Source organism: Rhamphochromis longiceps, linkage group LG16 (genome assembly GCF_057381845.1).
Source record: "Rhamphochromis longiceps isolate RC_006_pf linkage group LG16, R_longiceps_female_GT1.1, whole genome shotgun sequence".
NCBI lineage: Eukaryota > Metazoa > Chordata > Actinopteri > Cichliformes > Cichlidae > Rhamphochromis > Rhamphochromis longiceps.
Window position 1 is genome coordinate 20,728,179 of NC_140572.1, and position 62,788 is coordinate 20,790,966.

The 62,788-nt window shown below is 39.9% G+C and overlaps 2 protein-coding genes across 2 annotated transcripts; one reads left to right on the forward strand and one right to left on the reverse strand.

Moving 5' to 3' along the window:
* The first annotated feature begins 3,359 nt into the window (after positions 1-3,359).
* Positions 3,360-28,265, forward strand: LOC146651024 (nectin-2-like). Its single transcript, XM_085384664.1, has 8 exons — positions 3,360-3,592; positions 7,417-7,764; positions 7,881-8,183; positions 9,356-9,449; positions 21,950-22,104; positions 22,611-22,710; positions 23,755-23,824; positions 24,093-28,265. Exons 1-8 carry the CDS (start codon positions 3,523-3,525, stop codon positions 24,129-24,131), a joined length of 1,179 nt encoding a protein of 392 aa, XP_085240790.1. The 5' UTR covers positions 3,360-3,522; the 3' UTR covers positions 24,132-28,265.
* Positions 28,266-44,511: 16,246 nt separating this feature from the next.
* On the reverse strand, positions 44,512-51,497 carry LOC146651025 (uncharacterized). The gene is made up of 6 exons (XM_085384475.1): positions 51,367-51,497; positions 50,923-51,009; positions 48,943-49,269; positions 48,093-48,228; positions 47,965-48,001; positions 44,512-47,771 (listed from the first exon to the last, which is right to left on the reverse strand). Exons 2-6 carry the CDS (start codon positions 51,002-51,004, stop codon positions 47,673-47,675), a joined length of 681 nt encoding a protein of 226 aa, XP_085240601.1. The 5' UTR covers positions 51,005-51,009; positions 51,367-51,497; the 3' UTR covers positions 44,512-47,672.
* Between the last annotated feature and the right edge of the window lie 11,291 nt (positions 51,498-62,788).

Genomic DNA, 62,788 nt, shown 5'->3' on the forward strand with positions numbered 1-62,788 from the left:
TTGCACTGCTCTAACTGAAGCCTCGTCGTCTCGTCTCTCTATATACTGTACTGTATATAGCGGAGATGACAATAAAGTTTAGTTTGACTTCAGCAGCAAGCAGGTGCACCGAGGGCTCTCGCGCTCACTTTTCGCATATAGAATTTCGAAAAAACATCGGTACAAATTATAAGTCTGTATCATAATGTCTGGTGTTTTCGTGTTTGTTGGTTTGTTTTTATTTTGCGAGTTGGTTAGATTCCGCTCCAGCCGGTCAGAGAATCCCCCGCCGGGCCGCCCTCTCCTCCCTGTGCCGCAAGAAGCAGGCGCACCTCGCAAACGGAGGGCACCCTTACTCCCAGCAAATGGGCCATTTCCAATATGCGCGGGCAGCAGGAGTACGAGCAATTTTTTTATTTTTATTTTTTGCCGATGCCCGTGATGCCGCCCCCCACCACGATGCCGCCCCGGGCAACCGCCCGTGTTGCCCGTATCAAAAACCGCTACTGGACTTAGCTGTGCAGTTTGTCCAAATCTTTTTGAAATTGTTTGATTTTTTTGCTGCTGTTGTGTCATTCAGATGTTTCTCTGTTTTATTTTCTTGTGTTCTATCAAAGGAGAACAAAAGTAAGAGACACAGAGACTCGAACATCTCGAATTGGACTCTCCCTCTTTAGGAATTCACCTCATGCCCAAACGAGAGGTTAGACTTTGTTGGAGAGTAGTTACTTTAAATTAGTGGTTAAGTTACCCTATGGCCAAATTAAAGAGCGCATGAGTGATGCAGCACCCAGTACATTACAACCAGTTCAACCACTTGATGTTAAAAACGTATCTTAGCTTGTAGTTCTTTCCAAATAACAAATTTGTCTCACTTGCTTTTCCTACCTCAGATCTTGTCAGTAATGATGGGAAGTCTTTTCTCTTTTCAGAGAGCTGGCTCTTGTGGCACGACTCCCAAAGAAGTGCCAGCTCTTTTGGCTCCCAAATGGCCTTCGCTCATGACATATCACTACTTGTCAGTACATGAAAGTTTTTGAATGTTTTAGAGACAGGTGATGCATGATGTTTAAGTACCGTCTGAGTCATCTGTTTGAGTAATATATTATCTGTATTTGAGCTTTTGCTGGTGTTGTGTCATTCAGATGTGATTCTGTTTTCTATTCTTTGGACTTCTATCAAAGAAAACAAATAAAAACCTGAAACTCTACACAGAAAAAATGACTCTCCCTATGGAGGTATTCCAGCAATGCCCAGATAAAAGGTTAGACATCCACTACTTGTCCTAGCCTGTCAATGGTTCTTTTCATAGTCATAGTTAATCCCATTTATTTTTGTACCTTTGAGCAAGGTTTGAATGCAAACTATAAATTGAATAGAATTGATTCACCTTTGAATAGCACTTCAATTAGCCATGTATTATGAAAAGGAAGTTCACCTGAGTTACAGGTCTTCCGGCTGTAAAACTAGATGGTCTGCTCACAGACCTGCAGCTTGATTGTCATTTTCCTGAGAACACCAGAATTGGTAGGTCTGTAACTGACACCTGAACCATGCAGTGGGGCCTGGGTTAGGCAACAGGCAATTCCTGGGTGACAAAAGCACTGATTTTGTTAATGCTCCCTAACCTTCACTCTTTACTGTTTTGAATTGTTGTTTGTAGATATTGTGTATTGTTTATTTCTTCTTTTCTGGCTGATATGTTGTGTGTTTTGCATTGCTGCGTTTGAGAGACACCATCGACCAGAACCAAATTCCTTGTATGTGTTTCCACATATACTTGGCCAATAAATTTGATTCTGATTCTGTGCATTTGACACCACCAAACGGTCCACATAGTCTGGTAGAAGTTTAAAGGACACTACCCACCATCTCATCAGAAGCATGTCTTATCTCATCCTACCAGTAGAGAGTGAGAGTTAAAACTAGAAAAATAAAACCAGTCAGTCTTGTTGGGGGTCGTCGTGTTGCCTCTCCGGTGGAATTGTTGCCACTTTTATATTAACCAAAGCAGGTGAAGTAGATTAACAGTGGTTCATGCTTCCTAACTGGATAGATTGATATGTCTGAAGTTTGGCTGACTTTGTGTTATACACTATTCTTCAGTCCCTTTCTTTTATTTATTTATTTGGTCTGAAACAGTGTATTTTCATCTGAATGAATGATGATGAGTGATGGGAAATGTTTAGTAATATGAATGAACTGAAACGTTTCACATGATCTATTACATTCTATAACATTTAGGGATTTTTTTAAATTTTATTTAATTGTTAAACATCGTGTAGAGGGGAAAGCAGTGCTGGAAACATAGAGAAAGCAAATCTATGACTATGTTGTACTGTAATTTGCATACATTAGTACCCCCCCCCCCCCCTAACTTTTTAAAACAAAACTAAATAAAATAAATGATAGAAAGTCTGTACAATAATATGTAGCGAGTAAAAATGTGCAACCAAAGAGGAATAATTCACAAGCCAAAATCCTGTGATGGGATACAGCTGTCCCTTTTTTTCATAAAAACAAAGTTGTCAGATCTGTGATCCAAAGTAATTAAAACTAAAAGGTTCAGGGATCCCAAACAAAGGGATACTGTTAAAGCAACGTGGAGGGTGGAGGTGGAGGAGTGGGCCACAGTTCAAATGACTAACAGTTTTAAATAAGTCGAAACTTAGATAACATCCACAATGACAATGAAAAGTATGACACACCACCCAAGTGTGTAACGGGTTGAAATTATTGATATAGCCTACAGTGTTTGGTGATTTCTGACTTGAGTCTAGAAGTGATTCTAAATTTTAGCCAGTAACTGACTGAAAATGATTTTCACCCAAATATTAAACACAATTTTTAAAATTGCTCAGTTACTTTAAGACTCTGAAAGTGAGGCGCTTTCTAAAAATGTATTTGGATGCTTCTCGTGGCTTTTTCAAGTGAACTTAAACACTTTTCATCTGGACAGGTGTAATCGAAAAGAAGAAGAACAATCAGTTTATGTTTCTTGTATTCTTGTTTAAATTAAACACTTGTTAACAATGTTAATTTAAGACATACTTAGTGGTGTGTATGAGCATTTTGTGACAGACATAGCCTGTTTTTTGTTCGTCACCAGCTTTATCTTCCTCGCTGACTCTTAATTGAATATTTATGTTGATGCCACTAACAGGCATCATAAAACTTGTGTTTAACAAAACTGTACCGTACTGTACAATCAAAGAGGAATGATCACCAAGGAAAAACTTCTGGGATGCAAAAAAAAAACCCATTTGAAAGCAAATTTCTTAATTCCGTGATCCAAACGAAATACAGGGCAAAGGACCATGTAATTGCTGACTCCACCTACGGAGTTACGGAGGAACGTTGTTTTTTCTCACACGCCCTCACAGTATTTAACGGATTTGAAACGTCGTCACTTTAGAAACGTGTTTCTAACTTGTTAACTGAACTCAACCCTGTACTGCATGGGTAGCTGCTCGCAGGAAAAAGAAGAGCAAATGGGTGGACTTGTTTGTGTTTTCGGGCGCAGTTATTTCAGGAAAAATTGAAATGTGTTGTTTCTTTTTGGCACCTTGCCTGGTGCTGCTGGCTGTGCTCCTGCTGAGCAGCGGTGCTGAAGGTATGTAGAAAGACTTTGTCTTTATTCATGCATGCTTGCACTACAACACAGCTCATATAACTACAGTCATGGATCAAAGGGCAAACGCTAAGAAAGATGGGGTATTTGTAGAAACAGATTCATGCGTCAATCTCAGTCGGCGTGTGCGAAACAGAGCTGTGCGCGTGTATTCAGATTTACGTAACGTAACGTAAAAAGAACACACACGCATCAACATATGAGCGGGCGGAGGGATCGGGACTCGGGGGCGATCTCCTTGTCTCCACTCCAGGGAAAAGTTAACACCTCCTTGGTCTAGGTGCAGTTTCCCCCTCTATGGGAAAGGGTACCTGGACCTGGGGTTTAGAGTATGTTTGAGGAGTGTGATTGTGTGTACAGTGTCTATTTATGTCCATCTCGACGTTGGGTGAGTGCTGAGTATGTGTGCATGGCGATGGGAATGGATGTTTGTATCTGTGTGTGCCTGTTTGTCTGTGTCTATTTGTCAGGTTGGGTATTAGACGCCACCTCTCTAGGGACCTCTCAGGCCCTCCAAGCTATGGAGGCCTGTCTCCCCTCACCACTCTCCCTGCCAGTGACTGACGCCCTCAAACATCGGTGCGTTGGTGGTTCTTGGTGTCTGTTAGCAGAGACGGGTCTTCCAGCAGAATCTGCATGAATATTGAAGATACTTATTATCTAGACGGAGGAATAATCACACGTGGGGCATCGGCTTTCACTGGAACATTTTACACCAAAAGGTGACTTTGTTTATTGAACTCTCGCGTGCACTCTGCAGCATAACAGGAAGCATCCTTTCAAAATAAACTCACAACAGATGACAATGAGGGCACCTTACCTATTAACTAGCTCAACACCCCCACTTGCACTCACGTTGTCAGCTTTACATGCATTCCAAAAGAAACAGTTTTTCTTTACTATTTGTTTACACTCCAAACATATATTTCTCAAACTTTAATAACTTCCCCTTTGTTGCTGGCTTTGTCATAACATCAGCCACCATCAGACCTGTCGAACAATATTCCAATATCAAATTTCCAGCATTAACTGTTGATCTCACAAAATGATACTTGATATCAATATGCTTACACCTCTGTCTGTTAACAGGATTCTTTGCCAATGCAATAGTCCCTGTCCTCAAAAATCTTTGGTGGTCCCTTTTGATGCTCATACATGCTTTGCAACAGTTGTGTCAAGTACAAACATTCTTGTGTTGTTGCTGCCAAAGCTATGTACTCTGCTTCACAAGTTGACAAGGCAACAGTTGGCTGCTTCTTTGTTCGCCATGACACCAAAGTACCTTCTTCATTCAGGCCAATGCAGTAACCTGTAGTACTCCTCCTGTCAGTCACATCTGTAGCCCAGTCTGAGTCACTGTGACCTTGTACTCTCAAATCTTTGTCACTTTTCCTGTAGCACAATGTCTTTTCTTTTGATTGTTTCAAATACCTTAGAACATGTTTCACAGTAGTCCAATGTTCCACAGCTGGTTCTTTGAAGTGCTGTGACAGCTTACTTACAACAAAACTCAAATCTGGTCATGTGCAAGAGGTCAAGTAAATAAGGCTACCTACTGCCTCTCTGTACATTCTGACATTGTTCATTTTCTCAGCATCATCATTGTAGTTCCACTTTTGTTCACAAGGAGTTGATCTTGGTTTACAGTCTTGCATTTGAAATCTTTCCAGTATGTTTTCTACATATCTCTCTTGTGACATTTTTACACAATCTTTGCTTTGCTCAAAATCAATACCAAGAAAATGTTTGAGTTTCCCCATATCTTTCATTTTGAACCTTGTAGTTAGCATTCCCTTCACAGTTTTCAGAACCCTTTCATCACTGGCTGCAATAATAATATCATCAACCCATATGATCGTGATCACTTTGTCTTTTCCTGTTTTCCTTGTGTAAACACAATGATCTACAGGACTCTGCATGAAACCGTTCTCTATCAAATAGTCATGTAATGTCCTGTTCCAGTTTTGGCCTGACTGTTTAAGCCCATAAAGTGACTTTTCTAGCTTGTAGACCAGTTTCTCATCTGTTTTTCCTTTTACTTCATAGCCTTCTGGCTGCTCAACATAAACTTCAAAATCTATTGGTGCATGCAAGTATGCAGTTTTTACATCCATCTGATGCAAAATCAGGTTTTCTTGTATTGCACACTGCATCAATACTCTTATGCTTGTCAGGTTAGCAGTCGGAGAAAAAGTTTCATCATAGTCTATCCCAAAACACTGGTTGTAACCTTTAGCTACGTACCGTGCTTTATATTTCTCTGATCCATCACCACTGTTTTTCTTCACATATACCCATCTACCCCCCACTGCTTTCTTTCCCTCAGGTAAGATTGTTAGGGTAAAAGTGTTGTTCTCGTTTAAGGTTTGCATTTCCTCATCCATAGCTGCTTTCCACTCTCTAGAGTTGGGTGACCTTGCAGCTTCACTGAATGTCACGGGTGAGTTACTTATCAGTCTGTAACAGTAGTCTATGCTAGTCAGCACTTGTTCATCAATGTCTTCTCCCGACTCATATTCATTTAGATAATCTGGTTTCTTTCTTGTTCTAGAAGGATACCTTCTGGAGTTTTCAGTCTCATCACTAAGTGGCATCTGACTGTTCACTTCTGGTTGGTTGTCAGTACTGGTTCCTGTGAACTGGTACTGGGGCTTTCCCTGTTCATGTTTGGTCTCTCCCTCACCTGCATGTCCTCATCCTCAGATGTCGTATCAGTTTGTGTTTGCTTTTCCTCATTGTGTTTGGTTACAAACTTAACCAGCCTAAACTTTTGCACTTTTGCGCTGTCTGGGAAATAAACCTTGTATGCTGGACTGTTTTTGTCGTAGCCTACAAAAATCCCTTTTGTACAGCTAGATGGTAAATGGCCTGTATTTATATAGCGCTTTACTAGTCCCTAAGGACCCCAAAGCGCTTTACATATCCAGTCATCCACCCATTCACACACACATTCACACACTGGTGATGGCAAGCTACATTGTAGCCACAGCCACCCTGGGGCGCACTGACAGAGGCGAGGCTGCCGGACACTGGCGCCACCGGGCCCTCTGACCACCACCAGTAGGCAACGGGTGAAGTGTCTTGCCCAAGGACACAACGACCAAGACTGTCCAAGCCGGGGCTCGAACCGGCAACCTTCCGATTACAAGGCGAACCCCCAACTCTTGAGCCACGATCGCCCATATATATATATATATATATATATATATATATATATATATATATATATATATATATATATATATATATATATATATATATATATATATATATATATATATATATATATATATATATATATATATATATATATATATATATATATATACACACACATATAGCTGTAGGTGCTGCACCAAAAACTAAGTGTTTACTTTGGTTGAGAGCAGATTGCCACCATTGTCTGTATTTTTCCATGTTTGTCTGTGAATGCTCACTAACTACTAGCTGAGCAATAGTACATCTTGAAAAAGCATGATGCAAACCAAAATTAAAGCCACGGTGTTCAGTCAGTAGCTGGAGCATAAAATATAATACAGCTGACCAATTTTTTTTCCACTACATGATTTTTGATTGTCTCTCCATACAGTGTGAGGTTGAGTCCAGTTTGTCATAAATACCATCAAGTGTTCTTGCAACACATAATGATTAATGTGTTGTGCCTTGCATTAAAAAAAACAAAAACAAAACAGGAGGACAGATACAAGTTAACTTATACTTTAGAGTTTAATCCTCTAAACCTTATTGGGCACTCTATTTCAACTTTTTCAGTTCCCATCATTAATACTTCTTCATTTACTTTACAGCTCTGCAGGTGATTGATGGAAGCGTGACAGTGGTTCAAGGCGATACAGCTATCTTACCTTGCAAACTCAGACTCACTGACTCCACGGAAGACTTGATACAGATTACCTGGCAGAGGAGGACCAGAGAAAAACCCAGTAATGACAATTTTATCACTGTTGGACCAAGTCAAGAAACACGGTTTGTCAATGGACGTGATGATCGATTTAAATATATCGGGAATTTTAATGACAAAAATGGAACTCTCCAGTTAGCCAATGTTGCCCTGAAGGATGAAGGCAGCTACACGTGCATCTTCACCCTGTTTCCCACTGGAAATCAGAAGACTGAAATACCTCTAAAAGTGACTGGTATGGAAGAAAAAACAACTTTGATTTAGAATAATTCTCTTTGCGCTTGTGTTTGAAACAGTTACTTTCACCATGTTGCTCGCATGTTAAGTAATTGTGTGCTGTAACTCTCCTAGTGCCTCCTTTCACAAACATCAAGGACAACCTTCCGACTTTGGGCACTGAAGAGGTTTTATTTGCTACCTGCACGGCTGCTGGATCGAAGCCTCCTGCAGAGGTGAGGTGGCTCACTGGTGCTTTGGGAGACAAAGTGAGGACGACAACAAACTCCATCCAGTATGACAACGGTACGACTACCACAGTCAGCTCTCTGTTTGGCGTTCCTACGAGAGAGATTAATGGTCAACGGGTCCAGTGTGTCATCAGCGGTGACTTCCTGACTAAAGAAATAAGTCTGCCCTTCACCATACAGGTCTACTGTGAGTATCAGCTGCTCATGTAGTTTATTATTTGTCTTCTTTTGTGTCACTGTTGATTTAAAAAATTTTAATGATTTGCTCAGATTTTTGTTTAAAACTGTCGTGTATGATACAAGATAAGTCAGAATTATTACCTGAATGTCATGTTGTTCTATTTTAAAAAGGCACTCCGCAGACACACCACCCAGTATTACACTCAGCTGTTTAATTACTAAACTGTAGAAAGTCTGCAAAAACATCTTGGATAATTTCTCTATACTGGTTACTCATTGTTATCTAGCCATGCACACATTTAATGATAAAATACTTTAAAAACAAAAGAAAAGCAAAGTCTGATCATTCAGTGCTTATAATATAGATATTTTTAACTCTAAATCATTTTTTGTTAGAAAGTAACCCTCACTTACATACTTTCTGCAACAGAAAACATAAAATATTTAAAGTTGTTCTTCTTCTTCAGGATTTTTTTACTTGCCACATCATCTTCGATCTCATGACTTTCCTTTGAGTAAAGGGTCAATTGTCAAAATGTCAAGCAGAAATAGACATTTCAGACAAAATATAAATGAAAACAAATTGCTCTCACAAGGATAATTTGATAATGAGAAAGAGATTTGTTGGGTCAAACCATAAGACAAAAATAGCTGAGGCTATTTTGAAAGAGAAAGCTCATTCAGTAGCTTTGCTTAGTGATGTGGTAATTTGTAGTGTTATGTGTCTGAAAATTCCCTTAAAAGGCAAAACTTGGCATGCATAGTTGAAAGTGACTGTTGGCAAGCTAGTGACCACTTGGAATGTAGGACTGCCAAAGAAGGATAATATCATGGTTTCAACTTTTAAAACAGAGGCTATCCTTGATATTTTTTTAGAATCCTGTGAAGCAGCACAGCGGTATGCATGCTTTTTGTCAGTGCTTTGATATAAATCTTATCAACAACTAAGAGCATGACACGTGCACATATCCACAGCCCACTTTGTGTGCATCCACAAACTAGTGTAAATCAGTAGCGGTGTCAGAATGCAACAAGAAAAAAATGTTTCTCTGAATGAAATTGAAAGTAAACAAAAATTCACCAAAGTGTACTTTATGTAACATTATAGGATTTAAACACGTGTGAAATGTTATTTTTTTATTTCAGGATTAAATCTGTTCTTGTTTTCTTTTTTTGCAGTCTCTCCCACAGAAGTGAACATCAGCCTGATTTCAGAGGACACATTTGAGTGCGTGGCAGAAGCCAACCCAAAAGCTAAATATAACTGGAGCAGGTAACTAATTTGCAGAATGGTTTAACCAAAACATTCCAGTACTCTGGGGTTTTTTTTAGTTGATCTTAATTATACTGTATTCAAGATGTGGTTCAAAAAGAATTTAAACTGCACCCTCAGAGTTTGATTTATGTTCTTTGACACAAAAAATAAACAGTAATATACCATTAGCACTATACTAAATTCAGTAATATAATTAGTTACTAGGCAAGGCAAGGCAAATTTATTTGTATAGCACAATTCAACAACAAGGTGATTCAAAGTGCTTTACAGAGACATTAGAAACAAAAACAAATAAAAAGCATGATTTAAAATTGATTAAAGCAAACAAACAAACTAACTAACTAATTAACAAACAAACAAACAAAACAGTATATAAAATCAAAACAGATAAAATCAGAACAGTAGATAAAATCAGTAGTTAATGTAAGTTTTGAAATTTAAGCTTAAAAGTGTGGATTTGGTGCTTTATTCAAATGCAGCTGAGAACAGGTGAGTCTTCAACCTGGATTTAAATAAACTGAGTGTTTCAGCTGATCTGAGGCTTTCTGGGAGTTTGTTCCAGATATAAGGAGCATAAAAGCTGAATGCAGCTTCTCCGTGTCTGGTTCTGACTCTGGGAACTGATAAAAGACCGGATCCAGATGACCTGAGGGATCTGGAGGGTTCATACTGGGTCAGGAGGTCACTGATGTATTTTGGTCCTAAACCATTCAGAGCTTTATAGGCCAGCATCAGAACTTTAAAGTCTATCCTCTGACGGACAGGCAGCCAGTGTAAGGACCTCAGAGCTGGACTGATGTGGTCCACTTTTTTGGTCTTAGTGAGGACTCGAGCAGCAGAGTTCTGAATGAGCTGTAGTTGTCTGACTGATTTTTTTAGGTAGACCTGTAAAGATGCTGTTACAGTAATCAAGCCTACTAAAGATGAATGCATGGACTAGTTTTTCCAGGTCCTGTTGAGACATCAGATCTTTTATCCTTGAAATATTCTTGAGGTGATAGTAAGCTGACTTTGTTATTGTCTTTATGTGTTTTTCTAAGTTTAGGTCTGCATCCATCACTACACCCAAATTTCTCGCCTGGTTTGTGGTTTTTAGATGTATAGATTGAAGTTCTCTGGTGACCTGTAATCGTTTTTCTTTGGCGCCAAAGACTATTACCTCAGTTTTGTTTTTGTTTAGCTGGAGAAAATTGTGGCACAACCAGTCATTAATTTCCTCAATGCATTTACCAAGAGCCTGTACAGGGCCTTGGTCTCCTGGTGACATTGTGATATATATTTGTGTGTCATCCGCATAGCTATGATAGTTTATTTTGTTGTTCTATATAATCTGTGCCAGTGGGAGCATGTAAATGTTAAACAGAAGGGGTCCCAAGATGGAACCTTGGGGAACTCCACATGTGATACTTGTCTGCTCAGATGTGAAGTTACCTATTGATACAAAGTATTTCCTGTTTTCTAAGTATGTCTTGAACCAGTTTAGTACAGTTCCTGAAAGACCTGTCCAGTTCTCCAGTCGTTTGAGTAATATGTTGTGGTCAACTGTATCAAATGCTGCACTGAGATCCAGTAAAACTAAGACTGACATTTTTCCACTGTCTGTATTCAGACTGACATTTTTCCACTGTCTGTATTCAGACATATGTCATTAAACACTTTGGTCAGAGCGGTTTCAGTGCTGTGGTTCTGTCTAAAACCTGACTGGAAGGAACCTTAGCAGTTATTCTGTTTTAACCCTTTAAGACCTACCATAGAACCAAGTCCGCCAGAGCTTATATTAAATTTTTACATGCTGTGGAGCCATTTTTGGGAGCATTTCAAGTTTCTATACATCAATACAACCATTATAGCCCAAATTTTAATAATATGTCTGCATTAAGTGCATAGTAATTACATAAATTGCAAAAAAGTGCAATAAACTACAAAAAAATTGAAAATCGTTTTTGTTTTTTTAACATATATTTCTAGTTAGAGAAATTTAAGAGGCTTATCCCTCAAAACTGTAAATACAAAAAAGTTGCACAAAATAGTTTCCCACCACAGGAAATTTATTTTGAGTGTCTTCATAGTTTTATTTTTGAAATACACCAATTTTCATATACTGCAGGAAAAACGAAAATAAATATTATAATGCAAATTTGCAGAAAAACAGCATGTGCATCAAAATAAACTATTTCCAGCAGTGCAATATGAGTCCTAAGCATCCCAGAAACGACACAGAAAGTCATAAACTCAAACATAACTTTTAAAAACACAAGTATAGGCTCACACAGCCCCGATCGTAAAAAACTACATTTCCGCAAAATGACGTCACTTCCGGTTTCGGGCAGCTCATGGCGGAGATGCGACAGTTCACGCTGATGGACGTAGGAAGTGTTACAAACAGCTGATCGGATCGGCAAAGCGTGTTTCTGGAATATTATGTTTTTGTTGCTGCAAGTGCTTTTTATGCAGTTTTTGCAAAGCTATATGTGGAAGGAAACCGTGACCTAGGACAAGCTGATGGCATGAGATGTAAGTACAACTCCTCTGGTTTCATATGCAAAAAAAATTATTGCGCTAGCTTACGTGGTTGCAGTGCTACCGGGATTTAAAAATAGTTACGCAAAATGGAGCGTGTCCGCTCCGACCGGCTCTAAAGGGTTAAGAAGTAACTGAGCTGTTGAGAAACTGCTTTTTCAATGATCTTACTTAAAAATGGGAGATTTGAGATTGGCCTGTAGTTGTTCATTTGTGTCTTGTCAAGATTGTCCTTTTTCAGTATAGGTTTAATTACAGCAGTTTTTAGTGGTTCTGGAAACACACCTGATAATAAAGAAAAGTTGACGATCTGTAACAGGTCTGACTCTAAAGTCTTTGAGACCTTTTTGAAAAAACTTGTTGGCAGGACATCTAAACAGCAGGAGGAGGAGTTCAGTTGACCTAAGATGTCCTCCAGGTCTTTGCTGTTAATCGGGTGAAACTGTTTCATGGTGTTTAAACAGTTGTTTAAACACCATGAAACAGTTTGTTACAGTTTGTTACTAATATGTTGTTACTTGCATTACAATTATGCTACAAAGGTTCTTGAGATAACTGAATGATGGTGGATAGAAAGGGAAAAACAAACATCAACCTTTACTTCATGAGCACTTTGTTTTACAGAAAATGTCCCCCCGCGCGCGCACGCACACACACACACACGCACTTACACATCCTCCAACCACACACACCCATATTTTGCTCAATTGCGGTTTATTTCACACCTCAAACATTTAGTAAACAATTAAGCAAATACAAGTAATCTGCAGGTAGTAAGAAAATAAACTACTAACTCTTTTACGCTACGTCCGCACCTACACGGGTATTTTTGAAAACGCAGCTGTTTCGTCTTCAGGTTTTACACGCTTACATATAAACACGCAGTTACTGTCCCTCTTTTTAGAAAGGCAGAGGCGTCATGGTATAATTATTTTACATGTAGTTGTTTTTTTCCTGTGTAATAATATTCAACATTGCTATCAATGCATTTTTCAAAAAAAATGCCTCTCTGTGCAAAATGGGTTTAAAAACATAAACAGCTGTGGGATACTGTTTGTCCGTGATTTAGACAGGGGGAACAAATCGTGGCAGGATCAGCCTGATGTTATTTGTATCCCACTGTAACTTTACTGTATAAAGAGCTAACATCACCAAAATGTCAAGAGTAGTTAGTCATTACAACAAGTGTTTGTGAACTAAAAATCAAGAATGTGGGATGTTGTTTGTCTGTGATACCGCGCCCCCCCTGCAATGGCTCTGCGCCCCCCCCCCCCCCCCCCCCCAGGGGGTGGGCCCCAAACTTTGGGAAGGTCTGGCTTAGAGTACTAATTAGTTGGCACCAGATAATCTTCCACAGCACACCTGATCATTTCTCAAGGTACAGCTATGTGCCACGGCACAGCTGTTGGGAAACACTGGCCTAGGCCAGCGGTCCCCACCCTTGTCTGACATTATTTTCATGGACTGGCTTTTCAGGTGTCGCGGATAACTACAACAAAATAAAACCAGTACCGGTACCAAAAAAAGAAGATTTTTTCACAACTCACAGGAAAAGACTCAGGGAAACAGAGTTAATGATAAAAACGATAAAAATAAAATAACAAAAACTGCTAATGTGGAGGTACGTAATAACGACAGGAGAGGTCTCAGTGTCTCACTCCAACTTTATTAACTGACTCTCAGAACTTCACATATAGTAAGCGCCAAAATCTCCACACCCACACTTCCCTTCAACTTTGGTGTGAGTGGAGCCACCTGGTGGTCCGCCACACATACCCCCCCTGAACACACAGTCAGGTCTCCATTCAGTCCAGGACCCTGGGTCTAAGCAAACGACCCGAACGACTGAACCTGGGAGGGAGAGAACAGGCAGAGGAAGGTCCATCCTGTGAACGAGGCTGGTGAAGGCGAGCAGGAAAGGCAGGAGGAGGCTCAAACGCCGGTGGTCCGGGGGTAGTCCTGGGGGGAAAACCAGAGTCTGTCAACCCCATCGAAGGAGGGCGGCCACGGCGAGGGGCCTGGGCCGGCACTACAGTACTGTCCGGAAGAACATGTGCAGGTTTAAGTCTGTCAACACACACAGTCTCCCTTCGACCCCCAAAATCCAAAACAAAATGTTTCTGGCCCGGTTCAATAACCCTGAAAGGGCCGTCATACAGCGGCCGCAGCGGTGTCCTGTGGGCATCGTGCCTGACAAAAACAAACTTAGCAGTCTCTAAAGTCTTTGGAACAAAGGTGTCAGGCACGCAATGGTGCACCGGACCAGGAACCCGAAGCGAGTGCAAAAGCGGGTTGAGAGATAGCACCGATGGATCGAAGCAGGGAGGAGGATTTTCGGGCAAGAATTCTCCAGGCACGCGGAGGGGCTGACCAAACACTAGCTCAGCTGGGGAAGCGCCGAGATCCTCCTTAACCGCAGAGCGCAGCCCAAGCAAAACCCACGGGAGGCGGTCAACCCAATTGCCACCATTTAAGGAGGCGCGAAAAGCAGCCTTCAGCGACCGGTGGAACCGTTCACACATCCCATTAGCCTGCGGGTTGTATGCGGTTGTGCGGTGGACTTTAGCCCCCAGTCCATCAGCCATGGCCGACCAAAGCTCGGAAATGAACTGGGGGCCTCTGTCTGACGTAATGTCTGCGGGTGGGCCGAAACACGAGACCCAGGTCGACAAAAACGTCTTGGCCACCACTGCTGCGGTAGTGGACGCCAGGGGGACCGCCTCCGGCCACCTGGTGGTCCGGTCAACAACAGTCAAAAGGTGCGTAAAACCTTGTGACTGTGGCAAGGGACCCACCAGATCGACATGCACATGATCGAAACGTTTGCCGGGTATGAAGAACGGCTCCAGGGGCGCCTTGGTGTGTTTATGAACCTTCGCGCGATGGCAGGGAATGCACGCCGACGCCCATTCCTTAACAGATTTGCGAAGGCCTGGCCAAACAAATTTAGAGCTGACCAGTTTAACAGAGGCCCGGACCCCTGGATGAGAGAGAGCATGTACATGTACAGAGTCAAAAACTTGACGACGCCAGGAAGCGGGAACCACTGGGCGAGGGCGGCCGGTGGAAACGTCACAGACGAGGAGGGGACCACCGTCCTGCACGGGTCTGTCCTCTAGTATGAGGCCCGTCTGGGTGGATTTAAGCGCGAGGATGTCAGGGTCACCGCTCTGATCGGCAGCCATGGCGGAGTAGTCTATGCCGAGAAAGACGGGAGAAACCAGCGCACGGGACAAACAGTCAGCCACATGATTGGATTTACCAGCCACGTGCCAAATGTCCGTGGTAAACTCAGAAATGGCTGCCAACTGGCGCTGCTGGCGTGCACTCCATGGATCGGAAACCTTGGACATGGCAAACGTCAAGGGTTTGTGGCCCACGTATGCGGTAAAGTGACGACCCTCGAGAAAAAACCGGAAATGACGAGACGCCAGGTGGAGCGCCAGTAGCTCCCTGTCAAAAACGCTGTAATTGCGTTCGCTGTCACGTAGCGTACGGCTGAAAAAGGCGAGCGGTTGCCAGACACCTGAGATTCGCTGTTCCAGCACCGCATCCATCGCTATGTCCGACGCATCGGTGGTCAACGCAATCGGCGCTGAGGGGGATGGGTGGGCCAGAAGGGCAGCATTAGCTAACGCTGACTTAGCATCAGAAAACGCTTGGATGCTGTCCGGAAACCAGTCAACGGGGTCATTAACTTTCTTACCCTTTAACGCCCCATAAAGGGGCTTCAGCAGATGTGCCGCTCTGGGGAGAAAACGGTTGTAAAAATTCACCATCCCCAAAAATTCCTGCAGTGCCTTAACACAAACAGCTCGGACTTTGTCAGGCAACGGAACCGCGCCCTCGGCGGAAACACAGTGCCCAAGGAAATCGAGAACGGGAAACCCAAACTGGCATTTAGATGGATTAATAATCAGTCCATGCTCCGCCAAACGCTGAAAAACCTGACGCAGATGGAACATGTGCTGCTCCTTCGAGCTGCTGGCCACCAGTATATCATCAAGATATACAAAAACAAAGGGCAGCCCGCGCAAGACCGAGTCCATCAACCGCTGGAAGGTTTGGGCGGCACCTTTCAGGCCAAACGGCATGCGCAGAAACTCGAAAAGGCCGAAAGGTGTAATTACGGCGGTTTTGGGGACATCCTCCGCGCGCACAGGAACCTGGTGATATCCCCGTACCAAATCGATCTTCGAAAAAACCGAGGTCCCCGCAAGATGGGCGGAAAAATCTTGGATGTGGGGAATGGGATAACGATCGTTCTCTGTGACATTATTAAGACGGCGGAAATCCCCACAAGGTCGCCACCGACCATCAGATTTAGGCACCATGTGTAATGGAGAAGCCCAGGCACTGTTCGAACGCTGCACGATGCCCAGACGCTCCATGGTGGCAAATTCTTCCCGAGCGACAGCCAGTTTGGCCGGGTCGAAGCGGCGAGCGCGCGAACACCGGGGGCCCTACTGTAGTTATGTAATGCTCCACCCCATGCTTCGTCACCGTGCTCGAGAAAGTGGGGACAGTGAGTGAGGGAAACTCAGAAAGCAAACACTGAAAAACGTCACTCGAATCTACTGAGTTAGCATGCACCACGGGCTGAGCACCCCGAGTCAAACAGGGTAATGAGGAAAATGACACAGCATCAATTAAACGTCTGTTAGCAACATCAACCAGCAGCCCGTGAGCACCTATTATAGGCACAGAGCTAGCAGCAACAACAAAGTTCCACTGAAAGTCACGGTCGTGAAAGCAAACAGTCACCAACCTTTCACCGAAGGTTTTGATGGGAGAGCCATTAGCCGCTGTTAGCAATGGCCCGCAACCCTCAGCTAGCCTGTCCGAGCCAGCCGGGGGAAGAAGGCTCTTCTGTGAGCCGGAGTCCACCAGGAAACGCCTCCCCGAGCGTGAGTCCTCTAAGAAAAGCAGCCTTTCCTTGTTGCCAGCGGTCGCGGCTGCTACAGAGCGCTGACATGCCCGTTTCCCTGGGTCTGGAAACTGCAAGGCGGGAGACAGCGCCGTGCCTTCGCTCCAAAACGCTGGTGATAAAAACAAAGCCCCTTTCCGCGGTGCCGCGGTGCCGCCATGCAGCGATTCCGGCCACCGTGGACGAGTCGGAGGGCCCCTGGAGCATCGGTGAGGGGGCGGGGGAAAACGCTGGTGAGTCCTGAACAACCGCCTGGACGCCGAAAGTCCTGGTAGCCAGGAGGATGCGATCCGCCTCTTCCGCAAGGGAGCGGTAATCCTTCGTGGCCAATAGCGGGGAGTTGGCAAGGCCAGCGCGCACTGGAGCCGGCAGCTGTCGAAGAAAGAGGTGGGTGAAGAGAAATCCTCCGTCATCCGCGCCCAGCAAGGACAGCATGCTCTCCATGAGCTCGAGAGCGGTGCCGTCGCCCAGGCCCGCGATGGAAAGGAGTTTCTCGGCCCGCTCAGCATCAGAGAGGGAGTAACGCCGCAGCAGCAGCGCCTTGAGGGCGGCGTACTTGCCCTGGGCTGGGGGATCCCGGAGGAGAGTCATCACGCGGCGGGTTGACAGCGGGTCAAGTGAGGCCACCACATGGTGGTATTTAGTGTCGTCAGCTGAAACTCCACGAAGAGCAAACTGAGCTTCTACGTGCACGAACCATGAAGGAGGATCGTGAAGCCAAAAATCTGGCAATTTAAGCGCCACAGCAAACGCAGCCATCGGCGGAGGTGAAGGTCCGGCGGCCGCTGATGCTTCCAGGCCAGAGCTGGCTTCGTCATCGAGCCTTAGCATGTTCGCTACAGGGGTCACCAATGTGGAGGTACGTAATAACGACAGGAGAGGTCTCAGTGTCTCACTCCAACTTTATTAACGGACTCTCAGAACTTCACATATAGTAAGCGCCAAAATCTCCACACCCACACTTCCCTTCAACTTGGGTGTGAGTGGAGCCACCTGGTGGTCCGCCACACTAAAAACCCTCAAAACCGTAAATTTTACACCCGAGCCTCAACTCTTGCGGCCTGGTACTAAACGACTGATGGACCGGTACTAGTCCGTGACCCGGGAGTTGTGGACAGCTGGCCTAGACTAGAGCACATAGACAGCCTTACTTTGGAACACATACTCAGCTCGTAAGCAGTCTTGGCCAAGTCCAACACTCACTCGGAACGGATTTGACTTAGTACTAGCAAAATGGACCAGCTCTTACTACAGTTGTACAAGGACCAAATAACAATAGGAGCGTAATGATAGACCATAAATATCGAATTCCTGGATTACCATTCACAGGATCACCGCCCTGAACCTCCACCCGCCATTGAAGAGGTGTTTCAAGTCCCCAACGGCATCCAAAGACAGCATCCTCAGCCACCGCCCAATACAGACTCCACCCAATATCTATGGTGCCTCCATGGGTGGTGAGCACTTAGGAGGGGAAGGCCAATGTTCTCCGTGGTATTAGGATATGTTGCAGTTCAAATTTGCCATAAAAGGATATCTTCCTTTATAAAGTATTTATTTTACTGAAATTGCCAAGTCTTATTGCATTGATCCACATGCACAAAATAAACTTGTTAACATAATGTTTGACTTTAACGTTTTAGCTCAATGTAGCTCAATTATTTCGAATTAGGACTAATCTCACTTTAACCATTTTTTACTGTGCAATTAAAAAAAGTAACCTTGGCAGAACCCCTCTCATGCACTTTAAGATTTCTGAAAGTTAGCAAGTAAAGTTTCAAACTTTTCTTCTCCAATTAATTGAAAAAACACTGACATCACAAAAAAACCCCAAGCAAAATAAAGTGTATCAATAAAGATGATAGATTACAATTAATATATAAAAATATATATAAAAACATGTTTAAAAAATACTAACATAGGTTTAGATCGAAATTCTAAACTTTTCAATCTAAAGAGAAACATTTCAAACAGAGAGCTCAAGGGTGAAATTGCTACTTTGAATCTGAAAGAAAACTAAGAAAATAAAATACACTTAATGGTGACAACTTAATGAGAACGCAAAAGCTTTTAAAAGGGAAAGGCGTCAGCGTGTGATCATGACCTTCCTGTTCAAAGGGTTTGTGTGAGTATGTTCGAGGTCATGAGGTGCACTCCCTGTGGCTTTGTCATCAGGAAAGTTGGTATGTGACTGTGGAAACAACTCCCTATATGTTGGGTTTCTGAGCTCTGACTCTCCCTTCAGGTAAAACAAGACACAAAGGTTAATTCACTTTTTTACTGACAACAGACAAAGACAACTTCACCTGGCAAGGTGGAGTTTATTGACTGTTACTCAACAATCCAGCCTTGATTGAAGCGCATCCACTCAGTTCATTTGTAAGCCCATGATGAGGATGATTAGCATCAGGTGCCAGGTGAGTGTGATCACCTGGCAGATATGGCTTCACCTGGCTTCAGGGAGGGAAAACTCTCCAGGCCCGGTGTTGCACGAAGGCATGAACACCGCCATACGCATACAGAAGAAAATGAGGGATCGGGACAACTGCATATACTATTTTCTCATTGCTTGACCAGAGACACACGAGTAGAAAGTAGTTTCATCTCTCTTTTCTGTATCCGTGCTGGGATGAAGGCTGTTATATTGATTCTTTTGCAATGGTTTTATTCAGTAACTCTCAAACAATCAGTTTGGTTTTGAGGCTCTTGTTTATTTCTTCACAACAACCTCATATTTTATTACATAAAGACTTGGTGTTTCTATTCTGGGTTTAATATAAATGGAACGTGATTGATAATGATTTGATGTGTTGCTGACGTCTGTGAATTTGAGATCTGAAGATTTAATTTTAGATTCATATAACATTGGTGATACTGCTTAATGCTTTCATGTTAGAACGGTTGATGCATTCCTTTTATGTGTGTGCGGGAATGCAGAGATATTGCCCATATACCATTAAGGTTGGATCGACTTAACTATTGTCATTTTATACACATACCAAATGTGAGCAGGGCAGTATGTGGGAGTTTGTTTATCTTTGTAACCTTTGTACCTCTGCATCATGCTGGTTTTAGTTATTGTTTAAAAATGGTCAATGATCAACCTGAGTGTAGGAACTCTTTATCAACTCTTTATCAATCTGTGGTATGCAACTTAACAAAAGTTAAGCCACTGCTATGCTGTCTTATTCTGCAGAAACCATATTCACAGTCAAAGCGTTGTATGCTTTATATGGCGTGTAACATCTGGTCTGATAACCCTTTGCTTATTAATGCAGTCCTCCCAAGGGTGGCTATCTCCAACACTACAGGGCATTATAATTATTATATAAATTATACCAAATCAAAACTACTCTGCAACCTACTTCCTGCAGAAAGAAATACTCCTGTCTGCTTGTTTGTTTTGAGGGACAACATTTTTGGTTGATATCATTAACTCGTCAGAGCAGCTGAATCCCATTTTTTCCCTCTAAGATAACTACAAAAACTGTCCATCAAAAGCAAGATACAAAACTTTGTGGCAGAATTGCACTTGAAAACTAAATATTGCCAGTAAATACACAAGTAGGTCCATTTCAGTATAAGAAAATTATGTGTAAAAGAAAGGCCAGTTCAAACTTGTTTGAAAGCATCTGGAAGTATTGCAGCTCTGTTGTTTTGGCTGTCCAGGAGCTCTGGGGAAGTATGTAGGCTGATTCAGCTCAGCAGATAGAAACCAATTCTCAAATCAGAGCCAGTAGGCCTTGTGTTGGCCAATAATCTGGATAACATATTCAGAAAGCAAATGATTTATTGGACTGTTTTACAGGTTTAAAAAGAGTTGGCACGCATTAAGCAATCATCTTTTCAGGTAGATACAAGTACAGACTTGCCTGTTTGTTCTCATTTACAGGATGTGTGCACAGTTCATATTGAAAGTTGATATCATCCTTGTTGATCTTTGTTGACCTTCAGACAACAATTCTGACGTCTAAAGAACCGATCGGGACAGGCAAAAAAAAAAAAAGGATCAGCCTGATATTATTTGTGTCCCATTGTAACTTTACTGTATAAAGAGCTAACAACTAAAAATCAAGAATGTGGGATACTGTTTGTCTGTGATTTGGACAGCTCAGCACGTGCTCCCGACACAGGGGAAATAAATTTTGCCAGGTACACCTACCTTGGCACCACTGTTGTGCAGGTGAAGCCAAAGGCCAAGATATGATTCATTGTATTTTCGAGTCTTTGGCAGTCAATTACAGCATTGAAAGTTAGGACATACTTGGATGATATAAAATAAAATAGTTTCACCCTCTAAACTCCATCTTAAGATTATTTTGAAGTGATTGCTAGTAACAAATGTTATGTTTATAAATAGACAAAGGAATAACAGATAACTTGAATATTTTTCTTATACTAAAGCTGTTTTATTTTCGTTTTTTATTTCATTATGAGGAAAGTCCTATCCATTAAACTGCACTGGTGTCACTCAGTAGTCTTTCTTGGGCTCTCTGTCTATAGTTTACTGCTGATGATCCATTAGATGTGAGGAATTCCTGGTGAATGCCGTGTTTGTGTTAGTCTTGCTTTATGTTTATTGCTCTAAAGCTACACTAAGGGATTAAGACTAGTTCTTTCTGTTAGAGTTATTGAGCGCTATGTGGACCCTGTGGAGAAACAGAAGTTTTATTTTCTGGTATCCAAACCTGCTTTTGTTTAGATGTGACCTATTGAATTGTCCAATCAATGCACTACATAAGGCAATAAAAACTAATTCAAAAGGGAAAAATTGCTTTAAATTTGATTCTTTTAACTTATAAAATGGTGAACAAGATGGTACACAGTACAAAACATTACTAAAACTAAAATTTTCTGCCCAAGAAAGAAATGATGTAACATGTAAGGTTAGCTTTACTTTTGCATTCATAAAATGAAACAATACAGTATCTTGGGGTGAGCAATGAAAGACAAATGGCTAATAATTGAAATTAACGTGAGTTTTGACGCAACTCACAGTTTTCTGCCCTCTCTGTACATCTCACATTAAAGTTTGTTCATGTTTTTCCAGATCTGGCCAGCCTTTGCTGGAGTCTGCTGTCAAAGTAGAGGGTGCGAAGCTACAACTGCTGAGTCTGACCTCTGGTCTAAACGGCCTCTATCGATGTGAAGCATCTAATCCACATGGAAGTAAACACAGTCAGGTCTATGTGCATGTGGCATCAGGTGAGGTCAGCTTGAATTTAGCTATGCAGTTTGTTCAAATCTTTCTGGATTTGTTTCTGACTTTTGGATTTGAACTGATGTTTTGCCATTTTGATTTTATTCTGTTTCCTGGTGCTACTCCTCCACAAGTTTATATAAATACATACTTGAACATCTAAAATTTGAGTAAAACCTCTCCTTATGGAGCTTCAATGATTTTCCAGCCATGCCCAAAAAACATGTTAGAATGCCTTTGTAAACATCTAATTTAGCCTAAACTACAACCTGCATTCAAAAGAAATATCATTCAAGTCACCACTGAAGCGTAGACCACCATATCAAGTTTGTTTCGTGTTTCTTTGATTTACTTTTGCGTAACAAATCTTGTCAGTACAAGTTTTTAATGTGTTCAGTGGAGGTGTTGCATGGTGTTTGAATACCAGCTGAGCCATCTAAATGTGAAAATATATAACTGAATTGCAGGAAACTGGGAACTCATTATATTCTTCCTTTTTGTTTCCCTGCAGGAACTTGCTCTACTGCTTGGACTTTATTTGGCCTTTTGGTTTCCTTCAATGTCATTGGAGCTGCAGTATGGGGCTTATCTAAATCTGGATATTTTAAAAAGTATGTAGAACAATGACTCCACAGATACTTAATATGTAGCATAATATCGAGTACTTCTCATGTGAAACCATAGTCGCATGATGTACAAATAGGTCCACACATTTGTACATAAAAAAACAACAACAAAAACTAGTGTCGTTGCAGTGCAGACTCTGAGGTTGGACAGCAATATTTGTTCTTTTATATACAATTCTCAGTTGTCTTATTATATTTTGAAGGTCTCAAATATAATTCAGCATTTCCCTCTAAAACTGTTGCAGAAGAGTGTGGGCTGCACTATAAATTAAACAGGTAAAAAGTCTGGAGAGGATTCCAAGTGTTACATTTGCACCCTGGAAGCTTTTTCTGTGAACTTCCAACATGTATGTGTCAGTCTCAGTGCAAGATAAACAGAATGGAGTCTAAGGAGCTTGGAAAGAAAAGTGTCTGGACTTCTTTAAGTTGATTGAAGACGTTTCATTTCTCATCCGAGAAGCTTCTTCAGTTCTAAGAGTCAAATGGTGGAGAGTCCCAGATTTAAACCCAGTGGGAGTTTCCATACAGGAAGAAACCTCCAGCAGAACTAAGCTCAGAGTGGGGCGGTCGTCTACCGCGACTGATTGGGGAGAGAAATTGAAGGACTTGACAATACTTGTAAACTTGTTGTATATTCACCTGAATACAGCAAATTCAGTCAGTGCCTCACAGTCTGCTTCTCTCTGCCCCTCACCCTGTCTCGTATGATCTCAGGTTTGCTATTTAGTTTTCCCAGTTTGTTCAGTAGCTTCTCTCTTCTTACTTCCTGCTTTTGTCACTCTGCCACTTGTAAATAAACTCTCACTCATATCATCAGTCATTGCCTGCATTTTGGGTCCTTTTCCTCCAACACTACACGGCCTGGCAGCCGTGACAAAATATCTGAAAACAGAAAAGAATCACAAAAGGAGGAAAAGAGAATTAAAAACTAAGATGTGGTGGGATACAGAGACAAAGTTGTTATTGCTCCTAAAAGTTCCTAACCTAACCGTAAAATGCGAACGCTATGTCTTTTGTATTTTTTCACAGGCGGTATCATCTAGTTTCAAAAGATTCTAAAAATGGGACTAATAGCCAAAGAGAAATACTCCAGGAAAAGGTAAAAGTCTTTTTGTTTCCCACAATTTTAAACATCACCCTAAATATATGTGTGCATAATTTAAGGTATCACTGGAGATAGAGTTTAATTATGTACAATTAATTTTATTAAATTTTCTTCTTAAAATATCTGAGCCCCTTAGCAGTAAAATTATTATTGTGTTTTGAATATTCTAGGAGGAAAGTTTAAATAGTCCTTGTAAAATCTTGCATATTCAGTCATAACTAAAATGCCGCTTTATACAAAGGATCTGAATTGTCTCTCTCAGGGATCTCAGCTGACAGCTGTGGAAAGCAGAAATGGATAATACAGCACCTGTACTGAGGGCTCCACCAACGTGTCATTGCAGACTGAGGAATAAACAGATAAGGACCAGGTTAAAGTACTTGGTATCATTTACATCCTCCCCCATTGACATTTCTCCATTTATGAATGTTAGGACCTCATGACATCCTCACTGAGTCTGATTTGACAGTTTCATCAACATGGGCAGTAGTAGTCCACCGAGTAGTTGACTGATATCATTTTGTAGCGCTGTGGCAATGCTCCTACCTCTGCTGCTGGGTCAATACTCTTGTATATTATTGTTCAGCATTCATGTAATACACTGTGCTGGGAAATGCAGAGCAAACGTTTTTGCAACAGCATGTATGAATATGCTGTCCTGGAGCAGCTGAACTATGTCTGGAGCCTGAATAGACTTCAGGTAGGGCTGCTCAATTAATCGAATTTTAATCACGATTACGATCTGGGCTTTCAACGATCATTAAAAATGACTGAGCTGATTATTAGCCCCTCCCTTGTGCTTTACTCTCGCGCTGCTCCGTGTGGCAAATCGAGCGCACCTCTCTGCATTTCAAACACACGTCACAACAATTAAGAGAACCCAAGGGAAGCTCAGAAAGCTAAGCAGAAGTTATTTGGAGAGGAGAGTGACTGCCGTTGGTTGAAAAGAGAGGTAAAAAAAAAAACTTCAGTGGTGTGGAAACATTATGGGTTCGCGGAGTCAGACGTGGATCAAGTAGACACAGTGTGTAAACTTTGCTACGGTGTCGTAGCTGCACCACGGAGCAACACTGCAAAGTTCACTAACTTACATTTTTCATTTATTTCTTATATTGCAAACATTTGCACTGATATCAGTATTTGCACACTATTTTATATTATTTTTTAAAGTCATTATTCAATACATTGTTATTGTTAACCCTTTAAAGCCGGTCAGAGCGGCACGCTCCAGTTTGTGTAACTATTTTTAAATCCCTGTAGAACCTGAACCATGTAAGCTAGCGCAATAATTTTTTTTGCATAATGAAACCAGAGGAGTTGTACTTACATCTCATGCCATCAGCTTGTCCTAGGTCACGGTTTCCTTCCACATATAGCTTTGCAAAAATTGCATAAAAAGCACTTACAGGAACAAAAACATAATATTCCAGAAACATGCTTTGCCGATCCGATCAGCTGTTTGTAACACTTCCCACATTGAAACAGACGTCAGCGCGAACTATCGCATGTCCGCCATTTTCGTGGAAAATGTAGTTTTTTTACTTGTAAGCCTTAAAAGCCTATACTGGTGTTTTTATAAGTCATGTTTGACTTTTCTGAATAGTTTCTGGGATGCTTAGAACTCGAATTGCACTGCTGGAAATAGTTTATTTTGATGCACATGCTGTTTTCTTTGCAAATTTGCATCATAGGATTGTTTTCGTTTTTCCTGCAGTATATAAAAATTGCTGTATCTCCAAAATAAAACTATGAAGACACTCAAAATAAATTTCCTGTTGTTGTAAACTATTTTTTGCAACTTTTTTGTATTTAAAGTTTTGAGGGATAAAACTCTTAAATTTCTCCAAGTAGATATATATGTATAAAAAAACAAAAACGATTTTCAATTTTTTTGTAGTTTATTGCACTTTTTTTGCAATTAATGTAATTACTATGGACTTAATGCATGCATATTATTAAAATATGGGCTATAACAGTTGTATTGATGTATAGCAACTTGAAATGCTCCCAAAAATGGCACTACAACATGTAAAAAAATATATATATAAGCTCTGGCAGACTTGGTTCTATGGTAGGTCTTAAAGGGTTAAATAAATATCGTCAAATAATCGAGATCTCAATTTCAGTGAAAATAATCGTGATTATCATTTTTGCCATAATCGAGCAGCCCTAACGTCAGGTACCATCTCATGCTACCAGTCATGGATACTAGCAAAACTACAGACAACTCAGTCAGGATGGATGAGAGAGTAAAGTAAATAAAAAGTGAAATGAATGACCAGAAATGGATGTGGACAGATGGATATTTTTCAGTTTATTCAACTGAATTCCATCTTGCAAAGTTTTGGTTGTTAATGACTGCTTGGTTTTAAAATGCAGCAACCAGCAAAGCTTCTCCTGTGTGTCATATAGTTTGGACTAACTGTTGTTGTTGTTTCTTGTTTTGTTTTCAGTGGAGGGGGGTGGGTGTTCATGTTTGTGGCAACTTTTTTTTAAAGCCTTAAATCATTTAAGTGTGCTGTTTGCTTTGTTTTAAATTAACCAGCTTTAAGTTACTGTTTACATTTACATTTTGTTTCTTTCCTGAAATTTCAACACTGCATTTTGTTTGTTTTGTAATTATATTTATGAAGTGTTACATTGTTGATGTTTTTACTCCTTTTAATAAATTTTTTAATTGTAATCGCATAAATATTATAAGGACTTCCTCAGTTCCTCAGTACTAGGGATGGGTATCGTTTAGGTTTTATCCGATACCGGTGCCAAACCAGTACTTTTGAAACGGTGCCGGTGCTTAAACGGTGCTCAAACTGGTGCTTAAAGAATGGAGAACACAAAATTGGTCCAAAAACCTCTCGTGTTCAGCTGTTTTATTTGTAAAAAGATAACAATGTTAGCCTTTTCTGCAGCTATGGGGCATATATGGTATCATTCTTGGCTGGAAGCAGTGCTTAAACAATGGAAAAAACACAAACTTTGTCCAAAAACCTCTCATGTTTAGCTGTTTTCCACTTTTTCTTTGGTCATTTTAGCCTTTTTGGGGAGAAGGGAGTATCTGCCATCAAACAAGAAGACAGACACATGTAGCTATGATGATGTTTGCTAGTTCACCTTACATGCATTAATTTAATAACGTGGTTAGCCTACTCAACGTAAATTACACACGAAAAACATTAAGCTACTCACGCAGAGAAGAACGGCTGCTGCTGCCATCATCATCCGTCATCATTTCTGCTACACTGGCAGGGCTAGAGGCCAGGACTCTCCTCTTCGGGTTTTTGGGGGATGTTGCTAACTCCGGGTCCGATAACAGGCACCACACCTGCAGTAGATGTGCACAGTGTGAGGTCCCGCAGCAAGCTATCAAATATGGCGCATTTCTCGGCTTTTAAAAATAACGCTATGCGTCGCCAGGTGTTTCATCGGATTTGAGGTGTTACCTCCTTTGACAGTATCACAGTATCAGCTTAAAGCACTTGTTGCAGGCTGCTGAGTTTGCATATTTTGCTGTGAAGTACAGCCAGACTTTTGACCACTTTGCCTTGGGCATTTTTAATCTGTAGCTCTGCTCTAAAAGAACGTACGTACCTGGACCCGCCTACTATCCTCGGAAACGTAAAATGATTGGCTAGAATCTAAAGTGTATCACAGCTCAGGAAAAAAAATAAAGCACCGAAATGTGCGCTGCTTTTCGATCTGGTTACTACCGTTTATGACAGAACCGATACCGGTACCCATCCCTACTCAGTACACATATTTTTAGTGTATATATCACACCTGTCATCCATGATATTACAATACAGGATCTCGTGGATAAATGAGATACACCGACCAAAGCTTTCTAACACGTCATATGGATGGAAACCTCAGATTGTAATTTTTGGGTAATCTTGTTTAATTCTTTACTATCAAGTCTCCAGCTGCTCCTAATTCGCCTGAGCAGTGTTTTGACTATATTCATTTCACAAGTCTACACAGCTTCTTTGTAGCTTTGGTTTACTCACAAAATGTTTGACCAGAAAAATGACTACAGTGATCAACTGATTGTGTTATCAAATAAAATATCTCAGAAGTGCTGCGTGCGATGGGGGAGTAACGTAGCATTGTCCCGGGGAAGGCTCCGGTGCAAACAAAAGTCTTCTAGAAACTTGAACCTGACATGGGTTACCTGACATGTTTCAATACTGTCTACGACACAGGAGAAAAGAAAAGAAAACCTCACGTTCGATTTCATAAATTCTTCTGAAATAATATACCAACAATTATACATGTGAAACTGTGTCTTAATCATTTAAAAGTAGCTCTTTATCTATTCTCGTCGTTACTAGAAACTGAAAGTCAGAATGTCTCAAACTGCTGTTTTGTTCTTACAAGTGTTTTTTATAAGAATCCATGTTTTTTGACTTGCTTTAATTTTATAGAATAAACATAAATGACCTGCATGCCCCTGTCTCATTATCATATTAATATAAAAAAAACTTTTATTTCTTTGTTCTATTAAATACACTGCACCATTATATCCCACATTGCAGTGCCACAAAGATGTCTTTCTTTCAACCTCTCTAGATCACCATGGTAACTCATACTGAACACATAATGGACCGGAGATGGTTTAAAGTCCTTTCAATGAGTCTTTTAATGCACTATGAATGCTACAGAGTCTCCGCTGAAACCTGTTAAGACATATCTCACTATTGCCAACAAATGATGACCTGCTGGGAAGTTATAGAAGTGTGCAGTAGAAGTGATAAAGTATTCAGTTAGTGGCACAGAAAACCTATAAATATGTTTTTAACCACCAAATGGAAACACTAACAACAATCAGTTTATTTCTAAGCTGTTTATCTTGACAAATATTCGATCAGTGTAATTCACTTTACTTTGATCTGGCCACAAACCAACTGTGGCACAGTGTCAGACCACAAATGCATGCAGAAGACTATAAAGAAAAGTTAAATGTGTGAGTGACGAAAGACTGGATTAACAAAGAAAGCTGCAGACTTAGCTATGTTGATGTTGCTTCATACGAAGCCCCCACTAAAATACTTACCACTCATTATCCCTTCCGTTATTTATATAGTGTCACAGTTGTGGATTCTAATCAGGGAGGAGAGATGAAGATCAGCTCTTAAGAATTTTTAATGAAATAAGTCAATTTTTATGAAAAATATGACACATTTTCATCATCCGATGGATTAAAGATAGTGGTTGTGTTTTGTGTGGTGCTGGGATCATCTCTGAGGAAGAAATGCCCTGGTGGAAAAATTTTGACTGCTCATGATCAGAGATAACTTAAATATTGTTAAATATCCTAATTCTTTGTTCTTTGGGCTGAAGGAAGAACAACACTCGGTGTATAAATGCTCAATCAACAATCTCATTATTCCATACAACACTGGAGCATAAATGTCCAGACGGGAGATGTGGACAGGAGGGTGTCCGCCAGATGTCGAAGTGTCTGACCGTTTCTCCCTTTCTTATAGCTTAAGCCCCCCTCCAAAGTCATAAAACCTAAACATCCACATTTTTTCTCTCTCTCAGTGAGCCTGAGTTACGAACTTGGCTTCCTGTTCAGTATGTTTTGTTCTTTCTAATCAGAAAAGGAAGGCCATGATTCTACACAAACAGCATTTCTTATAACTCAGCAGTATAATGCATCATAAATCAGTGTAATGATTTCACAATCTCTAATCCAAGGCATAATGTGGCCTATAGCTGTATAATTCAACAATTATTTGATTAGAAGTATAAGGTGGCATAAGATAGTATAATAATCTCACAATGTGTAAAGCTAAAGGTTGTGTATTCTTTTGTTATGTGTGATGTCAAGGACTGGCGATGCACAGCAGGCAGGATAGGACCCAGAAGCAGACTCACGGACAGGACTTAAACTCAATAAAGCAGCTTTATTGCTGGAGTGCAGGAGTTACACAACTAACTTAAACTAAACTGAAATAAAACTCACACAACATGACACAAAAACTGAGAGGAAAAAACACTCAGGGAAACATGTGAACAGAAAAGTGAAATAAGACAGAAGGACCCACACATAAAAGAAGGAACCAAAGGGGGATATAAGAAACTCAAGACAGAATAACTTACAGACTGCTAATGAACCTAGAACATAAACAATAATACAAAAATGACACCAAAACACAAGACTTCAAAAACACTGGGGAAATGACCCAGAAACATGACAATTAGGTCATTCAGCACGTATTTGTAATAGCTGAGCTGAATGTGCTTCACATGTTTGACAAGTTTCAGTTTCCCATGAGTTTTCATAAAGATCTTCTCTGCTCCTCCTACGGAAAAAAAAAGTCATTATCTTCAGTATCAGTAAAGTTCACTATCTTTTCCTAAAGTGGACGATATGGTAATTCAGATTGATCCCCTACTTGCCTGCAGGGAGATCTATATGTTTTTGGTAACTTTTTCTGTGATCACTGTGATTCCATTAGCACAAGATCATGTCATAGAATAAATGGAAGCAACTTACTTGGATCATTGTTTGCAGACCCTTCTCATAATGGCCAAAGCAGTAATTGTAATAACCAGGAAACACACACAACGTACAATAACTGCTGTTGCATCATGGATTCCACTTGATTCAGCTTCCTCTGTGGAAAACAAAGTGACTCATTTCACTTGTAGTACTTAATTAACTTGTGTTCCCTTCATTAGAAAGAAGTCTCTAGTGTTGTAAGACACAAATATGAATGCAATGGAAGTGCAGTTACAGCTGATGTGATGTATAGTGGCAGGTGTAGGTTAGTGTTCCCCTAAAATCACTTTATGTGGGATTGCCAGCCCCAAAAACAATTTTAGAGGAAACTTACATCCCCCCATCACCCTTTAACAGGTTTCAAACCACAGGTAAAACCATAACGACTCGTGACAAGCAGGTGAGGAAAATGCCAAAATTTTCACCCTCTTCTTGTTTGCATTTTCCACCTACCTAGAAGTGAGGAACTCACCTCACACTAAGTTCCCATTTCTGTTCGAAGACTCCCAAGTCCATGACCGTTTCACAAGTGTAGTTTCCTGTGGGATATTTCTGGACTCTCTCCATGATTAGTGCAAATTTCTACTTTCATACTTTGGTTTGAGTGGGAAAAGCATTAATCCTGCCACACAATCTAACATTAAGGTCAATGCACAATTATGAAGGAAATGTCAGTGCAGCCAGAGGTGCTCAGTGCTAATGTGTGTGGGTGAGTTTTCAACTTTCACCTAGAACAGCATTTGAGTAGTGCTCTCACCAGCCAACTATAAAAGCTCACAAACTGCAGTTAATCCAGTGTAATCTTTAGAGCAAAAGGGCAGGGACTTGTGTATTTTAAAAAGAAGATAAAAATGGGATAAGCTAAAAAATGCCATTGTTGCCAACCTCTTCTTCTTTACGTGCCCCACCATCAGCCAGCCTCTGCCCTCGCCCCTACACTGTATTCAGTCATGATGGGTGTGTAAGGTATGCTTTTTTGTCTGTTTGGTTGGTTGGTTTTTGTAATCTAAAAACTTCAAAAGCTGATAAACTCACCTGTAATCACAAGCTCCCATTTCTGTTCGAAGACTCCAGAGTCTGTGGTTATTTCACAAGTGTAGTTTCCTGTGTGATTTTTCTGGGCGCTCTCTATGATTAGTGCATATGATTGGCTTTCTAAGGTGGACATGGTCAGATTCAGGGTGGCAGCTGCAGGAGACCTGCTTAAGGTGACAGAGCTGCTGTTTGAGGCTTTCTGTGGCCTGAAACTAAACAAAAGAGTCCCATTCCTTCCCCATGTCAGTTGAAGGAGGTCACCAATTGTGTTACTGGTACAGTGCAGGGTCACTGTGCACCCAGCTGTCAAGGATGTGCCTTTCCCAACTGAGGAACAAAGTAAAATCACATCATAGTCATCATTTTTGCTGCATCCAATGGATTTGTAACATTTGCATTACACTAAATAATTCTAACCTATTTCCTGTTTAATTTTGATGCTGCATGATATATAATGCACCAAACCTGAATGCAATTATTTGCAAATGATTTAAATTCTCTATTTTATTCTATGTATTCTTTAAGGAACATACACACTTCATATTAATTAAAAAATCATTGCATTCTGGTTTCATTTACATTTTGCTATGCTGACTTTAAGCTGAGGCCAAGATCCCCAAACACTAACTGATCTCAGCGACAGGTCATATCAACTATAGATTTAGCTGATACTCCTCAACACATCCAAATCTATCATCTCAATTTGCTACAACTTTTCTATGGATGCTGTTTTAACTACACCTCTGCTTTTTCATGCAGAGCTGGGGTAGAGGTGCACAGCGTTAATCAATATCATGTAAAAGGCTGTGGACGTTTTATTGTCTCACACACTGAATTACAAATTTGTCTTCATGCTTTGATTTGACCTTGTCTTCTTTATTGTCATTTATTGTCTCAAAAACAACCTCTTTGAAATGTCTTCAAGTTGTTCAGAGTGAAATTTTCTGACTTGTTTCTGATGAACTTCAGAGTCCACTTTTCTATTCTGGCTTTGACTTTTAGAGCTCTACATGAGCAGTCACAGGCACACCTAAGTGAACTTTTAAGTCTATAAATTCCCAGCAGATCCCTGAAGTGGTAAACTAAAAATGTTTCGTCACTCTCAATAAACTTGAAATAAGAATTTTAAGTAAATGCAGAAGAAGCAAACTTATTTGAAGATTGCTTCTTCAAATAATTCATCAATAAGGAAACTGTGCTTTGTATAAACTGAATGTATAACAATCATGTATATTTCATTTGAACAGATTCCACTAAATGCAACATTATGCACTTATGACAAAATTATATGGAAAGATTTGTAGATATTTAAGTAAAATGTTGGGTAAAATTACTTTCCCAACTTATATTTTAGGGGAAAAAACATATTTCACAAATTGTCAAACTGTTCCTGTAGGTTATACCCATTGTCATGGAAAGCGTAAATTAAATATACCTGCTTCCAGGAAGATGTAACATATCAAAGTCGAGGTCCAGTTGATGCCCAAATATCTGAGAAAGTCTCCCATAGCAACTTGAAGAAAATATTATTTAGAAACAAGATTTCAGTACAACTGACTCAAATTATAAAATTTAAATTCTAAATAAGATTTCCTTATCATAAATAAGATGTCTTTACCAAGAATGCCTTGGACAGTGAAGCAGCACTTAATAAACAGTCTAGCACAAAAATATCTCACCAAGCATTCCATTGATTGTCTTTTTAACACCATAAAACTGAAGAAGAGCAGCCAAAGAGAAGAACTTAAATCAGATGTGAATGTAGTCAGATACCTTAAATTGCCAGTAAGAACGATCACTTCCTGTGTAAACCTATATGTGTCACAAAAGAAATAGCACAACAACAACACTTTCTTACCGGTAATGAATGTCATGTGTAATTTGGTCCTTATCTCTATACAACGCCTTTAACAACTTCAATGCCACAAAACAGAGTAAACTGTATATGTAATAATCATAGCAATTATACTGCACAGCATCTACAACACATATACAACCAAAGAGTCAGCCTTACCTAACTACTTAATACAGCACACATATATTTTCCAAACAGGAAGTAAATGGCATTGGTCTGTGGTGTACCTTTTTTTGATTGGTTGGATCACAAGTTGGAGAGGATGTTGTAAGAGTGACATTTGTTCACTCTAACACTCACAACATGGCCACTGAGCAACATTACACATTAAAAGTTAAAACAATTTTTAATACAGTTATTCTCACTTCAGATGTTGGTTAACTTTAAATTCATAATAGCCCAAAGTTTTTTATTTAAAAAGAAAAAATATTTATGGTTTACTATATCACTGCAGATGTAAAACAAGTTGTGATTTTCTGACTGTTTTCTGAACAACACAGAAAGAGGTCACAGATCACGTAACTTGTTTTTTTTCCATGTCTGTAAATGCACAAAAGTACCCCTGATGCTATCAAATAGAATCCAACAATGAAGTGCATTTTAGCATTTCACTGCTTTGTGCTCAGATAAGGCACTACAGATTCCATGCTGCATGGCTCAAAATGAATGTTAAAATGTAATGGCCTGACCTCCAATGTATTGTACTATTCTTAGTTAGCGTATTGTCTGTCTTGTCTTAATGTTGGTTTAAAATGGAGCACTGTAACAAAAAATAATTTCCCCCAGGGATCAATAAAGTATTCTGATTCTGATTCTGATTCTGATGTAGGTGAGATGTAGCATAAATTTTTGTACTTCGTTGCGACCGTGCTTCTGTTTTCTTGAAATGGCATTTTGCCTTCTCTAAGATTGTTTTGTGATGCCACTGAAAATTTGTGGAAGAGAAACGCATCTGTGGACGATTTTTGCTCAGTCCTATCTTGAATTGTACATTTTATTTTCTAACTAGTCAAGAACAGCATGTTTGCACTCTCTGCAGGAGCTACATCACAACACAAACAGCCCATAAATGAAAAAAAGAGCAAAAATTCTGTGTAAAGACACTCAAACACATCTGCAGAGAAGACTTCTAGTCCCATCACTTATTCATCTTCAGGCACCAAAACTGTTTCATTTTGGTTTCCCTTTCACATGTTTTTTACAAGATTACCATTAAACAGTGTTATAAAAGTTCAATCCCATCTAACATCTAAGATGGCCCATCATAGATTTTAGATAGTTATTCGCACATTAGACCTTTTATAACTTTAAAACAATTTATCACAACACAAATTTAAAAAAAAAAATGCCCCCAAAATATAAGAATTTCCCATAAACTGTGTTGGAATTTACTTTTATAGAAGTCCTAAAAGATATGTCTCAAAATTTACACCTGCACAGCTCGAGAAAATGACCCAGAAGGAGGGGAGTTTTCAACATTTACATATTCTATCTCAACAAGATGGAATGACATCTATCCATCCGTGGACATAACCAGCTGTGAGGTCACCAAGGTCTGTGCCCATAGACGGAATAAAAAATGGACATTGCTAGTGTGATGTCACCCACTGTTTGCTGATGTTTTGAATCCTCAAGATGAACATTTCTACCATCGCCATGTTGGTTTAAAAAAACACACACACAAACACACACACTCACACACACACACACACACACACACACACACACACACACACACACACACACACACACATTTAACAAGGAGAGACTGAATAACTGGACACTCTTTATACAAAACAGAATGACCAAGTTTGAAAAATTGACTTGTGAGAGACACACAAACTGGGTCTTTCTGGTGTTCCCTCAGTAACAGTTAGTGCAGCAACAACAACAATTCACAACAATCCCACTGTTACAGAGGGAAAGGGTCAAAGATGGTGGAAAGACTTGGAAGAGGGAGGAAGGAACCAGGAATCAAATCTGGGATGAGAGTTATGGGTAAACACAGAAAGTAAACAGAATGACACTACCACAGTGTAGTAAAAGATGAGTCATCCGCCAAAAGGGGATTTCTGATATTTGCCCCAAAAGGATTGCTTGTGTTTACACAGTTGTAAATGACTTGGCCTACAATCTGTCAAATATAGGCTGAACATATCTCTCATGAGCAAAAGACCCAGAAAGAACATCCTTGTCACAAGTGGCTTTTTCATATCCTTTATTTATCACTGTAAAAAAACTCTTTTCCAAGAGAGAGGGGAGTAGAAATTGAAACAAATATAATGTAACAACAAATATTTTATCAAGATAATTTAGGTGGTAAAAAAAGGGACTGGATTGATTATTATATAGGTACAATAAGCCCTTTTATATATTTTATATATAACCCCTTCATTAATCGTGTTCAATAAAGTCTATTTACCAATCTAATCAAAGGTATTACACATAGAAAATACACAGAAATATTAGAAATGTCCTTTTGGTAGACAACCACTTTTTATCACAAGCTGAAAGCAAGCTTTAATGCTACACTGTAGTATAATGGGGGTGGGGTTTTTTCTGTTTTCTCTGAGTGATTTTAAGGTCTTCAACTTAAAATATAAAGCACGTTGAGGCAAATGTTGCTGATTGATTGACAGTACGGTGCAACTTCACAGTGATTATCTCATCAGAAACCTCATCAGTCTGGTGGTGGATGACATAATAACCAAGCAATGCTCTTAGTCACTAGCTTGCAGTAGTCATCAGTGTTTTTCACAACATCAGTTATGTCCTTAAGGACATTCAAGCCAACACTGAGTTTAACCGTTTAAATCCTGAACCCTGAAATAACTGCCAGAAATCTTTAATTATTTGATAATGGAGTGTTTGTTGAACCTTTAGACAAAACATAAATGAAAATACATCAAATCTTAATGTGCATATACAAGTTTTTTAATAAGAGTTTTAATTACGAGTAAATACGAGCGTTAAGATTTTTGTAATTTAGTCATTAAAAATGTGTCATGCAATCTATATCATTTTTTGAGGGTAAAAAACATCACGCTGATGATGTAGAAGTCTCAAAAACTCACAGAAACACATGTATCAAATATGATGCACTTGGCTTTAAAGGGTTAATGCACTGGCCTAACTCCACTAAGACAGGAACTCCGTAGACAATAAGAGTCAAATCAAACGGCCTGCTTTCCAAAACAGCTAAGACCACCATTGTTCTATTAGTTCACCAATAACACTCCACACACTGTAAGTAAACATTCAGCCTTCTTGCTGATAATACACTCCAATTTAACTTTGCCATTTGCTAGAAATGGGTGTTGGAAAAAAAAACCTCTGCTGATCCTTGAACCAACATGAAAGATCTGGCATACCTGTGCAAATGTTAACATATCTGACTCATCTGCACTAAGGGATTTTAGTTCACCTCCACACTGCCCCTCTCCAAGTGTGGGTGATCTACTTTTTTCAAAGGCTGACTCTGGCTTGGCCTGGGTCACTGATCTCCTTCCATGTCTTTTGCAGCTGCTTTTCCAGTAACTACTAGTGAAGCATGAGACACATAGTCTCTTTGTTGTAGCTCATGAGAGTGGATTGACTGGTATCACCCAGTCCTGACAATTCTTAGGAAAAACCCTCAGGCACACTGGCATGAAGACATTGATGCAGTCATGTTGTTGTGGAATGTATGGACCGAAACCAGAGACCGAGATGAACTAATTAATACCATTAAACAAATCTTTATTTATGTTGTAGAACAGTACCAATCTGCAAGTCCAAAAATCCATTGAAAGCATGGAGGAAAATACACACGCAGCCAAACAGTCAGTACGGACCAACGAACAAAACAACGGCTTTATGGTTTGAATAAACAAGAGATCAGGGCAGAGTGGAGATACCAGTGGAACTACACACAGTTGAATTAAATCTGATAACAAGACATGGGAAAGTATAATGAAAATAAGGAACAAGGAAACAGGATTATAAAATAATAAATTATGTAACTAAACACCAAGACTGAGTCTAAGAGGGCCTGCTGTGGGCAAATCTGAGGAGTGAGGTCTGCAGGTCGAGACTGCACAACAAGCCCAAAGTTCAAGATGAGCTGTGAGCTGGAAGTGACCTGCACTGTCATTATGATCCCACCAGTCCCTGGAGCTTCGGGAAGAACTTGAATGCATGCCCTGAGTTGACACTGAAGTCACAATGCATTCCTGGACCTCATGGTTGTCCATTCTGTGGCTTCTTTAACACATTTTGAAGAGTGCGATATTTGGTGTAACGGTCTTTTGTATTTGATGTTTTGTTAAGCTGTATGTCCGGATTTTGTTCTTTTGCACCCTCTGGTGGTAAACTGTGTAGGGTACAGTTGTTTGCAGTTTGGGTCTCCACCCAGCCACTTTTTGCTAGCATGGTGTCTGCATGCTGCAGCTCACGGATAGCTCCACACATGGAGAAGTAATGTTTAAAGTTAGAGAAAGAGAAGAAATAAGTGAGAAAGAAGATGGAGAATAAGGCAATAAGGCCATAAAGGACTATTTAGCCTCTCCTGGATGTCAGCTCACGGGGTTTGTGTATTTTAAATGTTTTATTTTCTGTAATTAAGGACTTTTGATTGATTGGCACTAAATACCAGAGCGCATTTTGATGTGATGTTTTTGTTTTATATTTTTGGTCCGTGAACAGTTCTCACGAGATGTCAAGACCAGAATAAAGCCTGTTTTATAACTCTACATCGTGCCTACGACAATCCTTGAAGGTGCTACATTTGGTGAACATCACTGACACCTTATGGATGCTAAACAATACATCCCTGCCACCATAGGCACTCATCAACAATTTCAATAGCATTACTTAGCCCAGGCGTGTCCAAAAAAAGGCCCAAAGTCATTTTTCTTAATGCGTTCTTTTTTGCACTCTTAAATCATCTGCAGGACAGGTGGGCAGAGACAGATAAACAAAACAAAACAAAAACACCTTTTCTTCTTGGACACTTCCAAAAAATTCCCAATTTTTTGTCACTTTTATAATGTGTTTGGTGCATAACATCCTTAATAAGAAAGTAATAACAAAGTAATGTAAGAAGCAGTGATACTTTTGCAAACAAGTAATTGCATAATGCACTGCATTACCTTTAAGAAAAGTAATGAGAAATGTGTAATACATTCCTTTTTTTTGCTGTAAGTAACAGCCCCAACAATGCCCTATTGTTACTCATAATGGACTAACCAGTCTGACTAGCCAGCTTTGAGATGGGTGTACTTAAAGATGCTGTCTATGAGGTTTGTAATTCACAGAGGTGACCCACCCACTTTGGGTGTCAGAATCATGTCGTTGAGAAACCACCCTCTCCCAAGGAAATCTCTGCCTCAGGAAAATTAGTTCCCTCTGAACTAGCGGTTGGGTCCATTATGAAAAGTAGAATACAGTAGCTTATAGTTATATAATCATAAACTGTATGTGTGTTTTACACAGCAGTATTGTCATTGAACCCTTTAGGACTTAAATTGACGTGATCAAATTTACAAATGCTTACAAAATCTTTCACACTGTGGAAAATTAAAAATTCTGATTCATCTGATTACAGAATAATTTTCCAGTCTATCTTTGGCCAATAGAAGGTGTTTTGGATCACATATGGGTTCTTCTTTGCTAAATGCCTTTAACTAATGGAGGACCGCCTGGTTTAAGAGAGTATGTTGACAACGACCTTCGTGATACCTGTTACCAGCAGTGTTGGGAAGGTTACTTTAAAAATGTATTCCACTACAGATTACAGAATACATGCCCCAAAATGTATTCTGTAACGTATTCCATTACGTTACTCAGTGAGAGTAACGTATTCTCAATACTTTGGATTACTAAATATATTATCAAGCTTTTTACAACTACATGAATCTACTATTGCTGTGTGATTTATTACTATTACTGAAGGCTACTCGCCATACCAATACCAACTAGATTTTTAAATCGTAATATAAAATGAGTTAATAGTAGGGTGGACATTAGGTAAGGCTGCACTTTTGCAGCAATCTCGTATAGAAAAATATTTTGTACGCATATATAAAACAAGTCAGCGGCTCCGAACCGTAGTAAAGGGACATCTGGCTACGTCGGGTTCCGTGTCGGGCTCGTAGCTGAAAAATGGCTTTACTTTGTTGTGTGAGTTAACTTCGCTAGCGAGAACCAGAGAGAGACGTTGAACGGCTGCTCCAACGAAACTTATTGTTTCGGAGGAAAACACGAACACACTGTACAGTCGAGTTTTAATAGCTTACTCACAACTGGGCTTGTCAGTCACTCTTTTTAGCTGCAGTGGTTATTATTATATTTACATGCTTCATACTATGCCTGTAACACTTTGCCTATTGCCTTCATATTTTTTTGAATAATAAAAAAACATTTCTTCACGTCGTATGCGGGCCGCAAGTAGGGGTGACATGGACTGCAAGATTGAGAGACAGGCATTAGATCCTCTTAATGCATGATTTGTTTCCATTTCAGTCTGAATGCTTAGGTGGTTTATTTTAAACACCTATAGTCATGGAAGTGATTGGAATATCTGAAAGCAATGACCTAGAAGGGCAATAAATTTAGTGTTCTAATACCTACATTTTTCAGTAAGGGAGGAGGCAAATATGATATTTAAAAATGCTTTTTTATTAAGATGAGAAAAAAGACACATTGTAAGTAGGCTACTTACAGTTATGTGCAAAATAATAGCAGTCTAACATTACTAATGTGTTTAAGTACTGATTTTGGCAGAAATTGTGATACAAATTCATGACTAGGTGTAGCAGAGTAATGGCCAACCAACAGACTAACAGGCATGACAGGCATGCTGCATAAAATGCAGACACTGCAATTTTTTAACAACCTAATATTTGCTTTCTTTGTTTTCAGTAAAAGAGAGATGTAATGTAGATTTGTATGTCTAAGTCTGGACGTTATCACCTGACTCCACAGTTTCCTCAGCAGAGGAATTATTTGACCCATTGTTTCTATTTCCTTAATGATAAAAAATCCATGGCCAGTAAAAATAAACGCTGAAAAACTGTTTTGGCTTCTCAGCTTTTAAAAAGACAGACACAGAACCTGAATCTTGTTCTGTAAGATGTCATTTCTTCTTCTCATTGCTGCCATTTGCTTGATTAAATTGTTTGTTTATTCTTTATAAAGTTGCAAAGTCTTAAAATTATTAAACAAGCAGCCTAAAATGACAAAATGTAGATTGTGATTGTAAAACTACAACATTAGCCAGTGAGTAAAGGACAGTGCATTTAGAAAAGAAAGTGCAGGTTCCTGCTCCAGTTTACCTGCTGTTTAATTTACAGAGATTTGTAGTATTCACACATTGATGAGGTCACATTATAGTAAGTGTCCAGTCAGCAAGAAAAACAAATTTAATGGAGGTTTAAGTACACAATGTGCTCTTCATTACAGTACAAATATATCTGGATTATTTATTAAATGTTTTCATTTTAATTTAATTAATTTTATTTACTATGTGTGATTCTTATCGCTCAGTACTCTTTGTGTAGGGGAGAACCTGGATTTGTAAACGTTGCCGGCGAGCTTAGAGTTCCAGGGGGTTTTCATAAATATGTTCTTGTTGCAAAAAAATTGGCATAAAAGGAATCAAAATAACACAAAATGTGTTACAGCAGAGCAAAACATGTAAAACAATGTAGCTCAATGATAAACATACGGTCTCGCAGATCAAAATAACTTCAAAAGTTAAAAATCCCACTAAAATGTAACTAAATTAAATACAAAACAGTTAACAGTAAATTTAACATAAATAGGTATATTGTATGTGGTGGTACTGATTTTCTATATTTTCTATATCAGAGTTTAGCTGCATATCCAGATCTTCAGTATTGTCTAAAGTGGAGAGGATGGCAGATCTGCTTGATCTTTCAAATATAAATTTGCAAATTGTCTGTCACGGTCTGCGGAGGCAGACCGTGTGGAAATGTGTGTGGTGGACCCAGGTGCGAACACAAGCGAAGATACAGGAGTGGATTTAAACAAAAGCGAGCCTTTTATTATGGCTGATGAAAGGAACAAAACAGAGTGAGGGCAGCATAAGAGTAGTAGCTCAACAGAAACCTAAACTGGACAAACTATGGAAAGGCTATGGCTGGAGATACGGAACACAGGGGGTGGGAACACAGACGACGCGACACAGACTGTAAGAAACACAGAGACTAAATACACATGAGGGATGATCAGGGGAAGTGGCCACACATGGGAACGCAGCTGACACACATGAACTTAACGACAGGACAGGAGGAGTGAAACTGAATACACTGACAGTGAATGCAGGCCTTCAAAGTAAACCAGGAAACATGAGACATGAACCGGGGAGACGTAGTACAGGGGGAGGTGACAGACGCGACAGCATGAACTTGACAATACAAGACACACAGACATAAACACACGAAGGGCAAGGGAGGCTTGATACAAGGGTAACATAACTACAAAAGGACTGGACTACCTTAAAGAACCTAAACAAACAATAAACATCAAAATAGGTTAAGCACAAAACACTGGGTCACACGACCCAGGACCATGACATCTACAAAGACAATCTAACTTCTCAGCAGAAAGTACAAAAATTATTCTAGTTACCGATGTCACAGTCGGAGACTGGGTGATATTTCTGTGAAAAAATAGAAAGAGTTTGTTGAAATGTTGAGATGAAAGAGTTCGTTTCAGTGTCATGCGATTAGCATTACATTTTGCAAAAGAATGACTGGAGCCAACTTACTCTGGCTGTTTTTTGCAGAGTTGTCTCAGAAAGGTCAAAGCACTAATTATAAAGATCAGGAAACACACGCAAGGTACAATAATTGCAGCAATATGGATTTTCAATGTATTCCCAGCTTCCTCTGTAAAATAATAAAGGAACTCATTTGACTGCAGTTTTAATACTCAGTTAATTTCACTTAAATGTAAAAGCAAAAGACTTCTGGCTCTTATAAAATGTAACTTATTGTAATTGTGCGTCATGTCAATGTCTGAAACTTGGGAGCTTTGCATTTAAGAAGTACTCATGTACCCACAGTGTCTCTGCTCTGTATACAAACAGGAAAGCAAAGCCACTGTAACCAAAAGTGTTCAGGTGTACATATAGAGGTAGACGAGTATATTAAGGGAAACTCAACTCTCCCCAGCCTGCTCTGAAAGCTTAACTTTTGATAATCACATGGAATATTTTTTAGATAAACTTATCTTTGATATCAAAGAAACAAAGAGAAAGAGAGAGAGAGAAGGGGGAAGTGAGAGATAAGCTCTATGTATGGAAAGTCCCATTGTTTCCAGCCTTTTCCTGTTTATGGGGCCTACCCATCCCCACATTCAGTTATGATAAATGTGTGACAGTAATATTTTGTTTGGTTTTTGTAATCTGAAAACTTCAAAAGTTGATAAACTCACCTGTAATGACGAGCTCCCATTTCTGTTCAAAGACTCCAAAGTCTGTGGTTGTTTCACAAGTGTAGTTTCCTGTGTGACTTTTCTGGGCTCTCTCTATGATTAGTGCGTACAGTTGGCTTTCCAATGTGGACATATTTAGATTCAGGGGGGCAGCTGGAGGAAACATCCTAATTCTGCTGTCTGGGGTTTTCTGATTACTGCTTAAGGTGACAGAGCTGCTGTTTGAGGTTTTCCGTGGCCTGAAACTAAAAAGACAAGTCCCATTCCTTCTCCATGTTAGTTGAACGAGGTCACTGATTGACTTATTGCTACAGTGCAGGGTCACTGTGCTCCCGACCATCCAGGAAGTGCTGCTACCTTCTGAAGGGGATAAAAAATAAACACTGTGGAAATAAAGATTGCATCCACAAAATTTTGTACTGGAGTTAAGCTGCACTGACTGAACTAAACAAGCAAGTTTGCTAACAATAAGCCACAACATCCTCCAAAATGTCTTCTTTTTTTTATTGTTTTTATGGTTGTTGTTGTTTTTACAATAAACCTCTTAATTAGAAAGAGAAACATAACTTATAATCATCATCACAGAAATTGCTAATACCTGCTTGCAAGAAAATACAGGAGAAGCAACATATTAGAGTCAAGGTCCGATTGATGTCCAGGTATCTTGAAAGGTTTTCCATCCCCACTTGAAAGAAAAATCCATTTAGAAACATAACATTTTTAAAGTAGCCACCTTATAATATAACAGATGAATTGTCGATATTTGTAAACTGAGATTCATGTAATACATGTCATTATCAAGAATGTCTTGTACAGTGAACAACGCAATAAACACTTTAGCGCAAAACATACCATAACAAAACTTCTAAGCGTGTGAAGACTTTTTACCTTCAGGGTTATAATTACACGAAACTGAAGAACAGTAGAAGAATTTAAATATGTCTCATTGCAAACAGATAACCTATAATTCCAGCAAGAAAGATCACATCCTGTGTAAACCTAATGCAGTAACAACAGAAATAGCAACATTTTCTTACCAGTATTGAGTCATATGCTGTATGGTCCTTATCTCTATAACAGACCTTTAACACGTTTTAGACCACAAAAACAAGTAAAGTGTATATATAATAATCATCGTAATTATACAGTATACCAGCTATAGCATGTATGCAAAAGATTCAACCTTGCCCAAGTACTTATATTAGAGTGGTTTCCATACAGGAAGTGAATGACTTTGGTCGCTGGCCATGTGAGTAATTCATTTTTCTTGATTGGCTGGATGTTGTGGGGGTGATATTCATTCACAGCAACGCTGACAATGAATGACCACTGAGTAAACTAAAAGTTATATCTTTTTTTTTTTTTTTTACAGTTATTCGCACTTTAGATGTCTGCTAGCTTTAAAACAATTCATGATAACTCTAAATCTTTGAAAAAGAGAAATAATATAAGAATTTCCCATTAACTGAATTGCAAATTATTGATTTCTGATGTTCTAAAGATGTATTTATTCCATATATGGCCATAACCAGCTATGAAGTCACCGAGACCTGTTCCCATATATGATATTAAAGATTGGCGTAGCTTCTGTGACATCACCCGCAGGTTTATGATGTCCGTTCTCAAGCCTCAAAATAAATGTTTCCACAATTACAATGTTGTTTTAAAAAAAAAAAAAGATGTGACAACAAACAATGATGGATTGAGGACTGAGTCAGACTGAGTCAGAGGCACAGCAGGGACCAAATGCATTGAGTAAGTGACTTTTCCCCTTGTGTCAATTTGATTTTAAATGAAGAAGTAGTTTCTTATTCTTTTTTATTTCCTTTTTATTTCATTGTTTTATACACTCAACACTCACATTCTATTTTTCTGTACAAAATAAAGTCATTCAGTTTCCAAAAGTTATGGCTTTGATTGCAACGTAACTATAGGACCTACACCGATCAGGTATAACATTATGACCACTAACAGGTGGCGTTAATAACGCTGATCATCATGTCACGTCTTACTGAGTGGGATATATTAGGGGTCAAATGAACATTTTGCCCTAAAATTATATGTGTTTAAAGGAGGAAAAATGGGCAAGGCTCTGATTAAGTTTGAAAAGGGCAACATTGTGACAGGTAGGCGGCGGGATCAGAGCATCTCAGTAACCCAGCTCTTGTGCGGTGGTCCCAGTCTGCAATAGTCAGTATCCATTAGAAGTGGTTCAAGGAAGGAACAGTGGTGAACCAGCAACAGGGTCATTGACACATTGGGGGGATCGTGGCTCAAGAGTTGGCAGTTCGTCTTGTAATCGGAAGGTTGCCGGTTCGAGCTCCGGCTCTGACAGTCTTGGTTGTTGTCTCCTTGGGCAAGGCACTTCACCCGTTTCCTACTGGTGGTGGGCCCGGTGGCCCCAGTGTCCGGCAGCCTCACCTCTGTCAGCGCACCCCAGGGCAGCTGTGGCTACAATGTAGCTTGCCATCACCAATGACTGAATGTAGTGTAAAGCGCTATACAAATACAGGCCATTTTACACATGAGAAGCAAAGCCTGGCCCACATGTTTTGATCCAACAGATGACTTACTTTTGCTCAAATTGCCAAAAAAGGTAAGACTGGTTCACATAAAAAGGTTTCAGAATACACAGTGCATTGGAATTGTTTACTGTTATAGCAGAAAAAGAGGCAGACATAATATTAGGCAGGTGGTCATAATGTTATGCCTGATCGATGTAGTCTCTACAGAGCCATTTATACTGACAAGCACAGGTGCTACACATTAAATGATACGTATTCAAAAAAACAACAACAACAACAACACTGGAGCAATGTGTTAACTTATTCCAAACAGGTTGGGCTGTGGGGAGAGGGGTTCAACAATGTCTTCTGCAGAGACAGTACATAGAGACAGAAAGCCATTCACACTCACATGTACACCTTTGGGCAATTTTGAATCCCCAGTTAACCTAATATGGATGAGGGAGATGTTTTTTCTACTTTAGGACTTATCTATTCTTGTTTTTATTACAGCCTTTTTAAAATTAGAGGTGTGGACTGCCAGCATGGGCAGCTCCAACCAGTAGGAGTTTGCTGAGTTTAAACTTGGCTCATGTGTACTGTTAGTGTCTTTTGAAGCATTTTTTAAGCACTGCACTTCTCTTTTAAAATGCCCTCATCATGAATTTTAAGTTTTCTCTTCATTCACTTTGCCAGCTGATGAACTGAGTAAGCTACTTGCATTAGCAGTGCACTATTTGCACTTTTAGATTTTATTGTTTAATTTCTTAAACGATTGGAAAAATAATTTCACAGGAAATTACCTCCTACATCCGTGCCTGGAATTAAACAGTTTCTTGACCTAAAAAAAAAACAAACACTGTTGTGAGTTGTGGTTGTTTTGTTTTTTTAAGCATCGACGCCACTTCACACCAGTGACCACAGACAAGGGAAGGATGTGAGATATGTTCCACTGAGTCATGCAGAGTCTTTAAATGTGATCTTAGTACCATCTTATTGACTCTCTGTTTCTCCTCTTCAGAATACAGTCAAAATGAGTGCAGTACAAAGTGCCATTAATGCGTTAGTGAGCTTGAAGTCAGAGTCTGCAGTGTCATAAAGTTGACTTTCCTTTAACCTGGCTAGCATTGAAGGCGTCTTTAAAGATGCAAGCTGCCAGTTCCATAAGCACTAATTAATGCAACACTTTACCATCACAGATACAGGCATCTGTACTGAGCCTGATGGTCCTGTTTGGTTCAGCCAGTATGGTTTCCATGTATTTGTGGATGGCACAGTAAACTGTGTTCCTGAGCTGATGAAGTGACCTCCATGACAGAATCATGACAGGCATCAATTATTGATATTCCACCTTGTCACATGTGCACAGAGATTTCTCCAGATTCATGTTTAGGGACATTATTCTGAAACTGTTCCACAATTTGTAGATGTCGTATTTTCTAAAATTGGTTCTAATGGCCTGAAAACAGTTAACCTAATTAGTATTAGTCTTCTGTTGCTACTATCCCTGCTTTTTTGACACATGCTGCAGCCATTAAACTGAAAATGAGCTCATATTTCCCATGAAATAGTAAAATGTGAGTTTATGAGATTGGAAAATAATTGCATTCTGTTTTTATTTCACACAGTGTCAAACCTTTTGGGGTTGTTGCTACAGTGTGCTTTAACAGTGATAAACAATCTCTGATGAAAGAATATTTTCTATGTATGTAACCTGTTGAGACGTATCGTACTAAAACCACAGAAGGTAGATCGCCTGTGAGGTTACACCAGCATAAACTATGTTTTTTGCATTGTCATTCATTTGCATTTACCCGGTGATGAAAAAAACAATAAATATACTTGTAACTTATTTGCCTTGAAGTCTGATTTATGAAATGAAAGCATACACAGATAACAAAAACAGTGATCAGGGTTTGTGTAGTCTTATTTATGACCAAGAATCTTCAATTAAGTAAATAAATTCCGCTTTGATCTGGTTCTCTCTGCATCTCCTATATTAAACTGTGAGACAGCATCAGAGATGAGCGCACTAACTACCCTATCATGTTCAAATGCGTCAAGTTTAAAGTTTTACTTTCGCAACTGCAGCACTGAGAGCATAATGAATGGGCACTTGTTCTCTCTGTAAAACTGTAACGTCTTGAGCTTACTAGACAAGCAGCCTAAGATGACATGTGGGTGTGATTTGGACTTGTATAAATAAAACTGAATTCATTTAAAACAACATTAGCCAGTGAGTGAATAACAGTGCATTTAGGAGCTCCAAGAAAGCTATTTTGCTCAGGATTTACACACCCTATACAAACTGACAGGGATGTACTGTCAACTTATGATTACAAATCGATGATGTCACATTCTGACTGGTTTTCAGTTACCCAGAGAAAAAATAATGCATCTTCAAGTACAGATTGTGCTCTTCATTACAACACACTCAGGGAGAAAGCTGTTTAAAGTGGATGATCGTTTAAAAGAGTTATGCCTTATTTTACTGTGCGATTCATATCACTCAGCCCTGTATTTATAAGGGTGAACCTGAATTTGTCCACATTGCTGGCGACCTACAAAATCCAGGTTTTCATAAGTGGGTTGTGTCGGCTCCCGCTGCAGAAGGAAAAAAGAGGAACAAAACATCATATTTAAGGAGCTTAAATACAACATGAATGCAGATATTGTGGTATTGGTTGGTTTCTGTCCTTGTGCTAGTGGAGCTGGAAAAGGTGGCAGATCTATTTGACCTTCTAAGTCTAAGTATTGTGTATAAATGGGAAAAAAACGAAGAAACTTCCTAACTTACCACACTTACCAACCTTCTAGGAGGCTGGGTGATTGTTCTGTAAAAAAGAAAGAAAAAGAAAAAAAAACACTTTATTTGTAATAGCAATGGCATAAAATAATGTAAAAGAATGACTGGAGGAAGCTCACTGTGAACGTCGTTTGCAGACTCCTCTGAGAATGATCACAGCAGTTAATATAAAGATCAGGAAACATAGCGAAGGTACAATAATTGCAATTGTTGTAACTTTGCTGATTTTATTCGAACTTTCAGCTTCAGCGTTCTCTGTAAAATAAAATAAAAAAGTGAGTCATTTCACTGCAATTCAGTTGGTTCAGATATGCTAATTTCCAACCAACAGCAGTATCTTGTTTTTTTGTTGTTATTATTATTATTAGCTCTATGTTTTCAGAAAGGAAGTCAGAAGTGCTTACACCTGCCCTGTGGTCTCTGAAAAGACCTCAGGCATCTCACAAAATGTTTTTTTACCGCTTCATGTCATTCATGTCATTCATGTAAAGTCTGAAACTTGGGAGCTTTATATTTCTACTTTCATACTGTGGTTTGAGTGGGAAAAGCATTAATCCTGCCACACAATCTAACATTAAGGTCAATGCACAATTATGAAGGAAATGTCAGTGCAGCCAGAGGTGCTCAGTGCTAATGTGTGTGGGTGAGTTTTCAACTTTCACCTAGAACAGCATTTGAGTAGTGCTCTCACCAGCCGCCTATAAAAGTCGCACAAACTGCAGTTAATCCAGTGTAATCTTTAGAGTAAAAGGGCAGGGACTTGTGTATTTTAGAAAGAAGATAAAAATGGGATAAGCTAAAAAATGCCATTGTTGTCAACCTCTTCTTCTTTATGTGCCCCACCATCAGCCAGCCTCTGCCCCACCCCCACACTGTATTCAGTCCTGATGGGTGTGTAAGGTGTGCTTTTTTGTCTGTTTGGTTGGTTGGTTTTTGCAATCTAAAAACTTCAAAAGCTGATAAACTCACCTATAATCACAAGCTCCCATTTCAGTTCGAAGACTCCAGAGTTTGTGGTCATTGCACAAGTGTAGTTTCCTGTGTGACTTTTCTGGGCGCTCTCTATGATTAGTGCATATGATTGGCTTTCTAAGGTGGACATGATCAGATTCAGGGTGGCAGCAGCAGGAGACTTGCTTAAGGTGACAGAGCTGCTGTTTGAGGTTTTCTGTGGCCTGAAACTAAAAAGACAAGTCCCATTCCTTCCCCATGTCAGTTGAAGGAGGTCACCGGTTGTGTTACTGGTACAGTGCAGGGTCACTGTGCTCCCCACCATCCTGGAAGTGCTGTTCGCTTCTTGAAAGACAAAAAAAAATCCCTTTATAGGCCTCATTTACTCATTACTTCCATTACATATATAGTATCCTGTAGTATACTAAGCTTGGGTTGTGTTTACATTCTGCAGCATCAGTATTTTGGGGAATAGGACTGCATTTTGGGAAATGTGTTTTGTTTTTTTGTTTTTTTACATGATTTTAATTTTTATGAAAGCGTGTCACAGTTGCTGTAGATGGTTAGCTTTAACTTTGAGCATAAAGAGTAGAAGAACATACAGAGCAGGTCACTGAATGAAGTTAATCCTGGTATATCAGTTAGCTCAGCTGATGCTCCTACGCACTTTCAACTGTTATATCCCATAGGGTACATAATCTCATTGTGTACCCTATGGGTACTATCAACTATCGCTTGACTATCGATGCTGGTTTCTCTTCAAGTCACTTTGCAGCCCACCGTTATGCCAGCTCTGCTTTTTCATCCTTTTTCTGACTTTATCAATATTGAACGCATGTACAGTGCTGTGAAAAAACTATTTGCCCACTTCCTATTTTTTGTATGCTTCAGAGCAGATAACCAACATACATTTTAAAAATACAGTTTTCAAATGGTGATTCTATTTGTTCAGGAAAAAAGATATCCAAATCTACCTGACTGTAATAAAGTAATTTTTAAGGCTTTGGGACTCCAACAAATCACAGTGAGAGCCAGTATCCACAAGTAAATAAACATTAACCTTCCCAAGAGTGGCCAGTCTAACAAAATTACCCCAAGAGAGAATTGACGACTCAATGAGGAGGTAAAAAAAAAACAACAAAAAAAAAAAACACACAGGGTGTCTGAGGTATGAAACCACATCTAAAGAATTTCAGGCCTCACTTGTCTCAGCTAAGGTCAGTATTCATGTTTCAACATTTATAAATAAAAAAAACACCCTAAAAATTGAGTTACATAGCTTCCAATAAACAAAACCTCAAAGGATTATTTCACATTTGACATAAAAAAAACTTGTTGATCAATGAAACTTTTGGGAAATTAATCTGTGGGCTCAACAGAAAAGAAGTTTGTCTTTTTGGAAGGTTTGAGCCTCGGCACATGCGCTATAAACCTGATACAGCATTTCATGAAAAGAACATCATAGCTACAGTAAAACATGGTGGTGGTAGTGTGATGGTCGGAGGCTGCTTTTCTGTTTTCATGAATTCTGCTCTTTAAAAGAAAATGCTTAAAGAGTGTCTGGCCAAGACATGGGTCAAGTTTTGTGCACAGTGATCTGAAAGACACATTACAAGTTACTGCTGATCGCAGTTCTTGCTGCCAAGGCTGCGCAACAGGGTTTATATTTAGGGAGGAATTACTTCTTAATATCAGGTAGATCTGGATAGGTTACTTCACTTGAGATATAAATCAACATTTAACCGTATTTTGTGACAAATATACAAAAAAGGATACACAGCTTTGTAAAAAGGCAGGCACGTTGCAGAATACAGCCCATCCCCAAAAACAAAGAACTGAAGTTTAAGTCATAATCCAGATATAAAATTAAGCTTATTTTGCACTATTCATACTTTTTTCCATGTAGCTTCCAGTATAAAAGCAAAAGCTGAAAAAATCAAACTATTAAACTTTTCCATTATATTATACTCATTGTCAAAGCCGTAAAATAAATTTTACCTGCTTGTAAAGATATAGAGACGATGCAGCATATGAGAAACAAGATCCTGTCGATTCCCCAATATCTTGACAAGTCTTCCATGCCAGCTTAAAAAAAAGATTTATTTATTTATTTATTCATTTGGAATGTAAATATCTGCAACTGGTATTTTGTTCTCACTGAGTGTCAAAAAGTAAATATCAAGGATGTCCTAAACACAAAGCAACAAAAAACAGGGTCACGCAAAAGAGCAAAATTTTTAAATGCACGAAAACTTTTCGAGCTCTTTTCAGCTGAGAGTTTCTTAATAATTACAAGAAACTGAAGTGCAGTATCAAAACAGTAATCTTTAAATACCCCATGACTGTAATAAAAAGCAATAAATTGCTCATAAGAACGATAACGGTCACATCCTGTGCAAACCTAAAGGTGGTACAGACTAAATAGCAATACTGTTTTCTTACCGTTGAGTCATATGCTGTTTAATCCTTTTCTCTGCACGGCAACTTTAACAGCTTTGATGTCACACAAGCAGGAAAATTTGATATCTAATAATCATCTTAATTTTAGCGTACAGCTTCTTTGCATGTGTGCCTGCACAGTGGACATACATGCATAGTATTAAGACCATGCCCAGATGCTTACACAATACCACAGAAATGGCGTGCAAACAGGAAACAGATAACTTTGGTGTGTGACCACGTGAGTGAAATGCCGTTTTTTTCTTTTGGTTGGCTGGTTGGGTCTTTGAAGTCGGAGACGATGCTGTGAGAGTGTACCCTGACTGTAGTAGTTTTCCCACCCAGTATTGCACTGTTCTACTTTTACCAATACCACAGCAACAGGTCATAGATAACATCTCATAAAGTAGGTGAGGTTTACTTTACTTTTCTGTGCTTTTTTTTCCGACAGTGCTTCTGTTCTCTTGACACTTTGTCTTTTCGAGGCTTGTTATAAAAAGTCATCTCTCAAAAAGTATGTGGGATATACAGTCACTATAAAAAAAAAAGAAAGCACGCCTTCTGTTACTTCTAAGGTATTATGTGCCAGAATATGATTGAAAAAATAAATAAGCTGCTCTTTAGCAGATCTAGATACAAAACGAGTGCTGTTGCCCATCAATTGGGAAAGGGTTATAAGGCTATTTCTGAACAATTTAAAGTTCAGCTTGCTACAATGAGAAAGTGGAAAACATGCAGGACAGAAGCTATCAAAGTAGTGGATTTCCTTAAAAATGCAGGAGACTGTACAATTTGCTTTACAGTGAAAGCTAAACTGGGTCATACAACAGGACAGTGGTCCCAAACACAGCAGCAAATTTAATAGCAGAATGGCTAAAAAAGAAAGGAACCATTGTGACAGTCCAGTCATTAACAGTCAATTATATCCTGGATAGGTTGTAGCTGCAGAAGCTTCCTCTGGGCCACTTTGTTAACAGCGACCCCGTTTGACCGGTGCGTAACTCTGCAACGATCCTTCTATTGTCTTTTTCTGTAAATACTAATTGTATGATGCATTGCAGGAAGTGTGGGCCTCAGAGGGCAGCCGATACCCTACTGCCTTTCCAGGCTACATTGACAGAAGTGAAACCCAAAAGCCTTTCCTTTTTGGTTTCTTTTTTTTTTTTTTTTGTCGCCTTTTCTTTCAGTGTTGTTTACCGTTTCACTAAAGGTGAACATTTTTAGAAAAGCATTGAGCCGACATGTGAGGCCGTCTGCTCAAAGTTAAAGGTTTCATTTACTTTGTTTGTATATTTGGTCTCTGACTGTTTGATTTGTATACTTTTGTTTGTGTTTTACACCACTGGAAGGAGGCCCTTTTTCTAGCTGTGGATCACCAGGGTGTTTCTGCAGTTGGGCTCACAACAGAGGGTGCATTTAGGTTTTTGTTGGAATACATTATAACGTTTCTTTCTTTTATTCAGATGCAGAAGGCCGGAAGTGGAGGTGGCTGGGATGCCTTGGTGGTGGGACCTTCCGTTTATTATACACCCTTGTCTTGAGCAGCATAATAGTGTTAGTGTGTGTGTGCATGACGTTGTGCTGCACGTATGCATTGGTGATTTCTTTTTTTTTTGGACCTACCTTCATCTGGCATCCCACTCACCCACTGGTAAGCCACAGCTCTGAGTTTTAGAATACATGTGCAACTGATTCATCTGCTCTTGTTTTTATGTGATGTTTTAACTAGTTGTCAATAAATTGTTGTTTTGTTTTTAATTGAACCATGTCTAAGTCCTAGGTGTAAAAGACCTAAGTGCCTTCTTGGTAATTAGCATAATTTGGGTAAAATTCCCAGGGTGGCCAATTATGAGAGCTTTATGTTTGATTTGCCACGCCACCATTTTGGTGCATGTGTGTGACATTACTGGTTCTTTGCTCTATTCCTGAAAATATAAGTCTTCAGGAATAGTTCTCCGACATCATTTTTTTTATTTGTTTGTTTTGCTATCTCAAAATGATCCCACATTGCTTCAGTAATGTTAGTGTCTACGCTCTGGGGAGGCCAAGCCATGACCACATGCCAAAGTAAGCCAATGCACCTTTAAGCCAATTGAAGGGCCGCTGCGCACCAGTACTTACACACACTGACAACAGCCTATTCATTCATTGTCATTACTGATACTGCATTCTCCAATCAGAATCTCTCAGCACGACCCCTACCATCAATTTCATGCACATTTTGGAACAGAGTTTAGTGCGGATGAAGAAGTGAAAAGGTTGACGTGAACAGACAGAAAAACAAAAAAGTAATATAAATGCAGCAAAATGTGTCAAATTAGAAAACACCCTGCTGCACTGTGAACCAGCAACAACTAGTAACAAGCCAAGAGAGAGAGAGAGAGAACAAGACATTCAATGCATGTGATAATAGGTCTCTGTACACAGTAAAATCTCCAGTGTTAAATTAACACTGGAGAGTGTCTATATGGGTCCACACCTCTGAGTGTTAAATACAACACTGTTGAGTGTTAAATTAACACTTTTGACAGTGTTATATGTTTAAAAGTAACCTAGTCAGTTTTGAAGATTAACAATGGCTAACACTGAGCAGTGCTGATTTTCTAACACTGGAAAATAACTCAAAATGTTAGAAATATTCCAGTGTTAGAAAATCAGCACTGCTCAGTGTTAGCCTTTTTTTTTTTTTTTTTGTGTCCCGTTTGGATCTTTAGCCATCAGAATTGTTGTCTTAAGGCCAAGAAAGATGCCAAGCGGATTTATTTTACCAAGTGGATCATCATGGCCTTGCCATATTGGTCCATTTGATTGACCTTTATTATAATTAAGAATTTATTTTATTTTCGGTTGCTACAAACGGGACAGACATGACTGGGGGATAGGACAGGGAGAAAGAATGAAAGAAAGAGAGGGAGAGAAAGAAAACCAAAGGGGAGAAGAGACGGTGAGAAGGGGGGGAAGAAAGAAAAAACAAACAAAAAAAAAAAAAACACCTGGGTCACCTGTATGGAGAGAAAAAACAGAAGAGAAAGCAAACAACAAAGAGCAACATAATAAAAAAAACACAGCACCATCACAATAAACTAGCTAGCAGTAGATATCAGTAGGTACTAAATAATAAACGATATTGTGCAGCACGCAAGATAGACAGCGCACAATGTGCTTTGAGGCAGCAGCCAAGAAAGCTGTAGTCCGCGTCTGTGAATACCCGTGTGTACACCTGTGTGCATACCTGTGTGGATCAGCATGCTTGCATTCCAAAGGTTTCTCCATGTAACGATCTGCTAGGGAGTGTGGGGAGCCACAGCCCAGGGTATGAAGCAGGTATGGAGGAGATCAAAACTCCAGACATCCAGAGGCCCCCAGAACACAAGAGACCAAGGAAGACCAACAGAGGGGCAGCCGCGCCACTGTCCCAGAAAGAGCTGAGGAGAGTCCCAGATGAGGGCTTACTCAGCAGCCGCGGAGCAGAAGCCAGGGGGAGTTGCAGTGACGCGCCCGTGAGCTCCGCCGGCAGCCAGCTGTGCCTGAGTGACCGAGCCCCAGGCCGAGAGGCCGGGGGCACCCCACCTCCGAAGTGGCCCGAGCGAGCCCCAGGCTCCAGGTCCCGATAAGCGGCCGCCAAGGAGTGAGCCGGTGTGTACCTGGACGCCCATCCCCGGACACAAAGAACCACCAACGCACCGATGTCTGAGGGAGTCCGCCACTGGCAGGGGAAGTGGTGGTGGGTGGAGATAGGCCTCCAAACCTTGGAGGGCCTGAGATGTCCCCAGAGAGGTGGCGTCTGATACCCAACCTGACATATAGACACAGACATACAGGCACACACAGACACAAACATCCATTCCCACCCTCATGCTCTCATATGCACTTATTCCACACTCAACCAACGTGGAGACAGACATAAAGAGACGCTGTACACACGATCACACTCCCCAAGCGTACTCTACGAACCGGGTCTAGGTACCCTTGCCCCTGGAGGGGGAACCGCACCCAGACCCAGGTGGTGTTACCCTTTTCCCTGCGGTGGGGGGAGGCAGTGTTAGCCATTGTTAATCTTCAAAACTGACTAGGTTACTTTTAAACATATAACACTGTCAAAAGTGTTAATTTAACACTCAGAGGTGTGGACCCATATAGACACTCTCCAGTGTTAATTTAACACTGGAGATTTTGCTGTGTACCAAATTACAGAGACCTATAATTTGGTACCAAACTGTCATGAACTGCAGACTCAAAAAAATTAAAAAACAAACAAACAAACCTTTGTGAAGGCTTTGAAAGAGTTCAAAGTTAAATCAAGCAGCAAACTAGATCCACAACATCAGACGCTGAGACAAAGACTGAGGGGAAGCCAGTACTCTGTACGCACATGGGGTATAGAGTCAAGAGGGGTAGTAGAATTAAACACCGACACCAGACACAAGAAATCAAAGTAAAACAAGAAGTGAGAACCATAATATGACAAACAGTCCATACTACACAGACAGCGTTTATACATGGTACATTACAATACTGCCAAAAACATGCTGGTTTTACATGCCATTACTAACAAAGAAACTACAGGGAGGTCTTGATCCCTTCACTGATGTTGCAGTGCTATGACTGCTAACTTCTTAAACAATATGTGGATAAATTCTGAATTGAAAAAAACCTCAGCAGGGTCTTATGGTCTTATGGCATTGCCACAAATCCAAAGGAAGAGAAGGCTTTTGTTGAAGTCTTGTTATTTTTTCGCCTGCTTCCTTCAGGGGCTGTCACAGTGGATTATGTGCTTTTATCTTATCCAATCTGTAGCATCTTCCTGTGTCACGTCACCCATCTGTATGTCTTCCTTCACAACAGGGGTCCCCAATCCCAGTCCATGAGGGCCGGTGTCCCTGCAGGTTTTAGATCTCACCCTGGGTCAACACACCTGAATCACATGATTAGTTCATTACCAGGCCTCTGCAGAACTCCAAGACATGTTGAGGTGGTAATTTATCCATTTAAATCAGCTGTGATGGATTAAGGACACATCTAAAACCTGCAGGGACCCTCGTGGACTGGGATTAAGGACCCCTGCTTCACAACATCCTGTCCTGGAAAACTTGTACTTTACTTCATTATTTCACTCAGCAGCCAGAGGAGGGCAGTTTTTCACCCCTCACTGCAAACTGCTTTTAATTTATTACCGTTCTTCTGAAAACCGGCACCAGTACATTTCGTCTACATTCCTTGGATATCCTCTTACTGCTCTCACTTATCCGCTGCCCTTGTTGATTGACTTCATCCATCTGTCCTCTTCTTTAACTAATTTTCTACATTTAGGAGATCCTCAAATTGCTCCTTCCATCTTTTCAATACACTTTCTCCACTTGTTAATAAATAATAAGTGGACTGATTTTTACTGTATGTAGGGCTTTTCTACTGTCCTGGAGCACTTAAAGTGCTCAAAGTACAGTTTAGGCAGATTAATGATGGAGATTAATCTGCTACAGATCCTGTCCAGCTCTGTCTCTCTGACCAGCCAATGAATTCCTGGGTGTCTGTACCACTCACTATCATTCTTGTGTGTTGTCTTTGACACCTGTCTATTTCCTGTAATCCCAGTCTCCTTGTACTCCTGTTACTTTCTTAATTTCTCTGAATGTTCCACTTTTTCTTTGCTAACCTCTTTGTTTTCATTTTTTTTCTTTAACCTTTCGATGTCAAACTGATCCTGTCTGACCATCTCTCCGTCCCCACAACACTATTTATATTAATGTCCTATTTCTCTTCCTTTCTACAAAGTTTTAATACAGCTTGCCTCCCTTCATATTTGTCCCCTGCACACACACAAAATATGTCTACCTCCTTCTCTCCATCATATCAGCAAGGTCTCCTCCTTTACCAACCACAATCTCTATATTTAGTCCTACTCGTACCTCCAGCTTCTGTTTTTCTTACGCTTTTCCTCTTCCTTTTTTGGTCTTCAGCCAAATAACAGCTTTTACCAGAATGCTGCTGACCAGCAGCACCAGAGAAAGTCATTACTCATCTTTTGACTCATCTGGTATGAACCCCCACCCACCACTGCTGGTTAAGAAATGAAAAAACACTGAAACAGAAATTATATATTTTTAAAATAAATATTGTTACAGAAGTGATAGTGTTGATGTGTTTGGGAATACTGCACCACAGAACCACGGTTTGCCCATCAGGACCTAAAAATCCTAGTAAGGTCACTAAATTTCCACGAATGAGTACCCCGAGGTTATAACACCTTTTAGGTGGCAAGAATAAAAAACAAAAGAAGAAAGATGAACGTGTTTTCTCGGGAGATTATGGTCAGAGTATGAATTTGCATTTAGCTAGCTCGTTGGCTCACAGAGTTCACAGAGAGAGATGGCGACTGGATCTGATATGTTGAGGTATCAATGATGACAACATGCAACATCACTTGTTGGGAGAAACCAAACTTAACTTTAAGAACACATAAAATAGTGACAGCAACTGATAACCCTAAAGAAAATCAGAAAGCTAACGGCAGTATGCACCCAGCCACTGTACATCAATATTAAAAGCAAGTCATGGAAGCCAGTGGAGTGTTGGGGGTGCACATTTTGCCAAGGACTGCATTTTTAAAGGTATATGCCATAACTGTGAGAAAAAGGGGCACTTAACCAAGAAATGCAGAAGTGCTAAAGATAAAGAAGGAATGAAAGATGTCAGGGTTAATTTTTTATGAGAGAAGACAAAGAAACCCATAGTATAGGTTTTTACAATTTATTATTAAATGGTTGGAATTTCAAATTAATTGGTGCAGTAAAAGATAAAATGTGTGATTAAAATTATGAGGTATTTGTGAAATATAAAATATTAGGGAATACATATATTAAAGATAAAAAATGAATTCTAACAAATCCCTCCTTTTACACCCGTTAAGGTGTGAATCCATATTTAAACTGAAAGCCTCACATCCCTCCTTGGTATCCTTCACAGGTGTGATATTGTTCTTTCTCTCTTAAACCTGTGCTATGTCTCCCCCATTCTTTCAGGAGAAATCGTTATCACCATCCTTATACTGTAAAGAGAAAACAAGGAATAGGACAGCATAATCATCTAATCATCATCTAATCATCTAACCATCAGTTAATGCCACCATTGTTGCCTCGATTTGTATTTCTGCTTTCTTGTGGCCTGTCTTCATCGCTTCTTCTTCCCTGCTGGTGGTCATTTTGTGGCTCACTCTGTTTCTGTGTGTTGACCTATGAATCACACACAGGCTCGCCACTGAACCATTATCTCATCTCCTCATCTACCCAGAAGGACATCTATCAAGATGAACAACACAAAAGAGCAAAAAACTGCCATCAACTCCAGACACATGCAACTTCTACACATTTACTTTTAATAGAATCCATCCAAATCAAATAAACACCTTAATGAAGGGTTATTAAATCAAATATGCTCGATTGGTTTACATTTAGTGAATACCCACTGCATCTTGTAATGATTTATTTCAGTTCCAGTTTACTCACAATTACTGCTTAATGTACTTTTCTTCCCTTTGCAACATAAACTTTTAAAAATATGAGAGTAGAGTTGATTGCGTCATGCTCCTGATATGACTGGTTTGTGTTGCTGTAAATAAAGTTTCCTCTCTCACTTGCCCTGTGCTGCATTTTTAGCTCATACAAAGCATATGAATCAAATTAAAATGTTACACGTGGTGTTACTGTTACTGACCCATTCATATGGTTATGATTTGTACCTATTTCAAGGCAAAATGATACACAACTGGTCTCAGTTGTTTCTCCTTTTTGTCTCAGCTCATGCAACAGAGAAGGCTTGTCTTTTTTTCAATGTAATGGGAGCTTATGATCTATAAGTCCAGGCTCTGGGTTTGTGTAAAGGAGTCGTTCGTGTGCATCAAAGGATGTTGTCAAAGGATCAAAGGATCTTGTCACTGTTGTGTTCTGTTTCACTAAGAGAAGTTCAGAAGACAGTCTAGCAGTTCACACTATTTTATTATCAGGCAGTTAAAGATTTTTCTTGCACAGCTGTGGACTTCTCAGTGTCAGGCAGTCTGCACACAGAGAATGAAATACAATTCATAATTCCAAGCATATATTAGACACATGAAAACAGGAAAAAATTGTGATTGGCTATTGATGGGGAGATGCGGTGGTTAACCCTTAGTGCCCCCTGATTTATTCTCCTCAGGGTCTTTTCTCATGGCAACAGTTATTAACTTCCAGTCAGGGATCAGACATCTTATTTTCATGCTAAAGTCAGCTTCAAGTGACACAAGGAAGTTTCCATTTCTTGTTGACTACAGCACCCTGTTATCATACACCCAAGGCCAATCAGCCCTTCCTGTCTGATACTGTGTTCTGTAAGTGTTTACCATCAACACTCAGCTCTATCCGTCTTAGTTAACCCTTCACACCGTGGGGTTTATGCTTGTATCCTTTTAATGAGGAGTGTATCAGCTGTATTATGAGCATACATTGCAATTTAAAAGAAACTTTATCAAAAAAAAACATATCAATGTCGAAATTGACCACTGTCAGGCATGTTCTTTTGTACACTTTGTCATCAAGCTCCTCCCAGTGAGCTTAGTCTTTGTGCGTGTCCTCTCCATGAGTTAGGTCTTTCTCTCTTCTCAATAAGAAGTAACGAGAAGAGAGATTATCATCATCATTATTATTATTATTATTATTTTATTGCATCTGCCAGCAAATTGGCTGATATCTGAGAAATAACAGGTTAGCGCAGAAAACAAAGTGTCCCTGTTTGGTCAAATGTAGTTTTTGCCTGACCTCTCCGCCGTGCTCAACCGCTCTATGGGTTACTGCACAGACAGTCCTTGGAGGTGGTACCAAGCTCATAAGAAGGCATTCCAGCAGGTAACGCAACCGTTACGCTCTGCACCACTCCTCGTGCATTTTGATCCCCAAAAGTGTGTTATCATGTCCTGCGATGCCTCTCTGTATGGTGTAGAAGCTGTTCTTTCACACTGCATGGACAAAGGGGCAGAAAAGCATCCAGGCCTCGAGGGCCGGTGTCCTGCAGGTTTTAGATGTGTCCTTGATCCAACACAGCTGATTTAAATGGCTAAATGACCTCCTCAATAAGTCTTGAAGTTCACCTAAGGCCTGGTAATGAACTTATCATTTGATTCAGGTGTGTTGACCCAGGGTGAGATCTAAACCCTGCAGGACACCGGCCCTCGAGACCTGGAGTTGGACACCCCTGACGTGGGGTATGTCACGTACCCTTACAGCAGCGGAAAAGGGCTATTCACAGCTTTAGAAGGAAGGATTAGTAGTAGTCTTTGCTGTAAAGTGTTTTCATCAGCACCTGTATGGCTGCCCTTTCACTGTCTTTACAGACCATGAGCGCTTACTGAGAGCATTTAGTGAAACTTAAGGCAATCTACCCATGTCTTCAGCATGTGTGTAGCACAGAGCATTAACACTGTCAGCATACCATTGTCACATAGTTTACAAGGTAGGAAGTTAAAATGCAAATGCAGATGCTTCGGCTGCCTCTCCCTCCCTGTGATCACCAGTCCATTTCGAATGCCCCCAGAGACTCTGTTTTTGTTAGATAAACTGTCTTACTCTGTAGTGATGACTAAACACATCAAAGCATGGACCGAAAGAAGCCTTCTTTTAGGCTACGTTCACACTGCAGGTCTTAATGCTCAATTCCGATTTTTTGATCAAATCCGATTTTTTTGTCTGCTTGTTCACACTACAAATAAAATGCGACAGCAAACGCGCTCTAGTGTGAACGCTCAAAGCGGCCCGCATGCGCAAAAGAAGACATCACACACAACGCGCTCTGTTTAGACCCAGAGCAAACTATATTGTTTGACTGATGGCCCTTAATATAAAGACTTCATGTTTCCCAATTTTTGCTTTAAGTTATTTTGTTATTTACATAATAATGTAAATAACCTAATAATGATCCTTATTGCTGTTTTAGAGGAGCGCTTCAAAGGATAGTTGCAGATTTCTGTCAGAATCTGCAGGTTATGCAGTACAAATAAAATGTTCACGTTTCTCCAACGTTGTCTTCCCAGCAGTCTCACCGGATGGCCAGGAAGCGTTCGCGATGTCTTCTCCGGTGCTGATAATTGGCGTCTGTCTTGTGTCAGTGACGTAAAAGATGGATTTAATGCGACTTGACCGTTCACACAGCAGTCGCTTTCTGAAACATCGGATATGTATCGGATTCAGTACCACATACGAAAGTGACCCAGATCGGATTTGAAAATATCGGATTTGTGCCGTTCACACTGTCACACCATGATCGGATATGCGTCGCATAGGGTCAAAAAAATCGGATTTGATGCGCTTTCGCCTGCAGTGTGAATGTAGCCTTAGAAGCCAGTCCTGTGTACTGGAGTACTATGAATTGTAATTATGGGTATTCAGACATGAATGCACTGAGTAGCCTGTAATGTTTAACGATAAACCTATTTGTGGTTTAGTCCCCTCTTATTTCTCAGATTACGTGATACATGAACATTTTGGCCATAGCCTGTGGTCTTAGGACTTTATTACATTCAGTTGTTGGATGTTGGAGTTTCCTTTTCTGCCTCGTCTTCATGGAATACGTTGCAGAAGGACTGACAGTAGTCAATTTTTATTGTTGTTATTTTATTGCTATTTTATTATTGCTGTAAGTTTAAAATATTTGTCTGAAACAGACAAATCTCTCTTGTAAATGAGACCCAGAGTCTCAGTGGGACTACCTATATAAGTAAAGGTTTAATAAAAAACTGCATCAAGTTTAAAGTTTAACACCTCAAATGTACAGCTGTTTGTCACATTAAACATAAACCACAGCACAATTTCCTGCAGCACTACAGAGGGGTGAAGAAGCACTCTCCGCCAGCATTGTATCATTATCATTATTATCGTATTATTCATTTTATTTTTTTCTATTCTTTGTGGATTGTCACCCAGGTCTCTGACTCAGTCAAGAGGCTGTCAGTTGGTCAGAAGGTTTAACAAAGACAGTTGATAACCACCATCATGATACCCATTATCTCTGACTACGATCTTAGGTGGAGTCTAGTCAGCTAGCACGCAGAAAGCCTGAAATACATTAAGTGCATACAACTTACTTCATAGTACACTCCTGTGATCTAGTAAGATATTTAATGTGGACCAATTATGCTTTTCCTTATTGCAACACATGACTAATGGAGGATATTAAAAGTGGTAAAAGTTTAAGACAATGAGGTCAGTGCGTGTGCAAGTCACCCCCTTCCTGATTTCTTAGTGTTTTGCATATTTCTCACCATTACATGGTTCAGAGTGAAGTGTGAATGTAAAATGTAGTTATTAAATGACGATTTCAGTTGTTAATTAAGAAAAGCTACCTGACCCTGTGTGAAAAAGCAATTGCTGCCCTTGTTAAATCATGAACGAAATGTGGTTAAATG

Coding starts and splice junctions, on each gene's coding strand:
- LOC146651024 (XM_085384664.1), top strand. CDS start 3,523: ATGTGTTGTTTCTTTTTGGCACCTTGCCTGGTGCTGCTGGCTGTGCTC. Junction 8,184..9,355: donor CTTCACCATACAGGTCTACT/GTGAGTATCAGC, acceptor CTTTTTTTGCAG/TCTCTCCCACAGAAGTGAAC. Junction 23,825..24,092: donor GAGAAATACTCCAGGAAAAG/GTAAAAGTCTTT, acceptor TGTCTCTCTCAG/GGATCTCAGCTGACAGCTGT.
- LOC146651025 (XM_085384475.1), bottom strand. CDS start 51,004: ATGGAAGACTTGTCAAGATATTGGGGAATCGACAGGATCTTGTTTCTC. Junction 48,229..48,942: donor ATGGGAGCTTGTGATTATAG/GTGAGTTTATCA, acceptor TTTATTTTACAG/AGAACGCTGAAGCTGAAAGT. Junction 47,772..47,964: donor CTAGAAGGTTGGTAAGTGTG/GTAAGTTAGGAA, acceptor TTCCTTCTGCAG/CGGGAGCCGACACAACCCAC.